This window comes from Phragmites australis, chromosome 5 (assembly GCF_958298935.1).
Source record: "Phragmites australis chromosome 5, lpPhrAust1.1, whole genome shotgun sequence".
Classification (NCBI taxonomy): domain Eukaryota; kingdom Viridiplantae; phylum Streptophyta; class Magnoliopsida; order Poales; family Poaceae; genus Phragmites; species Phragmites australis.
This window is the reverse complement of record NC_084925.1, coordinates 20,816,074-20,888,162: the sequence shown is the minus strand read 5'-3', so window position 1 is coordinate 20,888,162 and position 72,089 is coordinate 20,816,074. Positions and strand designations below refer to the sequence as shown.

The following is a 72,089-nucleotide window of genomic DNA, read 5'->3' as shown; positions in this document are numbered from 1 at the left end:
CTATTAAGAGGGGTGCAACGCTGTGGTTTGGTTTTAATCTTAGTGCTCAAAAAGATCTCCACCAAGTCTAGAAAGTGACACAAGCTCACATCTTTAGAACCAAGTCTTGTTGTTCTGTTTCACATCGGATGTTCTGAAGTCTAGATTGGATGTTCCAAGATTTCAGAGTATAAAGTTCTTTGTTTGGGCCTCCCTTTTTTTATATATGATGTTCCAATGTTTTAATCGGATGTTCCGATGTGAGTCGGAACATCCAACTTTAACAAGTTTAGACGTCTTTGTTTGGTATTAAAATCTAATATCGGATGTTTCAATCTAGTCAGAACCTCCGGTTTTAGCAAGTTCAAACATTTCTATCTTGGTTTGATTTTTCCACGTCGGATGTTCCGATCTGTGTTTTTCTACAATTATGAGTTAAGTCTTCAAGTTCAAATATATAAATTTGAACTGATCGAATGTTTCGATATGGAGTTCGGAACATCCGATGCGTGCTGAAAAAGTGTCCAACAGCTAGTCTTCGAAGGGGTCTCTATAAATACCCTACTACCCTTTCACTAACAACCTCTTGCACATGTCGACTATGAGAGCTCTACAAAGCCAAAAACCCCTCTCCTCTCCCAAGAAAGCGTTTCACCTATGAGTGGGATTTGAAAAGGAGAGTTTGAGTGCTAGATTCAAAGGTAGATCATTGAGCACTAAGTGTCTTCTCCAAGATTTGGTTCTTGCATTCTGTTCTCTTGGAGTTTGAGGACTCCTAGATGGCTAGGAGTTACTCACGAGCCACCAATTTATTTGTGGTGTGTCATGAGAAAGTTTGTGAAGACTGGATTGTGCCTTAGCAAGGGAAGAAATACCACAAGAAACTCGATGAGTGCTTTGTGCAACCTCGGGAGGAAAAGGATTGAAAGAGACCCGGCTCAAGTGTGACCGAGCCCCTCAATGGAGATGTAGGATGCCCTCAAGGATCCGAACTTCGGAAACAAAGTCAACTTGTCTCCACATTCGGTTATTTCTTACCATTAATGCAACCATGTGTTGGGGAACAGGCAGGCTACGCTAGCCTAAAACAAAAAATTTCTACCACATTAACCTAGGAAATCATGCTAATAGGAGATCATAGATCGTTACCGCTCGACACGCAGTGCAGCGGAAGAAGAGTTGGAGTAGACCGATCCAACATCGTGTGCGTTGAACTCCTCAAGTAGCTTCTCGATCAGATCCATGACCAGCCCCACGCAGGTGATCACGCTCCTCAAGCAACTCTGAGCAGCTGGTCGTGCTTCTCGACCAACTATGAGCAGGTGGTCGTGCTCCTCGACCAAGTCCGAGCAGGTGGTCATGCTCCTCGACCAACTCCGAGTAGGTGGTCGCGCTCCTCGACCAACTCTGAGTAGGTGGTCGCGCTCCTCGACCAACTCTGAGCAGGTGATCGCGCTTCTCGACCATGTCACATTCAACTCGCTGAGAAGATCAGTGCTGCAATACCAGTAGCGCCTCTACGGTATCCACACGTACTAGCCAGAAACGCCGAGTGTTGATGTGCTAACACTGCACGTGTGGCTAGGGTTTTTGGAGATCGTGTGGAAGCTGCGGCTAGGGTTTTGGAGTGGCTCTAAACCCCAGCACACCCTACCCACGCATCTCCTTATATAGAGCTCGCCAATGGGCTCCCACGTTGGAAGCCCTTTAGGAATCTAACTTCTCATGGATCATAATCCAATCAAAACCCATATACGAATCCAATTCGCATGTTTTGTTCCAACTCATTAAGTGTGTGACCCGTTAGGTTCATGTACAAACGGCTATGACTCGGAAACCTTTTCCAAACCAAAATCAATAGTGGTCCCTAGCAAAATATGTTGACTCCCAAGTATACACAAAAGATCATATCGGCTGAACCTTGATATACACATGCACCGATCCCTTCTCCTCACGATACCAGTCAAGATCAAGGCGAGATACGTGCCACCCTTGTGATAGCCCGACCATTCACTCGATCAAGTAGCGGATTCATCATGACTAACTCTTTAATCATATTGGTATGGCCATGCACTTTCTCAATCCAACTACTTCGAGGGGCCCAGAGATATCTCTCCCGTTATCAAGGAGAGACAAATTCCATCTTGATCTCTCATACCCCACCGACATGTTTCATGACACATCCAAAACTACCTTTATGACTACCCAATTATGGAATAACGTTTGGCAGCCTCAAAGTATGCCACTACACATTCTAGGAATTAATGACGATCTCAGGTCTAAGGATCTATAGGTACACCATTTGAGATAACAACTGATGGCACATCATAAATAACAATCTCAGTAGTATCTCAAGGTGAGTCTATCCAACATCATGTTCTCTAATATAAATATACACATTATTAACCTGGTATCTTTATACCTATGATCCATAAAACGTTATCATCAATCAATACATGTGATGGTCTTATGTATCATCACAATGATATGCGTCCTGGGATCGACTAAGAATAACATTATGATATAAATAAAGAGTTTCATGAACAAGTCACATACTTGCCAATCAATGTAAACGATGATCATTCTTGAAATAACACATTATTCAAAAGTACATTAACATATATGTGAATCATCTTTATGGTTGCCTATAGGGCATATCACCTTCAATTTCCCACTTGCACTAGAGTCAATCATGTAAGTATCTAATACCCACAGCTCTCATGTGCGCCTCATGCTTTGGCTGCGGGAGTGGCTTTGTCAACGGATCAGAAATATTCAAATCCGTGTGCACCTTGCATATCTTCACATCACCCTAATCTAAAATCTCTCCAATAAGGTGATAGCACCGCAGTATGTGTTTAGACTTCTGATGCGACCTAGGTTCTTTGGCTTGCGCAATGGCTCCACTATTATCACAATAGAGATCCATTAGACTAGAAGCACTAGACACCACACCTAACTCAGAAACAAACTTTCTGATCCAAACAGTCTCCTTTGCAGCTTCAGAAGTTGCAATATACTCGGCCTCCGTCATGGAATCGGCCACCGTTTCTTGCTTGGAACTCTTCCAACTCATTGCTCCTCCATTGAGGCAAAACACAAAACCAAATTGTGATCCTGAATCGTCCTTGTCAGTTTGGAAGTTAGCATCGGTGTAACCATTTACAACGAGCTCTTCCTCACCTCTATAGACTAGGAACATATCTATAGTTCTTCTCAAGTACTTGAGGATATTCTTTACTGTTATCCAGTGAGCTTCACCCGAGTTTGATTGGTATCTACTCGTAACACTTAGAGCATAGGAGATATTTGGACGTGTACAAAGCATGGCATACATGATGGACCCAATAGTGGAAGCATACGGGATCGCACTCATCCTCTCGAGCTCATCAGTGGTCGAAGGACACTGACTCTTACTGAGAGTGATGCCATGTGACATTGGCAAGAAATCTTTTTTTGGAAGCCTACATATTGAACCTTTTCAATACCTTGTCGATGTATGTACTTTAGCTTAATCCGATTAGCCTTCTTGACCTACCTCTATAGATCTTTATGCCCAATATGTATGCTTCCTCTCCTAGATCTTTCATTGAAAAACTCTTTTGCAACAAAGATTTGACAGCATCAAGCATCGGAATATCATTCCCGATCAATAATATGTCATCTATATATAAGATCAGAAACACAAGTGCGCTGCCACTATCCCTTTTGTAAACACAAGGCTCTTCTTCATTCTTGATGAAACTAAAACCTTTGATCACTTCATCAAAACGAAGATTCCAACTCCGAGAAGCTTGCTTCAGCCCATAGATGGACTTTTGTAGCTTGCATATCTTCCAAGCATTTTTCGGATCAACAAAACCTTCAGGCTGTGTCATGTACACATCCTCACTTAGGTTTTCATTAAGGAAAGCTGTTTTGACATCCATCTATCATATCTCATAGTCATAATATGTGGCAATTGATAGGATGATCCGGATAGACTTTAGCATTGCAACAGACGAAAATGTTTCATCATAATCAACACCTTGAATCTACTTAAAACCTTTTGCCACCAATCGTTCCCTATAGATGTGAACATTTCCATCAGTATCTATCTTTTTCTTAAAAACCCATTTGCACTCAACTACTTTGACACCATCAGGTGGATCAACCAAGTTCCAAACTTGATTATCGTGCATGGATTCTATCTCGAATCTCATGGCTCCAAGCCATCTCTCAGAGTCCAGTCCCATCACCGCTTCCGAGTAAGTCTTAGGTTCATCATTGTCTAATAAGAATATATCACGCTGCTCCGTGGTTAGGAACATAAACCTCTCAGGTACGCGACTGATCCTTTCTGACCATCGTGGGGCTGGTGTCTCCACAACATGTCTATAACATCAAATGGTGGTTCAGTAGGAGCTGAAACACTTTTTGATGCTTCCTGAATCTCTTCGAGTTGCACCGTGCTCCCACTGATATTCCTTAAGAGAAACTCTTTCTCGAGAAAAATACTGTTCCGGGCGACAAACACTTTGCTTTCTTCCCAGTTATAATAGTAATATCCTTTGGTTTCCCTAGGATACCCCACAAAGAAGTATTTGTCTTATTTGGGAGTGATCTTATCTAACGTCAAACATTTTACATAGGCATCACAACCCCAGATCTTAAGGAAAGACAACCCGGGACGCTTCCCGGTCCATATCACATATGGTGTCTTCTCTACAACTTTAGATGGTACTCTATTTAAAGTAAACGCAGCAGTTTCTAGAGCGTATCCCCAGAAGGATAATGAAAGATCAGATTGGCTCATCATGGACTGGACCATGTCCAACAAAGTCCAGTTCCTCCGTTCAGACACTCTAATCCATTGAGGTGTCCCCAGTGGAGTCAACTATGGAACAATTTCACATTGCTTTAGATGATCACCAAACTCATAGCTCAAATATTCACCCCTATGATCAGATCACAAAAATTTAATTGCCTTGCCAAGTTGATTTTGTGCTTCATTCTGAAACTCCTTGAACTTTTCAAAGGACTCAGACTTGTGCCTCATTAGGTAGATGTAACCACATCTACTAAAGTCATCGATAAAAGTAATGAAATACTAAAAACCACCTCTAGCGATAGAGCCCATTGGTCCACATACATCAATATGTACAAGGGCCGACAACTCACTCGACCTCTCTCCTTGACGGGTGAAAGGCACCTTAGTCATCTTGCTAAGTAAACAAAATTCGCATGTATCAAATGATTCGAAATCAAATGAATCGAGAAGACCATCTTTATGGAGCCTCTGTATGCGTTTCTCATTTATATGACCTAAGCGATAATGCCAAATAAAAGTGAGATTCAAATCATTAAGCCAAGGCTTTTTCATATTAATGTTATTGACAGGAACATCCTCAAGATCTAGAATATATAATCCATTCACCAATGGATAATTACCATAGAGCATATCATTCAAATAAATCATGCCATAGTGCTTGATGAAGCATCGATAATAACAGGTAAGGCCCAAGAAACTGTGCAATTGCTTGATGGAGGTAGGTGCAGGACAACCGGCAATAGCTTGAAGCTTGGAAGGGTCAGTGGCTACACCCTCAGCAGAAATGTGGAAGATGATTCAGCAAAAGCACACTTAGAAGGCTTGATGTGGAACTTATGAGCTAGGATAATGTCAATTAATTGGCGCAAGTGCAATAGATGGAAGAGGTAGAGTTCTGGTTACATGCATGCTTAAATAAGGGACCGTATGTACATGAACCTAACGGGTCACATACTTAATGAGTTGGAATAGGACACACAGATTGGATTTGTAAGAGGGTTTGAATGGATTGTGATATGTGAGGTACTAGAGTCCTAATGGAATTCTAATGTCGGAGCCCATAGTAGGATCTATATAAGGGAATGCATGGAAGGGGCATGTATAGTTGAGCCACTCAAAAACTCTAGCCGCACCCTCTCCACCAGACCTCTCGAAACCCTAGTTGTACATGCGGTTCTAGCACACCGGTATTCGATGTTCCAACCCAAGATATGTGGATACTGTAAAGGCACTGTTGATATTGCGGTGCTAATCGGATCAACGATCGATGAAGCTTGGAGCTTGTTAGAACTTGTTGGATAGCTTACCAAAAGGTTGTTGAAACTTGTCGACGAGCTTATCGGGGCTCCTTTCTCTACATCGACACGCACGACGTTGGATCAATCTGCTCTAACTCTTCTTCTGCTGCACTGCACGTCGAGTGGTAACGATCCATGATCCTTTACTCACATGGTTTCCTGGTTGAATGCGGTAGAATTTTTTATTTTGCACTAGCGTAGCCTACCCATTCCCCAACATTCACACATGTGGTGTATAGCAGCATCTAGCCTTATGTTTTCTTGATGGGACAGCAAAGGAAAGGATTAAAGAACTTGGACCAACTCACAAGACATCACTTTTGTAGAGGAAAAAGTTGTTGTGCCTCCCTCAAATATCACAAAATTATATTCTTCCTCCCTCAAGTGCTACCAGTTATAGAACCTCTTACCAATAGAAAAAATACAGAACTTCCTATGACTAAAAATATCAGACAACATTCCTCCCTAACCCATTTCCACCCGGTTTTTTCCTAGTTGGTGCCACATCAACATGTCCTCGCTAGCATTCGTCGGTAGGACCCACATGTCAGCATCTAGTGCTCTTTCTTCTTCCCCTTGCTTTCTTCTTTATCCATTTGTTCCTCCCTAATTGATCCTAATTAGTCCGACCGCATCTTCCACCTTCGTCGCATAGATCTTGATGCCAATCACAACCACGCCATGGCCACCTCCTCCTCCCTCACGTCTCTATCATCGAAGACCGACTCCAACGCGACAGGCCTCCCTAATCTCGTGATCCCCAAGAAGAAGCACCTGCTGCATCGCTTCATCGTCAAGCTGCTGCTAGGGATGAAAACGGACGGGAACGGTCGGGAAAACCCCCTAACCATTTTTGTTTTCACATTTTCTCAGCCAGACGAAAACGAAAACAGGATAGACAGGAACGGAAACGGTCGGGACATAATCGGATGGTCGAAAACGAACTAATCCGATAGGGAAAATGGCAGTATCGGTCGGGATTCGAAAAACACAACGAAAACAAAAACCCACAAAACCATCAAGACATGTCAACATGTATAAGTTTAACATGACTACAATAAATGCATCATCCATGCTTAGTGAGATAACATGTGATACAACATAACGACGACATGTATATATTTAACCACACAAACAATAAGTCTCAAACAGATACATAAGTAAACGTTAGTACAAATATCCATACAACCACACAAAGTCTTAACATAATAACATCGAACCACTAGTCCACCACGACGTCAACATATGACAATAATAGGATAACAAAACACGAACATAAACATTCTTCAATCACTCTCGGCCTACAGCTGCTCATAATCATTCATCACATCTGGATCACTTGCTATTTCTTCTTCTTTCTCCTGTAATTTTACAATGCATGAAAAAAGGACATGTTAGACAAGATGTACATGAAGAAAAATAACTTGCTAATTGCTAAAGACCTAAAATTATAGAGTTATAGTATTGCATATTTACAGTTAAGAAAACAACAAAAAAAGAGCATAGCTAGAGAGCGAGTGTGTGATCAGCTTCGGACATCCATGCATCAAAACGACCAAGATATTCTATGCACCTCCAGCCTTGTACCATGAGAGGATAGCATAAGTACGGTAAGTACCTCATGCATCAGTTTATTAGAAATGGTCTCTAGAACCTCGAGATCATCCACAATGGAAGGAAAATTCTTGGAATCTAAAAAATCAAACAAAGACACATACATCAGTCAAAGAAAACAACCAATTATTGCACAATTATAAATGGCAAACTATTTAAATTATCACCTTTTCTTGCTGCAGCTACCCAATCTTTAGTGCAAATTAATGCTTGTACCATCTCAGGATCAAGACGGCTGCGATAAGGATCAATGACACGGCCACCAGCACTAAAGGCAGACTCTGAAGCAACCGTTGACACTTGTATGGCCATCATATCACGGGCAATTTGTGAAAGAATAGGGTAATCTTCTGTATGGTTCTTCCAATATGCTAAAATGTCAAATTGGCTCTGCTTCAAAAGTGGCTCTGCCATGTATTTGTCCAACTCACTTAGGCCATCTCTATCAGGGCCACAATCATCATATAAGAAGCTTTCTAGTTCATCATTTCTATTTCCCATGAGCTCATGTACTGGGTTTGTAGGTTCATTCACATTACTCTTTGCCTTTGAAGATATAGGTGCAGAACTAGCGTAAAATTGATACATCTTCTTTATAACACTAACAAACTCTTCAAGGTGAACTTGATACAAACCACCATAGAATTTTCTCATGTAAAATTCTACAAGCTTTTTCTTGTACCTAGGATCAAGAAAGCATGCCACTGCAAGAGAAGTACTAGACTTGTTCCAATATTTCTCAATCTTTGTATCTATAGCAGTTGCCATTTCACTAATAATGAAATTTCCACTAACTTTCCATTTATCAAGCAATTCTTTTATCTCACTGAAACCTTTATAAAACATATTTGCAGTTGGATATAAAGTACCAGAGAGAAGTTCAGTAAGATCATAGAATTTCATCAAGCACTGAAAAATAGTTATAGCCATATTCCATTCATCAGAAGATGGAGCAAGCGACCTAAACCAAGATACTTCTCTGGTGGCCTCGAGCTAGAAGGGGCTTCTCCAGTTGGTAGCATCGCGCTGCCGCTCACTTCACAAAGCTCACTTGCTAGTTGCTCTGGACAAAGCACACTGCACATAGCAGCATAAAGCACACAGTAGTACAGCACAAAGCTCACTTGCTCATGCTCTGGACTTCTTGAGGCTAGACAAAGCTCACTTGCTCTGGACAAAGCACTCAGCAGTACAACACAATTACACAAAGCTCAGTACAGCACAATTGCACAAAGCTCAGTACAGCACAATTGCACAAAGCTCACTTGCTTAGTTGCTCTGGACTTCTAGAGCGCGGTCACCACGGAGCCGGACGCCACGGAGGTGGAGCGCTGGCGGGGCGGGCCGGCAGCTGGCGGTCGGACGCCGCCGAGCTCCTGGCGGGCGGCGGGCCGGCGGCTGGCGCGGAAGCCATGGAGCCGGATGCCACGGAGGCGCAGCGCTGGCGGGGCGGGCCGACGGCTGGCGGGCGGACGTCGCCGAGCTCCTGGCGTGCGGCGGGACGGCTACTAGCGTGGACGCCACCGAGCGTGGTCGGGCGGAGTGGCGGTGGGTGTTGGCAGGCGCGGGCGGGTGGCTAACGGTGGCAGGCGCGGCCTGGCGGGCGGCGGGCGCTGGAGCTTGGAGCGTGCGGCCTGGGCGCCTGGCTGGCAGCGGGCACTGGAGCCTGGAGTGCGCGGCCTGGCTGGCGGCGGCGCTGGAGGGCGCAGTAGCGTGGGGGAGTTGCCGAGTTGGGGACTGGCGGCTGGCGGCTGGGCGTGGGGGACTGGGATTGAGAGCCTGGGATGACCGACCGATGGAAAATGATAGCAGACCGGCAGACCGCAGATGGGCCTTCGTGGGCTAGGGTTGATGTATTCAGGCCTTATCCCGCGAAGGAAAAACGGGACGAAAACAGGAATATCCCGAATAAAAACGGGAAAATAACAAAACAGACGAAAATATCTCAAACTGTTTTCGCAAGAGCTATACCGTTTTCATCCCGTTTCCGAATAAGACCCGAAAATACGAAAACGATCAGGAAAAAACGGGATATGGCACCGGGACGGGACAGGATTTTCCGGTTCCGTTTTCATCCCTAGCTGCTACTAGATGACGAGTGCCTCACATGGCTGTAAGGACTGGTGACGCGCTAAGAAGTGGGTGAATTAGGATTTCTAAAAACTATTCAGGTTAATTTAACAAAATAATCCTAAATTAATTTCTCTCTAAGTGTGCTCTAGGTTAGAGTGACTACTCTATCACAACAAAATTTTGCACCCTAGGTTCCAATCCTATCAACTACATATGCAATTCTAGGAAAGATAAATACGGAAGATAAAACAATGCACTATAAAAGTGTGGAATGTAAATGAGATAGAGAGCGCAAACTTAACACAATGAATTTTTCTCGTGGTATAAGTGAGTTGACTCTCACCCTAGTACATGTTGGAGCCCCTCGCAAGAGCCAAGCTCCTCGGTCGAATAACTATGTGGTTCTTGTTGTTAGAGCTCCCCACACACTAGTGGATCTCCCACTAGGCCCATGAGCCACTCCCGCTTAGAATGCTTGCGGTCGCTCCACAAATCAGTTGGAGGGTCTCACAAGACTCACCGTCACCAAGCCATCTAGATGTAGGCAAATACTAAGAGTAAAAAGTGTAGATCACTCACTTGATTCAACTCTAGGCTAATTACCTAACTAGATGCACAATAGGTCTAAACTAGCACCAATCAAATCTTTAATCTTGTGCTAATTACTTTGACCTTCAATATCTTCGCAAGAGCTCTCAAATATTTATAGCAACACTCCCTTTGTCTCCAACAACCCTCAAATGGTTGGGGGTGGAGTATTTATAGGGCCAAATAAAAAACTACCCGTTATAGGAATTTGCTCAAAAACACCAATTACCGTATGATACGGTGGCCTCCTTCCAACAGTCAGAAATCCGACCATTGGGGGCCTGTTAGTACCTCATTGTATGATAAGTTGACCCTTAGTCTTCAAGCATCCACTCTCAAGAAACATAGTACGGTGACCACCATCCTATGCCACCTCATGATGAGTGTAACACCCAATGTTTTAGCATCTAGAAGATAACCAAAAATTACTCTTTTTAAAAAAGTTCCTAGTTAATTTAAACCAACTTAAAATCCAAGAAATATATAAGTTTGTATATGTATATAAGCATATGTATATGTATATATATGGATTAGTATATTTAAATATTCATATATGTACACACACAGATATATATATATATATATATATATATATATATATATATATATATATATATATATATATGCCAGTGTGTATGTATATGAATGACCAAATACACATATGCTTATACATAAGTGTATATATATGGGCTAAATAATCCAAATTCACTTGAATCTATGCATTTGCATTTTGGTCTCTTGGAGTTCTTGTTCTTTGAGTGGTGATTTGAATTTCAATGTCTCTCAAATTCAAATATCCATCCTTAGTTCAAATTTAGCTAAATTCAAATCTAGTCCATATTCAAATATCTCAGATCCAAATCTTTCTTGAAATCAAATGCTCAAATAAAATCATCTCCAAGTCTAGCTAAATCCAAAATTCAGATTTAATTTGAACTACTCTAGACCAATTCCCTTTCCCAAAAATCAATTTCCAATTTCTCGATTTATTCCCTATTTTATTTTTCTGTCTAGTCCATTTTTCTTCCCTTCTATTTTCTCTCCTGACCCAACCTGTATTCTCCTCTTTCTTTACTTGCGCTCCTAGCCTAGTGTCTCGCGCACCCTGCTCGGCCCAGCTCTCCTTCTCCCTCAACCATGTATCGTCGCTCCCTTTTTCTGTTACCGATAGGTGGGTCCCTTGGAGCTAATCCTATCTTCCACCTCTGGTCCTTTCCCCATCCGATCGTCGCCCCCATTCCAATCAAGCTAAGCTCACCACATTAGACATGTGCATGTCACGCCGAGCTCACCCCATGAACCTACTCACCTTTCCCTCATCTCTCTCTCTCCCCCTACCAGATCTGTTGCCCCTCTACCAACTTTCAGTTCATATAATCACCCAAGTGATCATCCTGACCAGCGAATTCAGGAGCCTGCTGTTCGAAAAACTACCCTTGGAGGTTTGAGAGATCTCTGGTAGCTCATTAGGCTTGGTATAGATGTCGGGTCCAAAGTTGTTGTAGGACTCAAGATCTTTGTAGCCCATTTTGGAAGACTTGATATGCTCTGTTGACGACAAATTTTCTCATATCCCCTCGGACAGCGCCATCCATCAGCTATTAGTAAACAGACTACTAAATACTTATTCAAGAAGTAGGGATACCTATTGGCTATATAAATATATTGAAGATAGAGATATATATTTTTATACAGGTTCAAGCCTTTGATAGAATAATAGCCCTACGTTCTATCCTTTGATTAATCTCAGGAATAGATATTATAGTTGGACGGTATATGTCTAGTCCTAAGGATCTAGGTAGATTTCACCATGTTCTAAGTCCTAAAATCCCTAGTCGGATGATTCTATTGTGCCGTCTTCTCTTGGTGTCTCTAATTTGTACCCGACTAGGTTTGCCACAGGGCTTCGCGACTTCAGAGTTCTTGAAGGCGTGAATAGGCATGTGTGTTGATGGATGTTGAAAGGTGTGTAAGACTTCTATTTTTATTTGTCTTGGACGTACCTCTTCCCCTTCTTTTATAGTCGAGGCAAAGTGGTCATATCCTACTTGGGCTCCTCCCAGTGTAACCTTCGCGAATTGTGATTCTCCCGAATATCTAGGAGAACCTTACATATAAGGTTACTTTCTTTATCATATGCAATTATGTTCCGAATATTTTGGCATATGTCTTAATTAGTCCATGATAGCTATGAAGTATACTGAAACAATTAATGGACACGTGCACCTAGATACCTATTCGGATATTATGTATTTATAATAATATATAATAAATAATTATATATTTTTATCAGCTAGTCTCCCACTTTGCTGAAAAAGGGTCGCTGGTATATGACAGGAATTTGACCTCGTCAAAACTTCCTAGCCAAATAATTTTCTTGTTCAACTATGTTCCTCCTAGAGGTGAACTCATCCGACTGTATAGAACATAGTGGACTACAAATATTTCTTTGACCGAATAAAGTTCCGAGGCAAATCGAGTCGGAACATTGCTTCGATCACCCGAGCCAAACATATTGTACTCTCTTTTTCTTTCTCCTCAATGTTGCATTGAATGCGCGTGTCTTCGGAACGTTGAAATGATTAGACACCCGGCAAACAATCTCGGAAGCCGAAGCATGATAGACGCCGTCAGACGTCGCGGATATTAATTACTAGTAATATTGAGCGTTGCTGCTACCACCCGTCAGCGGAACAATCCCGGGACACCTTGTCTTCATAAACGGCAAGCCCCCCGGGTGCTATTCCCATGAACTCGCACTCCCATTTGCTTTTACCCGGGCCAAAAACCCTCTTCTTCTACCTCTAATCCTTAACTACTCTGCCATGATTCCCCTTCGTCCTCATATCTGGCAAATATTTTTAGACATTTTTTTTATTCCCATGAACACATATATCCTCTCAATTTTATATTTGATTACAATATCCGAGATTCAACTTTGGACATCACTTCTTATAGCTTTCCTATGCAAGAATCTATACAATTAGTAACATTATAGAAGTGTTTAGGGACAAATCAAGCGACTCAGTTTTCATATCTTATCCAACTTTTAGAATTCTAAATTATGTTCAACATTTGGACGTGACAGCACATATTCTAAATCATCAATAAAAGAGAACATGGAGTAACGGGAAACTCTCTAACGCCTTTTCTAAACAGGGTAGGGATGGGTGTGGAGCTCCAATGGATATATGTGGATCTACCTATTAACAATTTAATTAGCTAACTAATCATTTTAATCTAAAAAAATATTTAGTTGATTGAGATGACCTAAAATGGATCCACGTATTGCTCCATACGTATCCCTAAAACATGGTTACATGTCTATTTATTGTTTTTAGATTTTACTATACTAAAGTGTTAAAGTATATATATTAGCTAAGTGTCTGTACATTGTAACAAAAATATAAATATTAGACGTGATAATATCAAGCACAAACTCAAAGTATGAAAATGTAGAACGAATATGCTGAAAACGATGTCGTAATTTGATTTCAGATGGGACTAAAAAAAGAGAAGGAAGTTTTTCACTAATTTTTCTCTTAATTTTTTATTTATTTTTATTAGTAAAATGAGTCAGGTATCTATAGGTTGTAACGAGGCAGTAATGATGTATGACGAGGATGAATGATAAATATAGATAAATTATTCAAATTTTATGAGTTTTATTAGATGAAAGGAGAATATGGAGGAGTGCTGCAAGAGCAACTCGTGTTTTATATATTAGAGATTTTTAAAAATAAGATTATTGTACTATTACACTATTTAATAGCTAGAACTCACCTATAAACAGGGACCCTTGGCACCTTATTAAATTAGTGAACAATCATTCCTTAAAAACAAAAGTAAGCAGCACTTCGGGCCAAGAAAAAAAGAACATAGTAGTGAGCAAACCTCAGGCCACACCGCCATAGCATCCACTAGACCACTACAGTGTCATGCCACTGCTAATCCACCCAAACACCGGGGGCAAAAGCGTAACCTTGGTACCCCACGCCCTCCCCAACAGTAGATCGACTCTTGCGCGCAAAGTGGATCGTCCCTTTACATATCCCCCCCCCCCCTTTCACGTATACCCGGTCTCCTCACTACGTTTCGGACCCACCCATACTCTCTCTCTGCCTCCCGGCCCCAGCTAACGCTCTCCAAGCAGGTGTTGCTAGACGCGGTGCAGGCAGGCGCAGGGCCAACGCCAAAAGGCACGTTATTTGAGAGCAAAAAGGAGAACGGGGAAAACACAAACGAGGAGCCATGTTCACCTGGACCCGCTCTTCCAACACCACGGCGGGCCCACGATATTCCTCCACGAGGCCTTGGAAGACGCGGTGCACGCACCACCCGAGGCCAACGCCAAAAGTCGCGTTATTTAATTTGGGGGAAAGAATAAAAAAAAAGTGGGGAAATTTAACAAGCGAACAAAAGCTCCACTGCCTTGTCTGCAATGGCGTCTGGGGCTTTTCCCACTAGCGGCCACTGCCCCCTCGCTTGCTCTCCTCCTTAGGCTACTACTAGTACCAGTAGACGCCGCCGCTCCCAGCCCTAGCACTCCGGCTCCCGCCGCGATGGGGTCCTCCTCGCCGTCGCCGCCGCCGCCGCCGCCGATGATCGGGCGGGCCGGCAACCTCACCGTCTTCATCACGCCGCCGTCTCCGGCCAGCACGACGCGGGGCTCCTCGCGCCCGCCGCCCGAGTCCCCGGGGTCGGATTTCTCGACCCCGACCCCCCACAGGGCGCCTCCGCCGGCGGCTGCGCCCTCGCCGAAGAAGCCCGCGAGCTCACCCACGGCGTCGGTGGTGTTCACCCCGCCCCCGCCGCCCGTGAAGGTCGCACCGCCGCCGGTGCAGGTGCCTCCGCCGCAGTACGAGAAGGCGTCCGCGGGGGGCAAGCATGACGGATCGGCGTTCGGGTTCTTCTGGGACGCCGTCGCGCGCGTGCAGGAAGGTGGATCAGCCACATTTCGTGGTTTCGGAGGCTTTTTTTTTCTCTTCAGGATTTGGGGGGTTCTGATGCTTGGGGATTTCGCTGTTTGGTCGCAGCTCACGCAAGCCTTGATGAGTACGTGGCGAACTGGTTCGGCTTGGATCAGTCCAAGTACCAGTGGGCGCTCAACGACTACTACGAGGCCACCGGCAAGGTGAATGCTCTTCGATCTCTCCTCTGCAACAGCATCGTGCATTTCCCGTGTAATTTCGGTTGAAATCTCGTTCGATCTGTGTCGTTTCGTTTGCTTTGCCCAAATTGGTACACTGATCTGGATCTGTAACTATGATGAGATAATGTTTTGAGATGATTTCTAGGGGTGAATCGAGCTTTTAGTTTTTGTGTGGATGTGGATGTTGGTTCGTAAGATGCGTATGTTGTGGCTGTTCCTGTAGATAATCTCGTGAGCTCTACATGTTGGTGCTAGGCTTGGAGCTGTCCCTACAACCTTTGTTATCATAAAAGTGCTGATCAGTGTCTTCTCGGTGTGTGATAGATGCTCGGAATGTCGTGTGTGTTAGGTGTTGTTTGGGCCCAAAAAAGGCATTTGTTTTGTGGAGAATATATGCAAAGGGTTTAGATCGTGGTGGTGGTGTCGCCTGTTCAGCAAAGCTCAAGTCAACCTCCATCATGCAATGTCTGTAAAGGTTGAACCAAAGATAAGCCTAAAACTCAAGGAAAGAATATATGCCTAATCAACCTTTTTTTAGCAACTACAAGAATGATGGGTAATTATGTTGGGTGAGAAAACATGCACTAAGATCGTCATATTGTCTAGACTGGCACACTTTTAAGCTTTTGCAAAGTTGTTCCCTGGTTTTAACTTTTAGTGTACCAGCTGTTTTTTTAATTATTGCCTCTTGACGCAGACAAGTGCTCAGTACATGATGAACTCTTAACAATTTTGATTGCCTTGAGAGTGGGTGCCACAGTTTGTCTTTGACACAATGCTATTTGCAATCTTAAGCACCCCTGACACTAACATTATATCTACCCTTTTAGCATTTCTGCTGCTAAACACTGGCCATAACTAAAAATTCGCAATGGATTGATTAGTGAATAAGCAGCGTATTTTTTTTTTTTTTGGGGGGGGGGGGGGATATGCAAACTACAAACGTGTGGAATACAATTTGAAAAAATCGATGACTTTGCAAATTGGAGTTGTATGCAAGAGAATTTGCTCTTTTATTCCCCCGTACGTACCTGATAGATCTATTACATGGGGATGGTAGCTGTGGTTATGTTATTGACTAAACTTCTAACAGACTAGTTGGAAATCATTACAAACTAGGCTCCAACTCGACTCTATTTAATGTGTGTTGGCGGAAGAAGATATCTTGCACGAACAAGTGCGGCGAGGGCTCACTCACAGGAGTGGGTTAAGTTTGGAGAAGAAGTGGAGAGAGAGGAACGCCAAATATATCGATGGTGAAAAGGATCGATCCTTGGCCTGATGGCCAAGGGTATGTATTTATAGTATCAACAGAGAGTGAAATGTACAAGTCTGCCCCTGCAGAGATGGTGATACAAATATCGCTATATCGCATGGGTCTAGAACCGGTCGAATCACACATCATGGGTCTAAGTCGGATGCACTTACTCCTAATCGGAAGATATTCTTGTATTACGACAATACCGTGCTGCAAGTGGCCGGGACGTGGTGCGCAGCCGGTTGCCTATTGTAGCGCCACATTATCAAAATGTCAAGACGGCCTCCACTTGCGCGGGGATGTCAAGATGGTCTCCACTTGCGTTACATTAAATGTAGGTCACTTCCTTGTAGGTGGAGGATAGCTAGTGAGCCTCCTCTGGTTGATCATTCTCCAAGGTCTGATGACTCACCCCTGGAGCTTCAGAAAGTCCGTTCAGGCTCCGGAGGGTAGGGGCTCCGGAAGATCAGGGCCTCGGAGGGTTTCGGAGCCTGGTGATCCGCCAGGCCTTCGGGGACCTATTTGTCCGCAAGCGCAGGCTGGTGGGGCTAGGAGCATCGGGGGTCCTTAATGACGACCCCAATAGTAGCCCTTCGTGAGGACGACCAGCGAAATGGCCGGCCTCGGGGTTTTTTGGGAGTAGGGCCCCTAGCGTTCACTGGCTCTGTCGTCGATGGCTTGTGGCTCTTTGTCTTCGCGCAAATCGTTTGGAAGATCCTGCCAGCTGGTTTGGAATTTGACCGTCCGACGACACCTGTGAAAGGGGTATTAAATACGACCTGCGGTTAGCAGGTGGTGGCGCTTTGTCAGTTGATGGGGGTGCACGTGGCGCCTCGTCGTAGGTGGATCATGGGGAGCGGTTCCCCTCCCCTATGATTGCGACCTCGTGGATGAATGGACGGGACGTGCGTGGGTCTCCCCAAGAGTAAATAACTCCCCCATTATCGTTATAAGGAGGGTCTCGGCCGAGCGACGGTTTTGCTCTGCACCTTGTTCTTATCTTCGTTTGCCTCCGCATCCTCCCGCCTGTTCTACTGCAGCGCTTACAGCATCCAACGTTTCTCACCACCTCTCTGGGGCCCTCATGGCCATTTTCGGCACTGGAAGCGGGGCCGACATGTCGTCAATGGGTGGGGCTGACGAGGCGCATAGGGCGGTTGGTACTCAGGTGGCGTCTATTCCTCCGCCACTGCCCGGGCCGTCGCCAGGAGTGGAGCTCCGTCGTGCCAGCAAGAAGTATCCTCAACAGACCAGCGTGCTGGGGGAATCTGTTATTGACGATGCCGCGCTTGATCGGATGGTCGAGGAGGGGAAGATCCCTTCCAAATCCGTCGTCCGGGCTCTGGGGGGAGAGGAGATCCGGAGCCCCGGGGTCATGAGACCGTGGTGTTCGAGGCCTTCCTCGACGCGGGTCTTGGTTTTTCGGTCGTGCCACTCCTTGACGGGGTGCTTCACTACTTCGTGGAGCTCCTACGGCTCCATGCCAACGCCATCACTCGTTTGTCCATCTTCGAGTGGCTCATGCGAGCGGAGGGGTGCGAAGGAAGAGTAGACCTTTTTGCCGCCATCCATTATGCGAGCTGTCAACTGAAGATGAGGACGGAGGACGGGGTGATGAAGGCCCTTAGCTTTGGCAGTGTCAACTTCCAGATACGGCCGGAGTATCACGACCTGTCTTTGGCGAAAGCCATCAACGGTCTCTGACATTGAGTATGTCCCGACTCGGTGACCGACATCTCGGACGCCTAGCTTGCTGTGCGGTTGATACTCCTCCAACGGGTGGCTCGGAGGATGAGCATGCGTGATCTCGTGGAGGAGTTCACCATGCTGTTCGTCTGACCCCTTCGGGCATACTGGAATTGCGCCTTCGAACAAGGTGGGGAGGAGCCGAATGTGTACTATGGGTCCTCCATTTCTGGTGAGTCCTCATTGTTGTTTTTAGTTTCGAATATGTGGATTAGCAGTTGTGAAATGTACAAGTTTGCCTTTGCAGAGATGGCAATACAAATATTGCTATATCGCATGGGTCTAGAATGGTCGAATCACACAACATGGGTCTAGGTGAAATGCGCTTACTCCTAATCAGAAGATATTATTCTATTACGGCAACACAGTGGTGCAAGTGGTCGGGACGTTGTGTGTAGCCGGTCGCCTATTGCGGCGCCGCATTGTCAAGATGTCAGGACGATCTCCATTTGAACGGGGATGTCAGGATGGTCTCAACTTGCGTTGCATTAAATGTAAGTCACTTGCTTGCAGGTGGAGGACGGCTGGTGGCCCCTCTAGTTGATCTTTCTTCAAGGTTTGATAACTCACCCTCGGGGCTTCATGAAGCCCGTTTAGACTTCGGAGGGCAGGGGCTCCGGAGACTCGGGCTCTGGAAGGCAAGGGCCTTGAAGGGTTCTGGAGCATGGTGATCCGCTAGGCCTTCAAGGACCTGTTTATCCGCAAGCGTGGGTGGGTGGGGCCAGGAGCGTCGGGGGTCCTTAGTGACGACCCCCAACAATGTGTATGTTAACTTTACCTTGTGGATTGTCTTGTTGACCATATTCTACTCACACCATCTTTTGGTTCTATGATTAGCATCTCATTTCATAACCGTTGCATATCATATTTGGACTTGTATGAGAAAGTGATAAGCCTTTATCTGGACAGCCAAGCTTTGTACTGTATGCACTGGTCACTTGCTTTATTAATAGTTTATATATTAGTGTTACATAGCTGCTGATCAGCTGGGCTTGCAATTGCCACCTCAAACCACAACATAGTGGCTGGTGACTGTTGTCACTTGTCAGTAGGTGAATGATAGATTAACAACACTAAGTGGTAGTTAGTCTAGGTCAAAGCCTCATAGGATACACTAGCTTTAATGCCATATTTCACTCCTGATATGTTCAATTGAGTCGTTTTTGTATATTTATAAATTGCACTTTCATGATTTTGAATTGTAGCATACTATTTAGTATTTACATGATTCGACATCTGTTAGGACGATGCGAGTATTAGGGTAATCCAGAGCATAATATATTCTCTGTTTTGACTTATGATGGTGTTTACTAATTGTAAGGGACAATAAACAAAATAATGTTACAATATCAATATAACATTCTTGTATTATGTCAGTAAAGGCTATTATAGAACATTGTAGGATCCTTGAGATGCAACAAATGTAGCATACATCTAAAATCTGTGTTACTATAGAGTATACCATCTGAATTTTGTTGTCAACTTGTTATGCCATGCCATTTGTTTTGTGCTTTACCCTAATTCGTTGATTTAATCTATCATTAGCATCCAGATTAGATATATTTGTATTGTCAAGAAGAGTTTGCTAAGATATGGAGAAAGAGATTTCAAGTATGTGCCATTTCTGTATCACATATCACTTTAGCATTAGCATGGTAGTGAGCTAACAAATTCATATGCCTTCTTGAATTGGTTTAAGTTTTCACCTGGCGTTGAGCTCACAAAGTCAGTTACCCTTCTAACTTTCATGGTACCTAGCTTTATTTCCCCCAGCCTGCTCCATCCAATTTGAATTTGTAACACTGATAAGAAGTAAGCCGGTTTTGGTTCCCTACAGTACAAAATTTGTTTGAGCCCACTATCAGTTTAATGTAACTTGGCTTTGATACTAAAAGCGTTCTTTACCATTACCTGCTATCGTATTCCTCAATCTGCATTAGTGTTCATTATAGATATAGATGCAGCAACGTTTTAGATCCCTGGGCTATCAACCCCTATGGAGTTGAATCTTGGAAGCATTTCTGATCTATTCGATCATTATACTTAATCCTCCGTTCAGACAAATCAGTGAGCATCACCATTTAAACTTTTGTAAATAAAGGTTACATCACCTGATGTCGCTCAAACTTCGTTGCAGGAAGTTGATTGTGTAAAAACTGGCAAGCCGAAGGAGCTTACTGCTAAAGTGCAGAAAGTTTGAAAGGTTAGTTTCTTCACGTGACAGAACCAGCAATAATTTTTTTCCTCTAATTTTGCTGGTCACTTACGTTTTTCTGTCTACGTTTGCAGCAACTTCCTTTTGGGTTGATGTGTAGCTAAGCGTATGGATGCAATTGTTATAATTTGGGGACCTGAAAGGTGGTCGTTCTCTACTCTCTTGAACTGCATGAAGCAGGGGGATATGCATTGCATGCTGGGCGTGTCGAGACCGCAGTCGGATCGTGGAGACAGGAGAGTCTGAAGTCGTTTTCTTTGTGCCTTTCAGGATCTGCTGTAATCCTGAGGTTATGTCAAACACATTCGAGTATTTGCAATGGCTAATAGTATTCTCAGCTGCCTGCCGTTCTTACCAGTGAGTGTGTTGCACTGTGTTTGCTATGGTTAAATAGAAGGGGCAATTGCCACCATACTATTAGTGAAATTCCATTTTGTCAAAATACTATTGAATGTGTCAATGACATGTGGAACTAGGTTATTAGGTCTCAGTTGTCATTGACATAGCTTAATGCTATTTTGGCAAACTAGGGCTTCAGTAGTGATATTTTGGTAATTGCCATCACACTATTAGTAAAATTGCATTTTGTCAAAATACTATTGGTGAAATTGTATTTTGTCAAAATACTATTGAGTGTGTCAATGACATGTGAGACTAGATCTCACTTGTTGACATAGCTTAATGCTATTTTGGCAAACTAGGGTTTCAGGTGTGTTATTTTGGCAATTGTCCCAAAATAAATGTCCTTGACCCAGAACGACATGCTGTGCCGACCCGCTGTATGCATTTCACGCCATAAATTCCTTCCATCACTTATGCCACCTCCAACAGCTTTGGTTTTCAGCTGCGGCTTCACTATGCCGAGCACTGTGCCATCCTTTTGCCTCCTCTCAGTATCCGTATCTCTCCAACAGCGATGCGGATGGAGTTGAATATTAGCAAAATTGCGGATAGAAAAAGAAGACTGTTTTATTGTAGCTATTAAATGACTGAGTTTGAGAAAAGATATAAAGTAATGAAAGGTAGGATAAAGGATAACTACTGAAGATGAAAAAAAATAAAAGATATTATAATAATATTAAAAAAATACTGTAATAATATTATATAGAATAAAATTTTAAAATATCTATTAGAGATGACATAGATCGGAACCTAAGTGAAACCTGAGCATCGGTGCTTCTCACCTGGTCATGATGCATCACAACGCATGGCTTGTCGCCTGCCTGAACTAGCTGTATGCGGGCGAGCGCAGCAGACGAGATTAAGGGTGTTGTCACGGGAGAATGCTAGGAGTTTTGCATGGACCAAAGCGAGAAACCTAGCTGGCCCTCCTCCCATGTGGCTTCTACAATGAACAGTCCTGTTAGCGGCGTACTACATTGTTGATGTTGCTTTCGATTTCTATTCTATATTTATTTATATATAAAATACATGAATTATGACAAAATCGATCAATTTTTATTGTTCACCCGAGTTGATTAAACAATCATCCTGCAAAGTTATATCATATTTTTTTCTTTCAAAGATACATTTAATATCCTATTATTTACTTTTCATACTTAAATGTCTAATATTTTTTATAATTAGATATTTAATATTTAACTTCTATATATTTTAAATATATATTCAATATATGTTGCGGCACGCGCATGGAGCAAAGGTTTGATGGCCATGTGGGGCGTGATGGGAACATCGGGATAGGTCAGTGCCTCGGATGTTGAGGCATCAATTATTTTTTTGTCACCTGCTGAGTGAGTGATTAATAACACTCTGGCACACTGTTAATGACGTAGATAGACTCACATGTGAGTAAGAGGGGAATTATCGGTCGTAAGGGTGGTAAAAAATTTTTAATTGCCCCGGATGTTGAGGGACGTGACTCGTGGACGTCACTATGTCGAGTACTCAAGTGTGGCTGTTCTGAAATTTGGATATAGCCGGGAAAAAAATATGGATCAGTTTTACGCTAGCTTGAACTCGATCGTCGACATATATATAATCCTACCTATGTACGATCATCTAACAAGAAGTGCTCTTGATCCACTGCAACCATGTACATATACTGAAGTGGGTCGCATGTGACATGTCGTGGTGTGCCGCGCCGGGCTGCGTGATTGAGAATCGGTTCCGATCGTGTATACTCTGCTGGTGCAGCTCTATGTGATCCCCACATTTTAGGAGCTGAATTCCTTGTCCATTTTAGGAGCCAAATTCAGCGTTTTAATATAATTTGCTCTTCTCAACCGGGAATCAAAATGAATGAATCTGTACATGAATGACTCTGATCTAGCCACCGCGATCGAACCCATCTTTCTGCATTTTTATTTTACATACTACACCATCCATCAGTAGCACAACCTTATTCCTCTCTGGTACTGCATGAGCATATTAGCAACACCGTGCGCTCAGATTCTTAGGAGTCAGGAACCTGAGCAACAAGCGCCGCGGTGAACCTGGTCGAACGAGTGAACTGAGACTTTATTACGTGGTGCCGACCACAACCGGCCCGCCCGGGGCACTTCCGCATGGGCTGTTGGAGATCTGACGTGTGGATCACACAGAGTTGATCAAATACACTTAGTTTTGGTAAATCCGATCGATCTCAACGTTTACTCGTATTGATTAAACGATCACTATATAAAATTAAATCTATTTCTTTTTTAAAAATCTATTTAATCTCCTATTTACCTTCTATACTATATATCTAATATTTATCTTTCATATATTTTAAAAATGTATTCAATCTTTTATTATTTACTTTCAATACTAGACGTCCAATATTTGTCTTCTATATATTCAACGTCACGTTTCTCCAAATGATGCATCACCTCCCACACTTCACCTACAACGTCGGCTTTTTAGAGAGGATGTGCCACCGCCCGCATATCGTTTCCACCACCACAGAGGTCACTTCCGTCACACTATCTTTACACCAAGATACTATACTTTTATCCCCTCACAAATCGGTAGCCATCTTGATTCTCCTCATAATGTTATTACATATAGCCAACTCCGGACGATACGGTTCTCTCTATCCTCCTGTCCAGGTACTTGTCATTCTCATCTTTTCTGAAATTACATGATCATCTTGTAAATTTCATGTATGCAAATCTTTTTTTTTATGTTTTTTATTTCTTCGGATTGTTATATCTGAATTGATTTTACGTTAATGAAATATATGTGCAGCTGCTAATTTAATGTAAAAGAGAGAGTTGGTATATGTGATCACCCATCGTTCCTCACCCTTCCTCTTAGGAAAATATGTGTCATCCCGTCATGTTAGATGTAACAGTAATAGCACCCGATTAGTGGCGTGCATTGTTCAAACTCACAAAGGGAAGGTATTTATTTCAAACTCGCCTAAGATTGCCCATAGCATGGTCACAGGAAGCAGCTAGGACTGGAGAAGTGGAGAGGCAACGAGGATACTAGTAGTCAACAGTGGCACGAATCGAGGAACTCCGAGTGGCGAGAAGATCCTTCCTAATGGGGAGATTGTCACCAATTGGAGGTCCACCTAGGTTGGCAATAACGGCAAGAAGGACTAGAATCGACAGCCACCGGAGAACGTGACCAAAGCTTTTAATAGATCTACAATGGGAAGGCTCCCGCTCCTTCTTGCCACAGGAGAGGGAGAGGGGCTGGGGGCAAGTTGTGATGGATGAGAACTCTAGTAGGGAGGTCACATCATGAGAGTGGTAATAAACATGAAGACATGGTGCGGTTTTGGGTTGATCAAGCACCACAGTGACCTTTGCCTCTTACCATCCTAGCTTTAAATATCTATCGCTACAAGTGTAGGGATAAACCCTAATAAACGGTAATACCCTGGACCTCCTCTCAATCTCTCGTTACTCTCTTCCTAGTACAAGCCCTAAAACTAGTGAAAGAACAAATGAATGTGTGAGGGATGGATGAATGAATAAGAAGAATGATCCGCTATTTATTGCTTCCACCCGGAGGTGACTATTATTGGCTGGGCATCAAGTCTCCACTACCATGCAGTCATGGGTGCAAAACAGGGGCGAAGCCAACCGAGAACCCCGTCGGGGTCAGCTCCATTGAACACCGGGGTCAAGCTTAGCAAAGAACACATAACAGTTATTTCTCACTGATTTTGCAAAAAAAAACTATCGGGGTTAGCTGACCCCGACAAGGACCTAGCTCTGCCCTTGGTGCGAAAAGCCCGATCGTGGTGCAAAGGTAGGGAATGTCCCTCCCGCAAACTTGACCGAGTGGTGGACATGTAACTAGTGGCGATGATCGATGAGATGCTATTGGCAGTATTAACAAAATAGACAACATACGGAACCTATATTGCAAAAATTGACATTATATTACTATATTTGCAAATATAACATGTGTATTCGGCACATCATTCACTGAAATGGGTTTTCGGTACATCGTGCACCGAAAAAGGGGGGCCCGGGTGTTTTCGGCACCTCATGTGCTAAATATGGCACTGTGCACCGTATTCAGCACATGAGGTGCCGAACATGGTGCACAATGCCGTGTTCGGCACATGAGATGCCAAAAACACCAAGGCCCTGTGCGTGCTGCTGCTTTTGGTGCCATGTCTTGTCACGTGCAGCTTTTGGTGCCTCATGTGCCGCGTGATGCTACTTTCCCCACACTCAACTTTGTAGTCAGTGCTATAAAATGAGAGCTGGCTTCAGTTGAGGAGCAGCAGCGCGAGGAGTGGAGCAGCAGCGCGAGGAGAGGAGCAGCAGTACGAGGCGAGAAGTAGTAGCTCAAGGAGAGGAGGAGCAGCAACGTGAGGAAAGGAGGGGGAGCAGGAGAGGAGCAACGCGAGGAGCAGAAGCACGAGTTGAACACTTCGAGAGCGCTCCCTTCAGTTACAATAAGTACTTAGATTACATATTTAATTAATATTTAGATTAGTAATAGTAGTTAGAGTAAGTGGATTGTTTAACCCTATAGGAATCGGTGACATCTTAAGAGTAGAGGTGAATTAGGACACTTAGAAACTAATGGATTCAAAAACTTCATAAGATAAACCTATCTTAATTTCTATCTAAATGTGCTCTAGATTTATCTAGTATGTCTACTCTACCGCTCAAGAGGATTGCAATCTACTCTAGCAAGGTAAATTGCAAGTATGTAAATGCGGAAACGTAAATAAGGTAGAGAGATAAACTCAGTACAAGAGATTTTTATCTCGTGGTATCGTTGGCACACAAATCACCCCTAGTCCATGTTAAATCTCCACAAAGGATATGCTCCCGGATATCAAGTCTCTTCCGGTCACAGCTCTTGAGCTACTAAGTCACCAAGACAAGGCCTCAAGTATGATGAGCCACCAAGCCACCAAGGCGAGGTCTCACCACTAACCTCTTTTCTGGTCACTTGTATGTTCTCTTCACTTCAAAACTTTAGTCACAAAGACAAGGACCTCCGCATCTCTGTACAATCTTCTTATCACCGCTCCACACCAAGTCGGAGGGTTAATAAGTTACTAGCAAGTCACCAAGACTCTAAGGTACAGTGCACCTCTCGGTACTACTGTTGAATCACTCCTTGATCCACTATCTAAGTTGCAGCACCTAGCAACATTTCTCTCTAGGCCTATAAGCACTAATTACATTCTAATGGCGTGCTTAATCACCTTGGACGAGCACTTTAAGCACTTTGGTGGCTTGGATGTCTTCTCAAGTGTGTATGAGCTTCCTCTGGACACCAACTTCTTCAAATGATTGTGTGGAGGGGTATTTATAGCCTCAACCCCAAGGACTAACTGTTGGCCCATTGGCTCAACTTTACTGTGAACACCGAATGATCCGGTGATAACAGTAGTATAAGCATCGGACCATTCGGTAAGTACAGCATCAGCAACTAGCTGTTGAAACCCCACTCAAATACATTCTAAACACCATATTGTTTGGTGTATCCTTCACTTCTACCACCGGATTATCTAGTGTGTTGTCTTGTGTCAAGCCAAGCCACTTCTTCTCTGTGCAATTAGTTCGGTGTGTAGACCCTCTGATCACCGGACCTTCCGTTGTGTTGATCTTCATCTTCTATTGAGGCTTTGACATCTTGCTGAAAAACACTCTGGTGTGTTAACTTCTTCATCACCAGACCATCCTATGAGTTGAAATCTTTCCTTCCCTAATTTGCACAACTTCTGTTAAATGCTTCGACGTACGCATCCAGTGTGTAGTACTCTGATCACCGGACCATCCGGTGAGATCTTCATTTTCCTCTTCTAAGTGAAAACACTCTTGTATGTATAGCCTTCTGAGCATCGAACCATCTAGTGAATATAACACACAGAAAGTATATCTAGGCCCCCTATGTGAGTTTTGGATAATTGATGACAAATAATTAAGGGACTAATGTGTTTATTGAAGCTATGAACAGGTTTTAGTCTCATTGGAGAAGTTAAATGATGTTGGCGTCCCTCAAAAAGAAAAGAGAAGCAGCATAAAGTTACTCATTAGGTTTAAATTGTTTTTATTTTCGAACTTGAGTGTAGGAATGTCGTACTATCAAGAGAGATGCGTTTAGGTCGACTTGAAGAGGTCTTAGTGCTCAAATGACTTTTTAGACCAAATATGAGAGACACAATTACCCCACGGACACCAGGAAGGTCTTAGTGTTTGTTTGCACCTGGAGTGTCTGGGCTGACTCGGAGTCTCCGGGTTACCGGAACCTTCGGATAAGGCTCCAGCTAGGGATGCTGGGATAGAATCTAAGCCTGACTTTTGAGTCTTCGAGTTGACTTGGATACTCCAGATTCTGGTCAGTGGCCCGAGTCTCCGGGTTAGGCTCTGAGTCAAACTCTCTGTTTGGGCTTGAATGCCCAACTTGGAGTCTCCGGGTTAACCTGGATACTCAGGGTTATGGGATGGTCCGGACCCTCCGGATAGGGCTCTGGACATAGGTCTGTGTGGCACTTTCGAAGGCCAACCCGGATACTTCGGGTGAACTCGGATACTCCGAGTCAGTACAAAAAGAACTGTAATGGTTAGTTTTGGGGGGCTGGGTTTAAATACCCCCTTCCCCCTTTCATACAGTGTTGTTGAACCAACTCGAGACAAAAGACTTCATAGCCTCTTTAGAGCCCACCCACTCCTCTAGTGCATTAACTCTAGCAAGGATTTGAGAATTTGGGTTGGAAAGTGAGATTGAGTGTTAGTGAGCTTAAATCCATCTTTTGAGCATGTGAGTTCATTGTCAAGCCGTCGACTCGCATTCGTTACTCTTGGAGCTCCGAGCTCCTAGACAGTTAGGCATCATCCGAAGAGCACCCAAGCTTGTGGAGTGCCATAGGAAGTTTGTGAAGGTCATCCTTGCCTCTGCAAGGGAAGAGGAAGGTTGATTAAGCCCCGAGCTCAATCTTTGTGATTGCTCGGTGAGGATAAGGGGTGAGCGAGACCCGGCTCTTTCTGAGTACCTCAACCGAGACATAGAATCATTGGATCCGAACTTCAGGAAACAAATATTTGTCATCTTCACTTTCTTGCATACTTTCTTGTTCTAATTGATCTTTTGGGCGGTTTTCCCCAATCTACTTGTTTGTGAGTTTGTGACCGCAGGTGGTTGTTGGAAATAAACTCATACATCAATTGAAACATGTGGTAACTCATAGACTCAACTAGATTTGCCTTAAAATATATAGTCTTCAATTTTCTGTTACTTCTGGACTATCCGAGTTCAACCGAAGTATCCGGATCCTGTACAACCCGGAGTCTCCAGATTGACCCAGAGTATCCAGACTTTGTAATCCGATGTGAAGTTTTAAATTTCAGGAAACACCTATTCACCCCCTCTAGACGATATCACGTACATTCAATTGGTATCAGAGCCTAACCTCCTACAAGACTTCACCGCTTGGAGGATTTGAAGATGTTGGCGTCCGAGGAGAAGAGTTTGAAGAGCCCGATGAGTCCAAAGGGTGTTCTTTCGGCATCAGGTAATGGTAAAGGCAAGGGAGTCGCAATCGAGCTCAATTATGATAAATTGAATACTTCCAATTCTTATATTTCCGTGTCATTTGGGCGTGCACAATATTTCAATGGCACGCACTATGCTTCTTGGAGGCATAAAATGAAGTTGCATTTAATATCCCTTCATCTAAGTATTCGGAAGATTATTTGCACAGGTTTTACATTGCCGGATGAAGACAAAAAGCTCACTCCCGATCAAGAGCAAAATCTACACCGCAATACATAAGCTGCAAGTGTGTTGCTTGGTGCTTTGAGCCCCGAGGAGTTTAATAAGGTGGATGGGCTTGAAGAAGCCAAAATAATATGGGACACACTTCAAGTCACACTTGAAGGCACCACAAGTGTGAGGGAATCCAAGATACAATTACTTGAAGGCAAATTAGGAAGATTTGTTATGGAGGATGATGAAACCCCTCAAGCCATGTATGACCATATGATGGTGCTAGTAAACAAGATAAGAGGTCTTGAAAGTGAAGAGCTAGGCGACGACAAGGTGACGTGAGGATTGCTAAAAGCTTTTGCACCAACAAACCCCACCTTGATCACTCTCACCCGAGAAAAAAGAGATTACAAGAGGCTCAAACCAAGTGATGTGATTGGTAGAATGCTTGCTCATGATCTCATGAAGGAGGAAGCAAATGAAGTCAAGAATCTTGTCAAGCAAAGCTCAAACTCAAAGAAAAAACGTGGTAGCATTTAAGGCAAGTAAAAGCAAGCAAGTTGAAGAATCGAGCTCAAGTGAAGATGAGAGCTCGGATGATGAAGAAATAGCCTTCTTTGTAAGAAAGTTCAAGAAATTCATGAAGAAGGGTGGCTCTAGCATGGGTTGGCTATGGCACCGTTGACTAACCTATGTTGGTATGAGGAATTTGTCTAAAGTTCTAAAGGGGAAAACATCATAGGACTAACAAACATTTCTTTTGAGAAATATAGAATTTGTAGTGCATGTCATGCGAGCAAGCAAGTTGGAGCTCCTCACCCCACCAATGTGATGATGACCACAAGGCCTTTGGAGCTCTTTCATATGGATTTATTTGGACCGATCGCCTACATAAGTATTGGCGGTAGCAAATATGATTTGATTATTATTGATGACTATTCTCATTTCACTTGGGTATTCTTTTTGCATGATAATAGTGAAACACAAGCCATATTCAAGAAATTTGTTAGAAAATCTCAAAATGAATATGATGTGAAGATAAAAAAGGTGAGAAGCAATAATGGAAGTGAATTCAAGAATACTCAAGTTGAAGAGGTTCTTGATGAAGAAGGGATCAAGCACGAGTTCTCGGCACCCTACTCCCCTCAACAAAATGGGGTTGTCAAGAGGAAGAATAGGACTCTCATAAAGTTAGCAAGGATCATGTTTGATGAGTACAAGATTTTGGATCAATTTTAGGCGGAGGCCGTCAATACCGCATGCCATGCCATCAACCGGTTATATCTTCACAAGATCTTAAAGAAGACCACTTATGAGCTTCTAACCGGTAATAAGCCTAATGTTTCGTACTTTAGAGTTTTTGGTAGCAAATGCTTTATTCTAAATAAGAAGGTAAAAAGTTCTAAGTTTGCTCTTAAAGTAGATAAAGGTTTCTTGCTTGGTTAAGGATCAAATGCCTACGCCTACTGTGTTTTTAACAAAATCACCGGTTATGTTAAAATCGCTCGTGATGTGACATTTGATAAATCTAACGGCTCGCAAGTGGAGCAAGTTGATCTTAATGTTTTAGGTGATAAAGAAATTTTAAGAGAGGACAATAGGTGAAATCAAGCCTCAAGAGTCCCAAGAGAAACAAGTGGTCAATAATGATCAAGTTCATCCATCTTTATCAACTCAAGTGAAGCCACCTATATCAAGTTAAGATCAAGATCAAGCTTATGATGACTCCAACAAATTTCTTGATGATGATGAAGCAGATGAGATTAAACCCCAATCCTAAGTGCCACATCTAAGATTCCATCAAAGTATCTAAAGAGATCACCCAGTTGACAACATCCTCAGTGATATACAAAAGAGGGTAACCACTTGCTCTAGAATTACAAATTTTTGTAAATATTACTCTTTTATTTTCTCCTTGGAACCGTTGAAGGTGGAAGATGCACTTGGTGATCTGGATTGGGTGATGACCATGCAAGAAGAACTCAATAACTTCAAGAGAAATAAAGTTTGGTCATTGGTGGAAAGGCCAAATCAAAATGTGATTGGCACCAAATGGGTCTTCCGGAACAAACAAGACGAGGATGGGATCGTTACGAGAAACAAGACATGGTTGGTTGTTCAAGGCTTCACACAAATAGAAGGTTTGAATTTTGGTGAGACTTATGCTACCGTAGTTAGGCTTGAATCAATTAGTATATTACTAGCCTATGCTACTCACCATGATTTAAAGTTGTATCAAATGGATGTGAAGAACGCTTTTCTCAATGGAATAATCTTTGAATTAGTATTTGTGGAGAAACCAACCAAATTTGAAGATCTCAAGTTTCCCAACCATGTATACAAACTCCATAAGGCGTTCTATAGGCTTAAGGAAGCACCTAGAGTATGGTATGAATGCATTAGGGATTTTCTTATCAGGAAAGGTTTCGAAATAGGCAAAATCGATTATACTATTTTCACTAAAAATATTGATAATAATTTATTTGTTTGCCAAATATATGTCGATGACATTATATTTAGTTCTACTAATAAAATATTTTGTGAAGAGTTTAGTAGGATAATGATAAAGAGATTTGAAATGTCAATGATGGACGAATTAAAGTTCTTTCTAGGATTTAAAATCAAGCAACTCAAAGAAGGAACGTTCATATGTCAAATTAAGTATATCAAAGACATGCTCAAGAAGTTTGACATGGAGAATACCAAGCCAATCAAGACCCCAATGCAAGCTAATAGACATCTCGACCTAAATAAGATGACAATGCCGTGGATCAAAAGGTATATCGCTCTATGATTGGTTCTTTGCTTTACCTTTGTGCATCTAGGCCCAATATTATGCTTAGTGTGTGCATGTGTGCAAGATTTTAAGCTGCTCCAAAAGAGTGTCATTTAGTGGCCGTTAAGAGGATTGTTAGATATTTGGTTCATACTCTATACCTTGGCTTATGGTATCCTAAAGGTTTATCCTTTGAACTTATCAGTTATTTGGATTCCGATTATGCCGGTTGCAAAGTGGATAGGAAGAGTATGTCTGGGACTTGCCAATTCTTAGGTAGGTCTTTGGTGTCTTGATTCTCAAAAAAACAAAATTCTATAGCCCTATCCACCACCGAAGTTGAGTATGTTACTGCAGACGTTTTTTGTGCACAACTACTTTGGATGAGGCAAACCTTGAGAGACTATAGCAACAATATGACCAAAGTCCTACTTTTGTGTGACAATAAGAGTACTATCAAAATAGCCAACAATCTCGTACAACACTCAAGAACCAAACATATAGACATCTATCACCATTTCTTGAGAGACCACTCAACTAGAGGGGATATCGATATTCACCATGTGAGAACCGAAAAACAACTAGCCAATATCCTAACCAAGCCACTAAATGAGCGAAGGTATTGCGAGTTGAGAAGTGAGCTAAACCTCCTAGATTCTCGTAACGTGACTTGATATACTGCATGCAATTGATTGTTTTAGCTTTGTACCTTTAATAGCTAGAGGTTAGAAAAAATTTCTTTTGAGTGCTATTTTTGAAAATATTTGATTCTTTGATCTTATGATCATAATTTGCTGCTTGTGATCATAGCTATGTATTGTTATTTGTTGACTGATCACAAGTGGTAAAAATGTCTTATGTCTAACGATCCATCTTCCAAAGATCCTCGTGAATCTCATCTCCAAAATCTGTTTCAACTTTTCTCCAGAACCCGAAGAGTCCGGCCTATCCCGAAATATCTGGATTCTGGAGGCCCTTAGCCTCTGCTGGTTCTGTCGGGTTGACAGAACCTAGAGTCTTTGGGTCCACCTGGATACTCTAGATTCGGTCACTTAACCCGAAGCGTCCGGGTTCCCCTCTGGGAGATCTTCTCATTTCAGCCAACTCGGAGTCTCCGGGTGCACCCGGAGTCTCCGGATTATCCAGTCTATAACCTCCACCTGAGAGGATACCTCTTCATTCCATCTTCTGACTCCTCTCTCTTTGTTCCACCATGGTGATCCTCCCCTCCGACGATCTCAAGCTTCAACCGTGGGATTCCCAAGGTCTTCACCTAGAGACTTCCTCTGGTGGTAGGATTCTCCAGCTTATCCTCTAGATTGTCTTCAAGCGTCTCGTTTAACCTAAAGGTACTTCTCAAGTTTGATTCACCCGATCTCTCAATGCCATGCCTTGAGTCAAATCCCTTTGGTAAAGATGATGTATTTCCTTCCTATATCCATATATCTTAAGGGCTTGCAAATGCATTAGACATATCCTTCATACCCTAAGTTTTTGTCGGGTTGTCCAGAAGCTACCTATCTTGTTTCTGTTCCTCAATTTAAATTCTTGAGCAAATCTTCTCGTATCTCAAGCATATCTTTGATGTCTATCTCAGGACTTCTTAAGATGGGGGGGGGGGGGGGAGATCGCTTTGTTGGTCATGCATTTCATTGAAGAACAAAAGCCTTGCATGATCCGCTTGCACAAAGTGATACTTCTCCATAGCAAACTGAGGGCAGTGGTAGTAGCAACGATAGTGGCAGTGGTGGTGAACATGTTTGCATTTGCAAGGCTGTTAGGAAGGTGTTGGTCTCATCAGGAGGTATTCACATTGATGTTCTAGCACCAACTGCAGATGTGCCTCGTTGCAGAACAAAGATGCAAGCAATGAGAGAGAGAGGAAAAGGAAAGGCTGTGGCCTCCGGTTCAAGGGCTCAAAGGCAAGATGACATTGAAGAGGAATAATAGGAAAATTCTGTTTTGGCCCCCTTTGAAGCTTCATAGGCCCTACAGGACACATACAACAAACCAGATGCTTAGAGCGGTAGTTGATTACATGAAGAAATTAGGCAACTGCAAGAGAGATAGGTATGGAGACCCTTTCATACATGAGAAGAATGTGTCAGATCATCATTTTTGGAATGATTTTCAAGCTGATTTTTATGAGACGGTGATCCTTAGAAAGAAGAAGCCGGTCACCCCAATGCAGTGGATAGATTGGGATTACATGGTAAATAAGGATAATCCTACTTTCAATGAAGTAATTTCAAATTGTGAGGACAAGAGGGTCAAAAGCATCATGAGTCTAAAGTGTGATTAGAGTGTTGAAGTCATAGCGCAGTTCTATGCCACTCTTTACTATGACCATGAGAGGTTCTACGACAACTTTTCCTCTCTTCCCGACGAAGGCTTCACAGGGACCAGGAGGGGCGCTAGTCTCTTGCTCTCCAATGCTTAGCTGGACAATTGGAATGTCGCTCGACGAACTCACAGGGACTACTGCCTTCCCACGCTCTTGGATCAAAAGTTAAAACATACTCGATAAATTAAAGAATAGGCATGGATGCAAAAGATCTGGGTAAATGCTCAACTTATCAAGATCGAGGCTACTATCGTAGGTTAGCGGAAGCAGAAGGAGCAAGAGCAGTTGGCATTGGTGGCCTAATGCCACCCGCTGATGAATCTACTCCTCGCGAAGTCGTCATCTTCGAACACCATGTCGCTGTCGAAGTATGTGATATGCAACACCGTTTCCACCATTGCTTGAGCCCCTGCTCCTGTGATAAGAACATCATTCGGGTCTGCAGTCGGGGCCCCTCACGTTCTCGCCTCCAGGTCAGGCCCTCTACATCTGGGAAGCTGTCCAAGCCTGCAATAGCCGTCACCATAGATACGACCGCTCAAAAAGAAATTGAGAAGGTTTGCGGCACTAATCGACATGATTCTCATCCGAGCTTCGGAGTTCATCTCCATGATGTGAACCAGAACATTCTTCCGACTAGTAGAGGGGATGGCCTCAAAAAGAGCCCTGCCTTGACCTTCTTGTTAGCAGCCTTAGGTGAAAACACTACAAGAAGAAACAACAAACAATAAGAATCAACCTTGCGGATCCTTTAAATATAGCTACTCGAGATCGGGAATTACCTATCTCACCTTCTCGGCTTAGATCCAATCTAGCTGGAAATTGCCAGGCATAGGAAATCCTCGACTTTAGAGGACTAAGGTGGTGCCTGATGAAGTCTTTGGCAATGTCACACACCATCAGATTCCTCTCCTTAAGGTGCTGGATTTATGCGGTAAGGTTCCAGCGAAGGGCGGTCATCATCGGTTCCTCCATCCAAGTAGACCTCAACAACGGTGGCAAGCTCTGGTAAGAAAGCCCCTTCGATCTAGGTTGGTAGTAGAACCATTTCTTTTGCCAACTGGAGGACTTGGCGGTGAAGTTGATGTACTTCGCCGACTTGCCTTCTCAGAGCCAAAATCTGGCGCCTCCAGCCACCTTGTTCCAAAGCGTCTTCAGGGCATAGAAGTACCAGAAGAGGTCGCGAGATGGACGGAAACCAAGAAATGTCTCACACAAATGTGCAAAGATGTTTAGCAAAATAATGGAGTTGGGATTGAGATGGATGAGTTCCAAGCCATAGAAAGCAAGCACCTCAAGGAAGAAACTGGAAGGAGGGAAGTCGAAGTTGCAGTGGAAGAAGTCAAGGAAGAATACTGAGCTGTGGGTGGGCTCAGGATCATCTGCCCCGTCGCTAATGTGAAAGGGGATCAGAATCCAGGAAGGAATCACCTCCTCACTCTCGGTCTTCTCCAAGGCCTCCTCTGTGATCTTGGATTCCTACCACTCCAGGATCGCGCTTGCCATCTCATCGGTGGAGGAGCTCTCTTTTTTATCTTTTTCTAGCCCAAGGCGGTGGAGAGATTGAGGGAAGGGTTTTTTTTGGGGTTTCTAGAGCTGCGGCGCAAGGAAAACGATGAGTAAGATGGATAGCAATCAATGACGAAAGAATGGACGTTGAAGATGGTCTCCCTTTGCCTTTATACAGAGCAGGGGCAATTGAAAATGGTGGTTCGCCTAATGATGTGACATGACTCGATACCACGATCTCCTTCTTTATGACGCTAATGGGGCAGTTGGCGCCGTATCCCGAGGAGTTCGGCTCCTCACGCTGCTTCTGTAATCATGATATTCTGGCAGGAAAAGATTATCACCACTACCCAAAATTTCCGATGCGATGTTTCAACTTTAAAAATTAACCAGTGACAAACTTTTTTCCTTCCAAAAGGGCGAAGCTAACCCCAAATCTACTAGGATGGAACACCTCCTCGAGAACTCTCTTAAGGACTTAGAGGCGTTCAAAATCCCGAGTAGATGATTTGAGAACCTAGGAAATCCAGTTAGATGCCTCATCCTAATTGGAAACCAGAGTCCACTCAATGATAAGGTTAGACAAAAAGCTTATCTTTGATGGCTATGTACTTGAACCATCGAAGCTGCATTTTATGTACTGATGGAGGGTTTGACGATAAATAGTGAATAGTTACCACATTCGTATACCATACAATTTTTCGTAATTCTCGAGATATATCTTTATCTCTAGGAAGGAGATCACTGGAAGAAAGAAAACTACCGATAGATACCCAAGGCGTCCTGTAACCAGGAAGATTTATCTCCTAGAATAGGTAGGAGAAGTCCAGGACGAATGACACCCACATATATATACAAAGCTATTGGGCACTGCGAAGGACAAGTCATTACAGAACACCATGAGCGATACAAGCAAGACAAGCCAATAGAAGCCAAGGAGGAAGTCGCCAACTAGGTTTAGATCCATCTAGGCTAGCCACACCCCCTTATGACAAGTTTAGATCAATACAAGACAAACATAACATAGGGTTATTATCCTTAGAGAGGTCCGAACTTGTCTAAAAACCCTTGTGAGTTTATCTTGTAATTCGTCTTCTCAAAGCATCCCTAATTCTTCAATAAGTTTGTTAGATCGACGATTCACCGATTGTCAACGATATGAGTTTCTGAACAGAACTTTCACGTGGGTTTCCATCTAAGGGAATGGACAGGGCTATCAAAAAAGCTTGAGGTTCGTGAGCTGCTCGAACTCGACTCACTATATGCTCGATTCAAGCTCGGCTCGAGACCCTAACAAGTCAAGCTCAAGCCTAGCTACAAGCTCGCGAGCCTGTCGAGTTCGAGCTTGAATAGCTCGTTAAAAGCTCAGCTAACTCCAAATGCTGTCCGTCGAGACAGCTGGTGTCCATTCACTTTAGCCAAGTTCATTTTTTTAAGAGTGAATTGTACAAAACTACAAGTATTATGTCATTTGTAACACAAAACTATAAGTATTGTGACTAGTAACACAAAACTACAAGTATTGTGCAACAATTTCACACAAACTCAATTTTAATTGAATTCATTCAAAAATGGTCTTCTGTTTCTCCAAAAATCTTAGAACTTTTTGTACTTGTTCCAAAATCTATGTGCAACTCAATTTAATTAGATTCACCCAAAACATATGTGTATAATTTAAACTAAAATAATGTAAATAGGCTATTTTTATAACTCCTAACAATAGTTAGGGTATTAAATAAACTCCCAAAAATATGAAATTTTTTACTAATATTCTTCTTATATGATGAACACCCTATGTTATATGGTGAAAAAGTAAATTTCTTTGTAAGTATATAAATAGAGCATTATTAAAAATCACTTTTTATCAAATGACATATGGATGAAATAATTTTAGAAATTATTAAATTATATAATAAAATTATTAGTGATTTTTTTCCAGATTTCTAGGATTTTATTTGAGGCCCTAACAATTGTTAGGGTTTATACAAATAGTCTTTTTTTGAGAATTTTAGTTTAAATTCTACACATGCTTTTTTGCTAAATCTAATTAAAATGGGTTGCACATGTATTATGGAACATGTAAAAATGTTCTAGAATTTTTGAAGAAATATAAGATCACTTTTTGGATGAATTCAATTAAAATAAGATTTTATGTGAAATTGATGTACAACACTTATAGTTTAGGTCACTAGTGATAATACTTATAGTTTTATGTTACAAATAGCAAAATACCAATAATTTTATGCAATTCATTCTTTTTTAACCTCACAATCCAACCCAAAGTACAAACGGTAAATCTCAAATCTACGTGACTACATACACATGTAGCTTATAGACATGGCTATCAAAAAAAGCTCGAGACTCACGAGCTACTTGAACTCAACTCACTCTAGACTCATTTCGAGTTCGGCTCGAGACACTAATAAACTAAGCTCAAGTCTGATATAGACTGTTGGGACCAAAATCCCAGACAATATGGACCTTCGGTTACGGGAATGTTGAAGGGTCCTCGGGGTGACATGTGTTTGGGGTGGAACAATTTTTCGATCCTTCTTCCGGGATATGATCCAACTGAGCCGAGGTTGCAGGTGCATATTGCGGTGCCAGCATCAGCCGCCACTGGTTTGCAAACACCGTGTTTTGATTGTGGTTTTCCCACGCTTCGCTTCTCCCGAAACTCGCTGCGTGGTGTATGGTTGTTGCGTGGTTAAGAGATTGCTTCGCCAAGCTCTCTTTCATGGCCACAACCTGCGGGCATTGCTTGGTCCTGTGGCTGGCTCCTTCGCCATGCAGCTCGCAGTAAAACATTGTTGGGTCCTGCGAGACTTGTCCTCCGTGACCCCTTCCTCTATTGGTTCGGCCTCCTCGAGTAGCTGCACTGTGAGCTTCGCTTGCCACTTGAGTGACTTCAAATGGGCTGGAGTTTATTTGATTGACTTCTTTTTGCCTGGTGTAGTCAGATGCTTCGGATTTCCTCGCATGGTGCAATATGTCTCTAGGATTGCTATTGCCTGCCTCTCTGGCCGATGTATGTGGTTTTACTTTGAAGGCTACCATTTCATTTTTCCTTCGAAGATGATCGAGCTCAGATCTCGCGTATTCTTTCATCTTGTTAAGCAGCTCTTGTACACTTCTGGTGCCCTGTATTGCCGCATCGATGATTGTATCTTCGCTCAGCCCCTTCGCTTGGCAACGTATGTGCATGAAGCGGCGCATATAGCTCTGCAATGTTTTCTGTTGGCTGTTGCTTCAGTGCGAAGAGGTCACTCGCGGTTACCTTGTCTGCCCGATTTCCCTGGAAATTGCTGTACAGGGCATTACGCAATTGCTCCCATGAGTATATGGATCCCAGGGGCAACGCGGAGTACCAAGATCTTGCTATCTCTTTACTGCCAATACGAAGGCTTTCGCCAACGTTGTACCATCCCCTTCGGTGGACTCCACAGCCGCTTCGAAGCTCATTACAAATTCCCTTTGGTCTGACTCCCTATCAAACATTATCACTCTTGGCATCTTGGACGACCGCTGCCGAAGGTCCTGCGAAGTTCGTGCCGTGTCCCCTGGCGGCGTCACCTGGCGAGACATTCCCTCCGCCTGGTGCAGCATATCGATTTCTTCTTGGATTTTTTCCAATGTCTTCCTAGCTTCATCTGCCCGTCTGCGATATTCTGCGGCTTTTCGACTCGCTGCCAGGCTATCTAACATGCGCTTCTTCTGCGCAATCTGCCTTTCCAGCTCTTCGGCCTCTATCCTGACTATTCTTTCCTCCTGTGTTTCATCTTCGTTTTCATATTCTGCAAAGTCATCGAGGTCTTCCCACTCTTTGTCTCGCACCTTCCCTCCTTCTTTTACTGAAGGCTCGAAGTGTGCGTGATCAATTAGTTCCATGACCCGCACAGGCTCCGCATTTATCTGGACGGCTTCGCTGTGCCTGTCATCATTGGCTCCTAGCAGTGCTACTTCAATTCCGTAGCATTGACTGCGTCCGCCCGAAGCTCCATCGGCCGAAGCATTACTTAACCCTGGCAGCGCCGAAGGAGGTCTTTCGGCCGAAGGCCCAGCTGCGGCCAAAGGTTCCGGCAACGCTTCCACTGTTCTGGTTGGCTTCGTCTTCTTCTTGGGTGGCATGGCGTCGAAGTGTTCGATCCCCGCGGACGGCGCCAACTATTGGGACCGAAATCCCATACAATATGGACCTTCGGTTACGGGAATGTCGAAGGGTCCTCGGTGTGACACGTGTTTGGGGTGGAACAGTTTTTTCGATCTTTCTTTCGGGTACAATATGACCCTATTTATAGCCCGTACTCGACCACTCCAGACGTGGTTTACAGGTCCTACCACTTTACCTGCTACATTCTCAAAATATCCGAGAGCATTATGGTACAAGTGAGCATATTTACATAATTACAGCTCTGCCCGAACGATCAAAGCTGGCTCTACTATCCAGCCATGATCTTCGTCTCCGAAGATCCGTCGAAGTCTTCTCCATTCCGTCATCCGTCCGATGGCCTTCGGCCGCTGGCACGGACTTCGGCCTTCGGTCGAAGGCTTGCCTCCGTCTTCGCCGGCACGGGAAATCGAGACTGCGGGCGCGCTTACACCCTTCGACCGATGAAGCTTCACAATCTTTGCAACTTTCAGATGAGGTTCCTGAAACAAAATTGCAATAACAGGCATACGGTCTTTCCAGTAGACTTCGAGCTACCCTCCAAAGAGGAGGAGCGGGAGATCATCCCCAACATAGATCCAGCTTAAATCTTTAATTCAGATCAAACTCAACTAAGTTTCTATCAAACTTTAAGCTTGAGACGATAAGCTGATTCGACTTCGATAGTTGACACCCGACCAGGTTCCGATCGTGTTTAGTGTTTCCAAAAGCCTCGGTTGAATGTTGGTGTCTCCGTGCTTTTGTATAAAATCTTTTTCAAAAGTACAAATATACAATAGTAAATTCTACAATTTTAAGATAATTTTGGATATATTTTGAAAACAACTCATGCCAGAGTCTATTTGTAATTACCTAATAAAAATTGTGGTGTTATGCCATTCAAAACTCGGCTACCTAATAAATAAGCAAACCCTACCTCCCCTCCTCTTCCCCTCCTAGCCGGAGCTATGTCCGACCGCCGCCGCTACAAGGAGAAGCCCCGCGACCGTGACAGGGACCGCGATGTCGACCGCCATCGCGACCGGGATCGCGACCGGGAGAAGGATCGCGACCGGGACCGCCACCGCGAGCGCGAGCGCGAGCGCGAGCGGAAGCGCTCCCGGTCCCGCTCCCCGTCGGCGGACCGGGACCGCTCCCACCGCCGCCACTCCCACTCCCATCGCGGCCGCTCGTCCCCCTCCCCCGACGCCGGTCGCCACAAGCGCCGCCGCGAGGCGTCCCCCGCCGCCGCCGAACACCACAAGGAAGACAAGAACACCGATCCTCCCGCTGGTCCCAAGGGTGGGAGCGGCGGAGGGGAGGCGGCGGCGGCAGCGGGCGATGGGGACGTGGACGCGGAGGAGCTCGAAATGATGAAGATGATGGGCATCCCCTTCGGGTTCGACTCCACCAAGGGGAAGCACGTGCCCGACGCTGACGTCAGCGGCGTGCGCGTCATCACCAAGCGGCAGCCGCGGCAGTACATGAACCGCCGCGGCGGGTTCAACCGGCCCCTGCCGCCAGAGCGCAACCGCTGAGGAGGGGAAAGGTCCGAATTTCCCTGCCCTTTGTTGCTAGTTAAATTATGTGAAACTTTTAATTGCTTACCTACTGCAACTGGATTTTGGATCCCACTGAAAAACATGAATTATGATTTTATTGACTGCAGAAATTTGTGTTGAATTATTCTATGGTTTTCTGAACACTGAAGTGTCTGTTTGATGCGGCAAGCTTCTTTTGTTTGGAATAATGCTTATAAGTATTTTAGACGATTAACAGGACAATATGTTTACCTAGGTGTCTGGGCCCTGGGTAATATCTGAGATGTAATTGTTTGGTGCCCTAACGGTCGTGTATGGATTAGGAATAATTTTTTTTTGCCACTGCAAATGTCTCCAATCCAGGAAATGCCATCACAAAAGGCCCAATCCGAAATATGCCATCCATGTTGCAAACTTTACCCTTTTTTGCCGTCGCCGACAATGCCATTAACCTTTTCTGTTAATTTTCTTAAAAAATGCCATTTATGTGTGTTATCTGAGATGTAATTGTTTTGTGCCCTAATGGTCGTGTATGGATTATGTGTGTTGGAGATATATAGTTGTAAAACTATGTATCCATGCTGTACGGTAAACTGAGTTACACTGGGTGCACAACACTCAATTGAGGTGTTGGGCAGACAATCTTGCTTGCATGGCCAAAGCTATTATGCTAAGGCCTCTTTGCTGTTTTTCATCTAGTTAGCTCCTCAAATTAAATATGCAGCTCACTGAACCAGCATAATAGAAGGATTCACTGTACAACTGATGGAAAGTACATAGGAATTGAGATTCTCTAGGACACTTGGTTAGAATTTAGAACCTTTTGTATGGATTAGGTTATTACCCAAGATTGCTATATCAGTTCCATATGAATGTGAGTACTTTGGTGAATGTAGATCTGAATCCAAAATGTAAGAGTAAATTTCAGAAACCTACAACTATTTTGACATATATTGCAGAAAACTATAACTTCCGGTGTCCATTTCAAAACTACGACTATTTTGACACATGTTGCAAAAAACTATAGAGGATGATAGGTGGGCCCACGGTGAGAAAGTTGTAGTTTTTTGCAACATATGTCAAAATAGTTGTAGGTTTTTTAAATGTGTACTAAGAGTTGTAGTTTTTTGCAACGTGTGTCAAAATAGTTGTAGGATTTTGAAATTTACTCAAAGTGTAATGTTGATGCAACTTTTTGTGTGGATCTACATATTTATTTTTCCTGCAGTTTTGGTAGATTATTGGCATTCTACTAAGTGCAATATGCCAATATGAGCTGAAGGACATCATATACATGTTTCTTGTTCTAATTTTTTCTGCCTTTGTTTTACATAATGTTCACCCCCTTTAGTTGAGATCACTTTGTCTATATACTTGCTCATATTTTCTTCATTGCTGTTCTTGGAATGTGATATTTGAGAATGCACTTATAAGTTTGTTCCAGTTTGCTGATTTAGGGTAGAGTATGTGCATCGTAAGTTTATTTTTAAAAGATATTGATAGCCAGAGTTTCAAAAAGTTTGACCAGAAGCATGTCCAAAACATCATGTTTTGGTGACCAGAGGGAGTACATTGAAATTTCACTTATAGCAAAGATTGTCATCAGACTATGGGCAAATCCTATGTCTATGTGTTACATGGACAATGGTAGGAGGTTTTTGAACACGTTTGTTATGTATTGTTTATAAGACATTTCTTTTTTACTTTGTTTTTCTGATGCAATTTATTCATGGTAGCGAACTTCGGTTTTGTGACATATAGTAGTTACCCTTGTGACCTTAATAATGCTACCCACAAGAGTTAACTGCTATTATCTTTGTTTGATGTTTTACTTTAAAAAGGTTATTGGGTTAAGTTGTCTTGACAGTTAACGTGTTAGCTATTTCCTGTACAAGACTGTTGAGCTAATTGATTTTTTCTTTTATGTTTAACAGGATCATGCGCCAATGCAAATATGTCCTGATGTCGGGTTGCAGTTGACTCTGTTACTGGACAGCGTAGGAGATGAGTTGCTGCTGAGCATGTATAACCTTGATGGCTAGTTACTCTGCAAAATTCTGTAGACTATCGTATCATGTTCTCTCCATTATGCTTTCTTTTGTCATCATTGTTCTGTCGGCATTCCAGGAAAACAGAATTTGGTGGCTCATTTTGAAACTATGGGTTTGCAACTTTGCGTGATGTTTGGCTTTCTGCTTGCAATTTGGTGAGCCCCGAAGCAATTGTTTGTGCAGTTTTTTGTTTCTCAATTTCCTATTCTTACATTTGTGTTTCTTAGTAATTTGTTTCAGGTATGCACCACATGGATTGCCAAGTGAAACAGCTTTGGCTTTTAGTTGTATATATTGCAATGAAATTTTGTTAATGTTCATGAATGCCGCAGCATAACATTATAAATTTTGAAGATCTCGCTGAAATTTTTGTTATATAGCTGTTCTTTAGAATGTAAGTGTACATTGTTGCATTAGATCCATTCATAAGTATCTTGTATAGGATGGATTGACTGCTGGATTTATCAGTCTACTGTGCGACGTTATGATTGCACAGTACTTTATGGTGCTTGATTTGCTAGTGTACCAGATTTTTTCTGGTATGTATTGAAATGAGGAGAAACTGTAGAATTTCATACTAGCTTATACAGATGGAGAAACTTGTACTTGAATGAGAAGCAGAGATAGCTTATCCTATGAACTGGCTTCTGCACAAACAAAAGCTGTTGCAGATGTGGCTTAACTAGTTCTTTTTGTTTGAAAGTTTGCCTCGTCACTTTTCAATCTTTGTTAATCCTGTTGGCCGATCTTAGTGAGCAACTGGGTTTTGGGCATCGCTCTAGAAAGATTATGCGCACTAGGTCTGAAAACTTCGGCTTGTGTTACAGCTATATATTGCCATATTACAGTTGAATTCGCCGCCCAATATATGCAAAAGGGTGAATTTTGTAATACAAGGAAAAGTAACTTGCATCTATATTTGTACTATTAGTATACTATTACACATTTACACATCTTGTTCGTCAGAAATATGCACCTTGAGTTCTTCACATCTACCTCTTCATCGCCCAGCCGAAGTTTAACCTCAACGGTATGCACCCTTCAAAGCCAGCCGTCTCCGAGCTCCTCCCTGCCCCCGCCTTCCGCCACCTCTTGCCGTGTCGATCAGCGACCCGCGCATTCTGCATCGCTGGCGACGGGCACAGCGGTGGGACCGCGTGCAGCCTCGATGACGAGCTCTTGGGCTTACCCGGCTCGTCCTCCCACTCGAAGGGCACCCTCCCTGTCGCCGGGCAGTACACCCTGCAGGACTGCCCCAGCTCGTCGCTGCTGTAGCCCTGCAGGCGCGCAGACCACGAGATGGCGGTGGTGTCCATCTCCATGGATCTCGTCCCTGCCTTCTTCTGATGCTCCATATGGATTGTGACTTCTGACACCAGAGGTGTGAGTTTATATAGAGCCAGTGATGTGTCAGCAAAGGCTGCTTTTTGTTGGTCAACGCTTGGGTTTAGGGCATGTGGTGATCTGATGTCAAAGGGAGCCGGCTTTTCTTGGTGCTTTGGTTTGAAGATCACGGCGAGGAAATTGAGTAGACATGGCTGGCGGACTCATCGCAGTTACTGTTGTGTGAAGCATGGGAGGAGTGGCGGCCACAGGGCTGGCTTTGGGTACTTAATTATTTTTTCTTTTTTTAGAAAAGAACACTTGCATTGAGGGAGATTACTACTAGATTACTTGGAGGAAATTGTCAACTGCTTAAAGGGTTTGAAAATGCAGCAGGCCGGTAATCCGTAATCGGGTAGGTCTCGACGGAAGCAACGGAGACAAGAGGTGCACACCTGTCCATAATGGATTGAAGATAACCAGTGCATCAGTCGTATAGTTGCGTAACATGAGACAGCAAGGAGAACCGCATGCAGTCAAGAGGTTTCCAGAAAGGGGACGCGGATTCTCTGCCTTTACAATAATTTTATGTAAATTTATGCGAAACGTTTTATTTTATGTAGGAATTGGAGGAATCCCGATGTTCTAAACATGACCTAAATGGTGTAATATGTTAGCGAATATGCTTCAATGGTTTCGGATCATGAAAAATCAGCAGAATAGTGACTCAATCTAAATGCATACAAGATACGATTTCATGAAAATTCCTTAGCACTCTTGGACGCAGACTACTCCAACAGCGCCGCTAGTCCAATGAAAGCTGGCACCTACAAAACAGCACAATATACTCATTTTAGCCAAAGAAAAGGTAATATTTGGACATCAACGCGGTCTTCAAAACACAATTCTGATACTAATTTAGTTGTAATACACTTATGAAATATAGCTAAAGTATAATATAATGAAACTAACTTTTGAGGCAAATCTATTTGTACCATTTTTAAATGTTTAAATTCAATACAAAAAACTAATTTTTTATGAAAATTTTCATTGGTTGACTCCGCACAACCCAAATTCGTAGAGGGACTATATCATTCAGAAACATGATTAGATGAAAAAGGACCAGACCATGTCAAATAGACAAATAGGCTTTGAGTTACACCAGGGTCTAGACAAGAAATAGTTTCACAAGTCTTATAGGTGTTTTTTTAAAAACAAACCCACAAACCATGGCAATTCAAGATAAGGAGACTTACTCAATTCCTAAGAGGTTGGCCTAAAGATGTTAGCAGGACTTAAAGAAAAGAGGACCAATATCTCCTAAAGAAGACAATGATGAACTTGATAAAATAAGTCTGAAATAAAGTTTGAATGAGAAATTGACCAAATTGTTGTGGTAAGAGGAGATAAAATGATAAAAAAACTGAAAGAGAAATAAATCAATCCAGGGAGACTGTAACACTAAATATTCACAATTGGTTGCAAATGATAAACATAGAAAAATATGTATCATTCAACTTGATCAAGAAGCCTTCGTCAAAAGAAAAAAACTTGAGCGAGAAGCGGGAGAAATTGTTGGTGATGTACAACTTATGAAGCACATAACCAAATATTCATTTTTCTATGGAACATGACTGAGGGGCTTGATTTTGCAATATGTAGATGATGCCATTCTTTTTATGGAACATCACATTTAACATACTAATAATATAAAGCTCTTGCTATGCGCATTTGAGACTTTCTAGCCTTAACATTTATTTCGTAAAAGTGAGCTACTTTGCTATGGGATAGCTAATGAATCCAAAGAGGGATATACAAAATTATTTGGATGTGAGACGGAAAATTACCCATTTTGTTATATGTCACATGTCACAATTATTTGGATGTGAGAATATACATAATTCACATATCTAGATTTTTTTTCTAGCAATATGATAATGACAAGAATATAGACTTGCTAAGTGATATATATTGTGGAGTTGCCACACCAATGATCAAGGTGGATTGGGCATACAAGATCTTTTTTTTAGCGGAAAGGCATACAAGATCTTGGTGTGATAAATAAAATCTTGCTCAACAAATGACTTATCAAAATAAATAAATGAGAATGAGGTGTGGTAGAACACTCGTAGAATCAAGGAAGTAGGACTCTATGCCTACAAAACAAATAAGAGGCTAAATAACTTATAAAGTAAATAAATGGCATGACAAATACAACAATTTGCATGGTGGGTGCAAATAGGTCACACTTTTTACAAAATGCTCAAATGGGCCACTAATGATGTTTAGGTGGTGCACCTTATGCTAACCGACTAGACATGGCGCCCTCATCGGACTCCAGCATGGCCCTGTGATTGATTTTCTTTTGCAAAAACACCCCCAACTCAATTAAAACAATCTCTCATATTCATGTGCGCATCATCTGTTCTTCCTCCCAAGCACCGTCACAGGCGGATCCATAACCAAAAAATAGGGGGAACTCTCCTTCTTCCTCATCCTCCTCCTCCTTTTCCTCTTCTCTTCTCTTCTTCTCCCTCTTCCATGCCCAGCCCCCGCCCTAGATCTGCCGCTGAGCACCGTTCATGTGAGACGATCTCCAATGGTTGAAGCTCCAACCACACGAGTCAGCTCGAGTTAGATAGGCGGAGGCATGGTCGTTCAAGCTTACAAACTAATATTCAGGCAGTTGTAGACTTGTAGTAGATCTGCAGGCGGTGATGGTGCAGATCGATGGGTAATTCGGTGAAGCAATATGTCTTTCTTTCCAGAGCCACAATGAACAAACTATTTTCCTCTAGGGAACTTTGGAGATGATGTTACCAGTCTGGTATCTACTGAATTAAAATTAAGCTACATCATTTAGGTGATACTGAGAGTGCTATTTAAGAATCGAAACAAATTTGCTGACAATGGTCGAGAAATCATAGGTGTATATCCTATAGAGCTACACATAGAGCAGGAGTCTATACTAGATATCTACATAATAGAGCTACACATATATCTCTCTAATATACTAAATGATAGAAATAGCTGAAAACTAAGCATGTCAGACATGAGACAACAAGAGACCTAAACAAAGTGAACGTACTCATCGAAAGTAAGAGATGATGAAAATGATGTACAAGAAGTATATCATGAGTAGTTGTGCTGAATGTTTCCTAAAAACCTTATTCATCTTCTCCCGATAAAGGATTTCAAACGCAATGCGTTCCAGAGACCTGCTCTCCTGATTGTCGGTGCACGTTGGTGTAGCAAGATAGAGTAGTCTATCTGTGGCGGGCAATAGAGAGGAAGAGGAAAAAACCATAGATTGTGTATATTCTTGTGTGGTGGCAATCAGTAGGTATATATAAAGAAACCTACATGGTTGAGACATTTCATGATCGGACTCTTAATTGATGTCATTTCCGTATAATTGTTTTGATCACCCAGTAGCAAAAGAAGGCCGCACCTGTGTAAGCTAACGGACCATTCATACATGTGTTATGTGCTTGGGCCCCTTCGCCTTGGCCTCGGCCACAGCCTGGCAAGGCAAAGGCGTATGAGCGTGCATGTGTTCTTCTTGTTCTCACTAGCTAAGGGGAAGATGATACAACTCCTTTTAAGGATGTCTCCCTCCATCTCCACTAGCAAGGTAGGACTAAAAAACTATATCCTCATTCACATGTTAGGCCTTTAAGATCTATCATTTAGAGAGTGATTATGGATTACACTTGTTGTGAAGATTATGATTTGATCAAGAATTTGACATAATCCCTGAAAAATCCTCCTCCTCCTCCTCTTCTTTATTTCCTTCTTCCTCTTCTTCTTCTCTCTCTTCCCTATTCCCTGCCTTCTTTGTTCTCTCGTACTGGCTCATGGTCACAATTGTCTGGAACAGCAGAGCAACAACAAGAGGCACGGCACGGCTACTCGATGCCAGCAGTCCACACCTAGCCGCAGGGATGGCAATAGGACAGCAGTCGAATAGAAAATGTGGCCCCGCACAGGGCCACCAATAGCAGAAGTCCGTCGGGGTGGACCGGTGGCCAGCGATGGTCTATGGCGGCGGCCTCCGGTGGTCTTCTGCGGTGGCCTCTGACGGTTTTGGCATGGTCTGGTGGCTGCTAGGGCATGGCCCCTTGGCGCCACAATATATGGGTGGTGGAAGCTTGCATTATAACTAGCCGAATTGGTAGTGTATTTTACAATCCAACGGTCTAAATTTATTAGGCTCACGATAAAGTCTTCCTATATCCAAACAGGACATTTAAATAGTCAAACATATTTATTTTGATGAGCTCTATGCATCCATGATCTCCGATCATTCATCTGAGCTACAAATCAAAAAGTCAAATTTTCACCCACACTGCACTTTGGCCGGTCAACATTTTATTTTCATAATATCCGAATTTTATTTCCATAATATTCGGGTACATGCCAAGTTGATTTAAGTCAGTATTTCACTAGAAAGATGGTGCGGTGTTGCCATATCTGATAGCCCTCATCGCTAGAGTTAAATAGAAGAAGATTGTTCAATATTTTTTCAGATTCAAATATAGATAATGCATGGTTATTGAACGGTACACTTTTAAACGCACCGGTCTATTAGGCCTAGTGACCCATGGTAATTCGTGTCTCAGTGGGCTGAATTGATGGAAGTACATTGGTACTACTTCGAGCTTATTTTTTGGTCCGGATTGTGTACATAACCTTCTTAGGCATAGTGAAGGGTGACTTCAATAGCAAATAGCGAATTAGCACACCACTACTTCAGATAAAAATTTAATATTTTAAGGGCACAAAACATCATGTCAAACTAACAAATTAATGAACTGACCACATTTTTTTTGGGGGGGGCGGGGGGGCGCATTACGAAGAGAACTGTTGCTGCTATGTTGCAACAAGTGTGATTAATAACTCTGGTTCTTGTTATACTCTAGGTAAGACAGTTGGAAGATATTATAAAACAAATAGATCAATAAATAAATTATACCAAAGTGAAGACACGATAGTTTAAGAGGAATGATAATTCAATAGGTAGCAGTCCAAATTGGGAATGCAAAATTGTGAACTGAAATTATTGAACACGGACCCAATTAAAAAATTGCAAATAAAACTGCCTTAATATTACCCTAGACAATTTTATTAAAAAATGGACTGCATATAGGATGCTATGAGTACAAAAGAAATGGTACTTGCTGTGGACATAAATGGTAGTAAGCTTCATATGTGAAATCTATGTTCAGATAAGAGGGGCGTACGACATATGTTCAGATAGGTACTTGTTTTACTTGACTGATAATTATGTGCAAGAGAATGGCTTGTAGAATGAACAAATGTCAAGCCTGGCTGAGCTGCAGGTATTTTGACTTATTATTATACATTTCCATCTTCAGAGATCAACTATGCCACACTAAAATCCACCTGACATATAATTACAAGTGTGATGCCTTTTTGTGTGTAATGATTGTTTGAGCTTGAGTATCTTGTCCATGTTCCCTGCAGAGCAACCTATAGGAGACTTGGCTAACCCATTTGCTAATGTAGAAATCACAACCAATAACCAACAGTACATTTGATTATACCAAACTTGTTGTGCGTACTGCATTGCTCAAACCATTTCATTTTGTAGAGCATATTTTGAGTTTATCATCTTGCTTGTTTACACAAATATAACATTAGGAGACATATCATTGAAATTCAGAAAAGAATAACTTGAAAGTTATTTCAGAGCTCTCTGATTTCTAAATGACGAGTATCAGCCCATTTGTATTTATACGAAAGTGGGCTCTGTACCATAGTTAAGATGAATGTAGTAATTTTGAACTGTTGCAATATATATAGTACTAGGAAGTGTATATATTGATTGCAAATAAACAGTTAAGAATTAACAATTGATCCATCGCTGGATAAGCTCATTACAAATACATTTTTGTCCTCCAAATTACAGAATAACTTGTTAGCCCTTGATAGAGAAGAAAAGGAAAAATAGTAAAGAATCAGTAAACTCTGGAAGCATAACTCTTTTTTTTACCTTATTTTGACAGTAGTAACCTTGTAGATGAAGTTCTTTCCTAGACAACGAACTACAAAAGCAAAAGCTTAAAAAAGCCTTTTAGCTAATAATCCATAATCATATGATAATCATTTGAAGTTCTTTACCCAGCAGAGGATAAAGTCCAATCATGTTCCACATGAATATACACACCTACCAGAAAAACAATGTCACTGTAAATCATGCATTATTACCATGCCATGTACTGTGTTTAGGGTATAAGATACATGCGATGTATTACCATTGTTGAAGGCAAATCATGTCAAGATATTGATCAAGACAAAAAACCAAGTGTCGTTGCACGGTCAACTTCCTTTGAATATGAGAGCAGAACACTACACGGCCTACTGCGAATGAACATTGCAGCACAATAGCACTTATCTTGTGCTGGTTTTCTAGAGTACTCAGCACTCGACACACCACAGCCCATAGCGCGTCCGGGAAAACCAAGCAGGTATCCCCATGATGGTGAAGCCTGCGTGCTCGCTGGTCAGATGTCGACTGTAACTACATAACCATAATCCTATACTGAAGAGAAGGGTTAGCTGATTGACAGGAACAGCCCCTCCCCTCCAAGCTAACGTATGCCTGATCATGGATCATGATCTTACCCATGTTCAAGCTGCGCAATAGGTACAGCAACGCAACAACCCATACCCCAAATTCGCAGGTACCATATAATTTTACTGAAATTCCTATCAAAATTGCTCCATATCATTCATTAGGTAAGCAATCAAGTGTACAGGTACATCACAGTCCAATTCAAAGAGCCACAGATGCACGCATTAAGAACTACACCTTGCAAATTTACCAAATTGTTGACGTGAAAAGATGTTACGCTAAACACTAAGCACCTCGTATGCATAATCTGGCAAGAAGCACCCAAGATACTCCGGTCGTGGCCCTACGTTGTCGGACCTTCATCGTTATCTACGCTCGGGAGGCACCCCGCTGAAGCACGGATGACTGGTGGCTTGTCCTTAGTCATCGAGATTAAGAACAGATAGCAATGTAGATTGAAAGAGAGAACATGACTACAAAAGCTAGGCAAAAGAGATGAAAACGAAAGATAGATTGTGTTTTGATCGATTGGTTGATTTTTCTCAATCGGCCATGACCTTCTCATATTTAAAGGCTGGCATGTCTTAGCCGTACAAGATTAGAACTCCTAATTCAAACCGACATGACTTACAGATATGATTCGGCTTGCCTTCCGATCTCCAAACTTTACATAACTAACATCCACGTGAACTCCTATATATCTACCCGAGTATTTTTTATTACAGTTCGGCCTTCATGGTTCACCAGTCGTAGGTACTATTTAAAAAGGTCAGAGGTACTATTCTTCACTGCTCGGAGGGCACTGTTCAATAGTCGTATGTACTGTTCATCTGGTCAGATGTATTATTCTTCACTGCTCGGAGTAGTGTTCTTCACTGGTTGGAGGGACTATTCATTTGGTTGGAGGTACTGTTCAGTGGTCAGAGTACTGTTCACCAATCAACCAGGAAACTTCTAAAACCAAAATTCTTCACAATATGCCAATTTCGGTCGTCAACATATGCCCCCCTGCTTTTTGGTAAAGCTTGTGTGCCAAAAAACATATCTTCTCTACTTCTACGTTTTTTAGGGAGAGGATCAATACATAGGCTATGATACCTTAGGACGATGGTAACTAATACATCGGCCTTACGCCTTTGCTTATTGATTCACTACACCATTTAACTGAAACTCCAAAGGTAACATAAAGATCATATTAATGTCCATACCTTCGGTTGGTGAAGCATCATTGCCATACACCAGTGACTCTCTATAATCAAGTAATTCTTCATTTTCCTCGTCATCTTTCATAGGCGCCAGCATTGTTGTTGGTGAAGGGGCTGTTGTAGGAGCTGTTATAACATCTAGATTTGGTCTTCATATTTGCTTCATGGGTTGCATTGGTTTAATCTCATTGAAAGTAACATCCTGTAACTTTTCAGCTTGTTGCTCCACCAATTCTTACTTGCCTAGCCACTGATCTTTGTTTCTTTATCTGAGATAAGCCTAGGCTGTAGGTATTTAGAAAGCATCTTGGTGCTATTTGCTTCATAATCATTAGCCCTTGAAACAACTTGGATAACAGTAGATATGTGTTTAGACTTGACCGATTTATCACAAAAAACAATCGGTCCTTTGCCAAGTTCTTCGGCCAATATTTTCATTGAACTAATCTTAATAATATCAGCAGTAGTAGCACATGCTTTATCAATATTAGAATCTGAAATTTAAGTAGAAGCACTACCCTCCTCGGCCCGGTATACTTTCTTCACATCTCTAGTGTATTGAACATCACTAGACCGATTTGTACGCTTCAATCGGTCATGGACTGAACGTAATATTCTATCAAATACCGGCCTCTGTGGTACTATCCACATCGAATAAAAAGGAATAAATTGCATAGGAGGGGGTGGCATCCACATACCGTTATAGCCCCAAGTTGGGCAAGGAGAAAAAGGCATGGAGGAGGCATCCAGGACCATGGTGCCATACCGAATGGCGGGTAGATGTTTGTAGGATTATCCTCCCTTGATTGATGATGATTGTGCACTCCTTGCCTTGAAGGTGATCTTGATCTCTTAGCTCCACTTGTCCGATTTGTATTTGCCTGGACGGTCTTATATTTCTCATATTTAGACAACAGTTGCTTGAAAGTGGGCTTGAATTTCTCAACCTTGTCATGTTTCTTTGTCTCATTGATTTTTCACTTGCTAAGCTCTAGATTCTTTGGCTTGATCATCTTTGGTTTAGCATTGACATGTCCCTCGATAGTTGAAGTGTTCTACGCATTCTTGACAATCCTTTGCCTTCGAGAGTTTTTTAAAGTAACGCCTCTTTTCAACAAGTTTTTTGTTCTCCCCTAAAGGCTTTGGCCTTTCTTCACCAATGATTACATTTTTTCCTTTTAGCTGATTCGGCTTGAGTTGACCGAATTAATATGCTCTTATCCTGTAGATCAACCATATTAATCGGGAACCGTTGAAGGTCTACTTGCATCTCTGCAAACTTCAATCGTCCTTCATTAATGGCTGATTGAATCTGTCGATAGAAAATATTGTAATCGTTAGTAGCATGAGAATAAGAATTATGCCACCTACAATAAGCTCTCATCATTAATCTAATGGTGGAATCACATGACCATGAGATAGCTTAATCTGTTTTTCATGTAGCAAGTAATCAAATATTCTATCACACTTTGCTACATCAAAAGTAAACTTAATTTCTTCTTGTCGATTCTTAGGAGGCATCGGCTTAAGAGCAGAGCAAACGAATGGTTTAGACTTAGAAGACCAAGTTCATTCAGCCACACATACATCAACATCACCATCATCCGAATTTTCAAATTCATACTCAAGCATGTGCACATTAGGACGATCCTCTCTTACTCTATCATTTGATCTATGAAAATTTCTAGACTGCCTGACTTTCTCGAGCCAGAGCTTCTTGTAATACTTGGCTAACGTCTAAGAAATCGTGATTCTCTAGCTTCTCCTTTAAATGAGAAAGTAAACCAAAATAAGTTAAGTCGACCAAATCTCTATCAGAAAATTGTCAAATTAAAATATCGATTTCTTGTATCTCTAAACCTTCGAATATATTCAGTGACAGACTCATTGTGTTTTTGTTTAACCGATTTTAAATGTGACAATCTAAGCTCAATGTCCTTGGTATAAAAATACTCATGAAATTTCTACTCTAATTGGTGCCTCGTATAAATAGAATTAGGTGCCAAAGAAGTAAACCAGGTAAATGTAGGGCCACACAATAATAAAGAAAACAATCTTAATTTTAATATATCACTAGCACTAGCTTCACCACACTATAAGATAAATTGAGCGATATGTTCTAGAATAGCTCTACCATCATCCCCAGTAAACTTAATAAACTCAAGCACTCTATACCCTCCAGGATACTGAATATTATTATAGAAATCAAAGTATGGTTTTTGATAGACACGTGCTCTACCCTTAGGTTCTACCCCAAAATGTTCCTTCTAAATACTAGCCATTTGCTCTCTAATATTTTCATGCCCCATAGGTTGCTCGACCGGGGCCCGAGTAGGAATCACATTAGTTTGTTGCTGCTACCCAAAAGAATGTGGTGGTGTATCATGAGAATACAGCACAACGAGCTACGTATATGGAGTACTTTGTGGAGGCACTTTGAAACAAGCTTCCGACAATGGACCATAAGGGATACTAGAGCCTTATGGAGGTATAGGTGGTGTACTATATGGAATGATATTATATGGAGCTACCAGCATGTTTGCTGAAATTTCATTAACTCGACTGTTACTATTAGCTACATGTGGAACCGAGTTAATTATACTAGATGTAGTGTTTGATAATGGAAAAACAAATGGTGTGACCTCCTATTTAGTGGCATCTAGTGAAGTAGGCGGTGGTGTCACAGCATTGGCCGAACCAACAACATTAGTTCGGCTATAAATTTGTTCCATCAACATATTTTCTTGTGTAGGCATAGGTGGTATAAATTTTACAGATAAATCAAATAGACCTTGCTGAATTCTACAATCATTACTAGAAGTTGAAGCAATAACATCATGTGATAGAGGCGGTTTTAGTGTATCCTTAATATTTTGCATCTCAAGAACCATAGACTCTAAGCAGCTACTGAGTGATTGATTAAAACCCTTAACTAATGCATCAAACTTGTTACTCATAACATCACCTACTTGCTAATCAATCATCAAAGCAACTTTCTCTTCATAAGGAGGTGCATTACTTACAGTGGGAGTTACCTTGGGCTTGGTATAGATAGGCGTGAAATCTCCTCCCTTCCAGATGATGCCCTGCCTCATCTTTTGGTAGCGCGAAGCGAACGCCTTGTCAAACTCCATCTTGCGCCTTTCATATTCTTATTATGCCTCCTCATCTAGCTCCTCGATGGCGGGCACAATGACATTGTCAGGGTCAACTTCGGATCTTTTCATCATGGCTAAGGTTTTAAAATTTGGCTAAAAGATAGTCAACAGTTTCTTCCCCAGTGGAGTCGTCAAAAAGTGTGTTGGCGTGAAAAGATACCACGCCAATACACTGAGCACCTCATGTGCAATATCCGACGAGCAACACCCAGGATACCCCAGTTGTGGTATTGCGTTGTTAGAGCTTCATCATTACCCACGCTAGGGATGGACTTCGTTAGAGCGTAGATGGCTGACGGCTTGTCCTTGGTCGTTGGGATCAAGAACATGTAGCAGTATAGATTAAAAAAGAGAATGGGACTACAGGAACCAGGAAAATGACGAAAGGTAAAGTAGATTGATTTGATTGGTTGATTTTTATTAATCGTCCACGACCCTCTCATATTTAAAGGGTGGTGGCTCTTAGCCATACAAGATCAGAACTCCTAATTTAAACCGAACATGACTTACAGATATGATTCGGTTTGCCTTCCGATCTCCAAACTTTCCATAACTAGTAAATCTTTCCTAATTAACCACGTGAACTCCTATATATCTACCCGATTATTCTTTATTACAGTTCAACCTTCACGGTTCACCGGTTGCAGGTACAATTCACTGGCAGTAGGTACTGTTCATCTGGTCAGAGCTATTGTTCTTCACTGCTTGGAGGGCACTATTCACTGGTCGCATGTACTATTCATCTAGTGAGAGGTACTATTCTTCACTGCTATGAGTACTGTTCTTCACTAGTCGGAGTTCCTATTCATCTAGTCAGAGGTACTATTCACTGGTCGGAGTACTGTTCACCAGTCAACTAGGAAACTTCTAGAACCAAAATTCTTCACAATATGCCAATTTGGATACAGAAATGAATCATCACAATTCGAAAGGGACTCTCACATGACCAGTGCGCATGTGGCTGACCAAGTCGTTGCCGTCGTGGGCGAGATCAAAGGTGGTGGCCTGGATGGGGAACAACACCTTGATGCCCTTGGACCTGAGACTCTACCTCAGCAGCTCCCATATCTGGAAGTTCTTCAGTGTCGACCCCTAGGATCCTCATTACTGCTAGATGTGACCTTGCCATCATCATAATCAGAGCTCAAGCTTCTCTTATCCTCAGCCATCTTCTCATCATTCTTCTTTGCGACGGGTTCTGACTTCTTGGAGCTCGTGCTGCTCCTCTCCTCATGAGAGGAAGCCGTTGCCGCCTGTCAGCACTGATCGGTACTGCCGACCGTAGGTGTGCACATGGCCAGTATGTGCGCGATCGGTGGGGTCGCATGGGAGGTGTTGTCAGACCCACGTGGCACAGGTGGTGCAGCAGTGAGTGGAAAGCTGTAGGAGACGTGCTGGACACCGCGCTCCAGACAGATGTGGTGCGAGCAGCCTCGACCCACTGTTACAAAATTGCACCTGGCCGCCGCTGCACTCTACCCATCTAACATGGAGTGCCTTCGAGTGGAGCTTGCCTATGCCTGTCACATCCTAGCAGCGGGCCATAGGCCGTCATCACCACTTGTAAGAAGGGGAGGGGGGGAGGGGCGGCGTCGAGTCACAACCACACTAGGATGTAGGGAGGGAGCAGCGGCGATTTGGTGGCCTCTGGTGTTGTGCTCGGGAGAGGATGGAGGACGAGGTGGAGCTAGTTGCAGCGACAGTGTCGGAGGGGGCAGGGCAGCTTGGGGTTGCGGTGTTGGACCGCTAGGCATGCGGCGGATGGAGAAGGAAGGCACATGCAAGGGTGAGGTTAAATTTTTTGAGAAGGACATGGATGCAAATCTCGCGTGTAGGGGATCTGACGGTCATTTTTCGTTGGAGTACAAATTGTGCATCCTCTATTTATTTGATGATGTGGATATGCTCTTTTGCAGGGGACCCCACGGGTTTTAGATATTAAAGATTATCGCTCGATAAGTACTGAATAATTGTGCACATTATTAAGGCTCAATAGTAGCTCGCTATTTTTGTAGACTTCCAAGAAATGGCCCCACCTGCCACTATGGAAACATATCCATAAGTGGTTTCCATTTTATCGGAGCCATTGATCCAACTAGAACAATTGAATCCTTTCAATACAGTTAGATGCCCAATGTAATGTATACATGAATTATGGTTCCCTTTGTATACCATATTAGTCTCTTATGTGCCACACGATGACCAGCTCCTAAATTGGCCATATAATAGCTCAATTTGTATCGTCGACATGCCCGAATGGGGTTAGGGCCTCATTCTTGCCCTTTAAAGCTTGATATTTATGGAAATATCAGCTTCACCAAGACCTTCATACCAAAGTTCTCAAAGAGGAATTGATTTAACTTGTTAGTAAATCCAAGTTGATCATCATATGTCATCTATGCATAAATACAGAATGACACCTTTGGGATCCCAATAAACTAATAGTACACACACATATCAGCCTTGTTTACACATAAGCCAATAGGGATCCAAGTGCTATCAATTTTCCATGTTATTGCTTGGTAGCTTGTTTGGGACCATACAGAAGTTCAATCAAACAACACTATTTTCTTGAACCTTAGCCACATATCCGTTCGGATGTCGCATGTAAAGCTCTTTGCCCAGCTCTCTATAAAAGAAAACCGTCTTTCATCTATGTCAATGATAGTAAACCATCGATCTTACAAATACGTTATCATCAATATAGGGGATACTTTCTCATGCCAAATAAAGTGCCAAAAGACAAGAATTTATTCAGGTTCAGCCCCCCCTAAAGATAATAACCATACGACCTTTGTTCTTATATTGACCTCAAGAAAGATTAGCGGGGGGGGGGGGGGGGGGTCATGGCTAGTCTAGATGGAATCTAGAGCTAGTCGAAGTCTCCTTGTGCGTTGTCCAGGGAGTTGCAGATTGCGATTGTGCTTCTGATTGCCTTCCTTCTCCTATGTAGGGTCCCTCGACTCTATATATAGGTGGAGGGAGGGGGGATGTGCCGCATGGTGCCCAGACTCCTTTCCATGTAGGATTCTGTCATCCTTAAAATTAGAGATAAACTTCTTTATTTAAGGGATATCCTTCCTGCTGTGAGTTTTCATACGTCTAGGAATTCCTTTCTAGATACAACCATATGCTTTGAGTATCTAGGAGACCCCTAGGGATTTGTATATGTATAAGATCATTGTATACGGTATATCTATACTACTCATTGTTAATCTATTTGAAGGACATGGAGGTTGCATGCTGTCACGAGTGCAAGAAGCACTTGGATCATAGGAAATCGAGCCATGGGAGAATACTTATAAAAGTAATTATCCCCTTCCTTATGAGTAAAACTCTTATCCACCAAGTAGGCCTTGTACCTTTTAGCAATACCATCATGCTGCTCTTACTCTTAAAGATCTATTTTAATCTATTGTGGCTTCCACCCATGTGGGAGATGAGTGACCTCCCATGTTCCATTTCTACGATGAAATCCAGCTTGCTAAGGTGTGAGAGCCATCCAAATTATATTCAAATTAATTAAATCACCTAATTCTTTCAATAAGATGAGAGCTAGCATATACCCGTCTCTTAGCGTACCATATGCTAACCCACATCTCAAAGCAACAATTGCAGCTACTAAATGATTAAAATAAATGCAATCCTGATAGTCCCAGTATGTGTTTTATGTCCCAAATCAGAACACACACCTTTGCAACAAGCTTCATCATATCAAGATATAATAAAAAGTAAGTAATTTAAATATATTACAAGTCTTTAGAATTATTAAAAGTTCAATAATTTAAAGTACTACTTGCTAAAATTAAATAATGAGAGTCATTTAAACAAGTTTGGGTTCTCAGCATGTTAATGTCACTACGAAGTGGAATAACATCTAGAAAAAGGAAAAGAGGTGGTGCTATTTTCCCTAAGGCATCACTGAGTCACACGAGTAGCACCCCGCTACTCTTGCCCATCACCGACATCGGCGGGCATGAAGTAGCCATATACTAACTCATCCTCACTAGCAATAACTCAATGATAGTAACATGAGTACGAAGGTATTCACAAGACTTACTCATATGGATATATATAATAATCTGACTCCAAGTATAATGCATTTGGAATGAATCAAGGAGTAGGCCACAAGGTTAAGTTGAATTAAGCGGAAAGCAATTGACAACATAAATATGCGAGCATCTAACATAACTCATTTACCATTGCTATTCTATCATAACAAAGTAACCATCAACACAGCTAGCATACGATCATGATCATCCCAACATAGACACACACAAGCCAACTCCCAATGAACCACATATAACCACAATCACCAATTTATCAAAAAACTACATGATTGATGTCCAATGGACATTAAGCATGCTCATGACCGAGAAAGTGGCAATTTGAATTGATCTTACACCATATAGGGGGTACTTCTTTACCCACACGACACGAGACCATGCAATTCATGCAATTGATCAAATTGCAAGAAGGGTACCCATGGCAACCTTTCCCAATTAAGCCCCGACCATCTGAACATGTGTCTCTCGGTGCAGAGGGCACTTAGGTCTACCTCCGGAGCCATCTCAAGTGTCTCTACAAGCCCTCCCGCTCACACTGTAGACCTACAAGCCAAAGGATCGCACCAAAAAAGGTATTTGGCTCATCTTTGCCATATTTGGATATGCGGAAAGTACGGACAAGTGCTTAAGCAAACGACACCTGATCGGTGCTTAAATGACCTAGGCGGGACTATGACATTCGAGACTCCATTCCCGAACCATCCCTATTGCCTTCCCAAATCTTGTCTCATCCTCACATCTCATCATCCCAACATATTTAGATTAGTGAAAAATTGTTAAGTCCTAAAGCTTGCGAACGATGGACAAACCACCGCTCAACTTCTACCGGTGACCTAAGATTGCTTAGCTCATCGCGTTCATTTTAAGTTTGACAATTACAAAATGACACCCTGGGTTACAATGGATCAAGGTATACACAATGTCAAGATAGAGGCAATGCGACAATATATGTTCTACCCCAACATTGACTCGCTAAGCGTGCATGGCATACATAAAGCGATAACTTATCAAAATTAGACATCACATTCATCCAAAGTAATGGTGAAGTATGCGTAGATGCTTGCCTAGGTTCTCAGTAGCTTCACACTCAACAACACAATCAGGCTCCACATAGATCGCTAAAAAGAAAGACGATTGCATCGTAAATTAATGTGGTAAATGCTATGAGGTATGCTCTAAGATGTATGGATATGTGAAGATGTAGTACACTAAGATGTGAACACATTGACATGAGAAGAAAGGAAGTCCCTTTGATGAGAGCAGCCTAGTAACATTGGACATTCTGACCGGTCGGACCTTCCAAAAATTTGAAACACTAGGTTCTTGGGTTGCTAAGTTTTATTTAATCGGAAGTCCCGGTATTTGGTTCGAACTTCTGGTCAAGTGGGAACCTCTTTCGATTTTTTGCAACCATGGGATCCTCGGGTTGGTTGATTTTATCTAATTGGAAGTTCCGATTTTAGGGTCGGAACTTCGGATGGTGGTTGGAATCTATGGTTTTTGTAAACATGTGGTTCTTGAGTTGGCCGTTTCTTGAATAGCCGGAAGTTATGATTCAAAAGTCGGAACATCCGATTAAATTGACATGCTTGAATTCACATTGATTCCCCAGCTGATTCAACTTGCATATCAACACCCATTCCATAGGAATATGTGCTTGCACTAATGCATGGATTCTAAGCTTCATTGACCATCCCAACATGCTAAACATAAGTGCTTACTCTAAACAAACTCCCTTCTAAAAGCTTCTTTGCAACAAGAACTCGGCGGCACTTTGCGAACACGAGCATGCAGCTCAATGCTCAAGCCACATCCAAAATAAAATGTGCATTACCACCATGGGCTTCTAGGAAACTTACCCCACGTCCTTGTTGAGGGTGGTGATCATCGGTTGAGAAAAAGAGAGAAGGGAGCTCAAGAAAGAGGAAGTGTTGCTGCTCCTTGTCGCTTCAACCAGGAGAGAAAGAGTGATCAAGAACAGCAAGAAATCCTCCATGCATGCGCGAAATACTTGGATGGATGAAGAGCTTGAAAACCAAGGACCACAATGGTATAACATGCATACCTCGATTTCAGCTTCTTGAGGGAGATTTGGAGTGGAGAAGAGAGGAGAGGGTGCTCTCCCCTTTCAGTGTGTGTTTCATTGTGCTGCTGAAGAAGGAGGGGACCAGCTTAGGTGGGCCTCACTGAAAAGTGACCCCTTTGCAGTTTTCAGCAATTTTCTTTTCCTTTTCTTTTTAAATTCATATATGGTGTTCTAGTGTTCCAAAAATTCTAGAAATTTTTGGATAGCAACAATAATTCAATGCGAACCCCTTTGAATGGATTCACTTTCAAAACCTATATGGAAAATAAACTAAAATTCTCCAAATTTGGTTACTCACATAATTTCTAGCAATTTTTATGGCATTGATTAAATTCCGGAAAATTCTATAAATTCACCTTAACCAAAGTGCAACAATGCTCATAATCAAACATAATGTTTATGATGCTCAATGACATGTATATGCATTTTTGGGATGTGACATAAGGACTACCTCCCTTCAATGCTGTGTATGCCTTTGGAAGGGTTGTGGGTTATCATCCACTAGTTAAATGACATAACCAATTGCCCAGAGACTTCTACATCCTTGATCTTTCATTCCTTCTTGACTCCAATTTATGAGGGTGATTAGCCACGATAGAAGGAAGAGAGTTATGCTCGTAAGAGCCATCAAGGGCAATATCCTTATATTCTCTCAGAGTTATTCTTTAGGAATATCACATCACAAGATTCTATAATGATATTGTAGGGCAATTTTTCATCTCGGATGTGACCACTAGGAACCTATAGGCTTTGCTTTTATGAGCATGTTGTAGAAAGTCACTGCAAACAGTCTTTGGACTTGACGTTCTCTTCTTTGGCAAAGGCTGGTTTAAATAGTGGGGAAGAGGATGGCTTCAATTCCCACATGAAGCTCCCCGGCGACCTTGTCTCAAGCATAGCCGCCATCGCCCTCTGGCTGCTGGTAGGAGAAACCCTCACGGGCACCCCTTTGAACTGGTGCAGCTGCACCTTGGGCTGCTCGGCCCAAGAGGTCTTCAGTGGCCCAAAGCAGCCCATTGCTCCTTTATTTCCTTTTTCCATAATTGTTTGAATATTATCTAATTCCCACTTTGATACAAAATCATATTAGAAATTTAGGGGAAAACCCATAATATCCAACAGTAGATATATGACAGTAAATGACAAAGTATTGGAGGAGGTATTAGACATGTCTCACAACTACATAAAAAAGAAAGTATTAAACTTTACAATTTGTTTTCCATATGGTGTTTAGTTCCATTCATACTATTAAATTAAATTTAGGATGTCAATTAAATAGAAACGGCTTCATCTCCTCTATTTTGTGCTCTCTCTCTCTTCTCTTCTCTCTCTTTCTCTCACTTCTCCCCTTTTTTCCCCAATGCATCGCATTTGTAGATGCTTTCTAACCTACATCTAGGTATAGTCGATTTTTCTTTTGTTCGCCTATCTGTGCTCTCCCATCTTGATTAAAAGCCTCTTTGCCTTAGGATTTTTTTACGTTGATTGCACTCCTGGAGTGGGGGGGGGGGGAGTGAGTTCTCCTCTTGGTGATAGTTATCACTTCCCTGCTCTCTGAACTTCAAGTATCCAATTTGGTTCCCCTCGACTTCATTTTGTTGATGCGATGATACAAATAGGGGCACTTCATCCTGCACGATAGAGCTCAAGATCTCGGAATTTATTTATGAAACTATATTGTTGTCACCAGCCCTAGTCATATACCATTTTTAATTTATAGTGCTTACATACTTGAAATATTAAGTTATTATACTATTTCAGTTAAAACTATGTCAAATTTAAGTCAAGATTGAAGTAATTATTGTGTAACTAAGAATATAATCAAGTTTTCACATTAATTCCACACAGAGAATTCCTTTCAACCTAATCAATTACAGCTTGCTCTTATCATATTAATATTCTCAATTGAGGTACCCAGATAAGTCTTAATTTGACCATCACTTGTTTACATTAGGCTCAATCCCATCAGATGTAAATCCAACAATATTGTATAAAAAAGGTCTCAAAACTCACCACCATCTGGGTTATTGACATGTGTATGTGTATGCATGCACTTACCTCTACTACAGAAACCACTATCAGTGCCGCTTCAGAACCGTCAACAGTGCCAATTGCGAAACCATCAGCGATAGCCTAGTATTATTGCCGATTTAAGCCATGAACCGGCATTGACATCAACATTATCACTATTGGTTTGAGCCATGAACCGACAGTGATGTACGCCACTCACTACTAGTTTGAGGCACGAATCGACAATGATATCATCACTGTCACTGTCTATTTGAGTCACAAACTGGTAATAATATCGCCACAGTCACTACCTATTCTAGCCACAAACCGATAGTGATATCTCTACTATCACCTTCTGTTTGAGACACGAACCGACAATAACACTTCCACAAAAAACAACATATATGGTTCACATACAATGCATCTTCCTTCACATACAAAGGTAATCATCACATGTCACATATATTTGACATACAATTCATCATTCACATATGGTTTCATCATCTATATATGCACAAATTCAAAATTAGGCATTAATATGTAAAATTACACACTTTAGCATCATTTAGGAGGACTAAGTCTCCGTCATCACAGAATGCGTGCGTGTAGGTTGAGCCCTCTCTAAAATGTTGTGGTGGCTAATCCTATGTTTGACTGATGAAATTTCATCAAGGAAGAAGGGGAGGAGGATGGCTCCAACAATTCTAGGATAAGCACTCTAGAAAACCTAATGCACTTTCCATCCCCCGCCCTGGTGAAATCTGCCATGCTATGATCTTTCCAAGTTTGGTGGCTAATCCAAGCAGAGGAAATCTCACCAAGGCAAAGGGGGAAGTAAGGTGACACCAAACCTAGTGCACCTTCCTCTTCCTCTACCCGGGTGTAATATGTCATGATATGATTTCTTAATGGTGACCATCAAATTAACAACAAAACATCATTAGTGAAACCTTGCATTAAATGAAAGCAACATAAGATACGAAAGCTCATTGGCTCATGTAAAAGGGACATCAGAGGCACAAGCTATTGCAACCAAGCTATTGTGCCAAGGAATGACAAACCATACTTATTCATTTGTGCTTCAGTTGTGTGTCTAAAATTTGAATATAATGTTATGGGTAGCAGAATTTAGGTAATTTTGCCAACCTAAACCCTGATACCACAAAACATCATGCTCAAATTTAATTCGACATGAAATCATCATTGGCAAACTGCATCTAACCATCCAATATCATCACTTTCCAAGAAAACTAGTCCACTAAAATATAGCGCTATATTAGGAATCAAATTTTTCTATGACTATATTGCACCAATGAATGACAACAGAAATTATTCATTTTGTTTCAATTTTATGTCTAAAATTTTAATATTTTTTTAGATAATGGAAGTAGAACATTTAGCCTCAGTTAGGTGAAGGTGTGGATGTACGCCTAGACCACTCAAGTTTGAGTCCTCTTGGATGTTTAGGTCTTGTTAGTGCAGATGCTAGAAGTTGTACTTACATTATCTAAAAAATTTGATTGTCATGTTATGGGTAGCAGGGTTTAGATAATTTTACTAAACTAAACCCTAATACCATAAAATATCATGTTCACACTTAATTCAACATGAAATCATCATTGACAAACTGCATCTGGTCATCTAATATCATCACTTCCAAAAAAGAAAAGTAGTCCACTAAAATATAGTGCTATATTAGGAATCGGTTTTTCTCTACCACTACTCAACCATTTAATATTAAGTCCACTAAAATATAGTGCTATATTAGGAATCGGTTTTTCTCTACCACTACTCAACCATTCCCATTGAGAAAAAAATGCATAGATACGTGCATAATTTTTCTATGGTTTAATCATCCATTTTTTTCTCAATAATCTTTTATCTAGTGACCATTTGCAGCAACACATATCCAAGTTCTTAGACTAGTGGGGTGGGCTAGGTAACAGTTGGGTATTACCTTAGGGCAATGGTGACAGGGAAGGCATGGTGCGCGAAGGGAGCTGAGGTGTTGGTGTGGAGGAGGCCAGCATCGGGATGGATGAGGACATGACATCGGCTCTGAGATGTGGAGGAGGTCGCGCGGTGGAGGAGGCCAGGTAGAGCATGACACGGGAGGGAGCCGAGGTATCGGTGTGGTGGCTCTGGAGCGGCAAGTGTTGAAGAGGGCAGATAAGGATAGTTATATAGGTTAACGATATTAGCATTGCCGAATCAAGTAACCAACGAGCAATAATAGTCTTGATCTGGCAATGTATCAGTGTATATAGTATGAATACACGGGGCACATAAATCGATGCATCAACAATAGTCTATCACTTTCGATTCACAACTAGAATTGGCAGTGATAGTGTGAACACGCTGGGTGTAGGAGCTAATGCATTAATTATAGGCTATCACTGTTGGTTGGTAACTAGAACCGGCAACGATAGTATCAAAATAATTTGAGAAAAGGGTGCTTGATCTACAGGGCCAGGAAAGCCACTCGTATGTTCCAAATCACTACAAGCCCAACACAACCCTTTTGTTATACAAAGTCATAACTGAGGTTTATAAGTGTGCAAGATGTTCCTCGATAGGTAGTGTAGTACTAAAGGATAGCAGAGGTAGTAGGTAGCAACAGACAATGATGCAGAGGGGGAGGTAAAATAGAGTGAATAATTGAGAAGATAAGTAACTTAATATTAATAAATACACTAAACACCATAATACATAAATTTTTATTAAATAAACTGGTTCATATATAATACATATATAAAAGTTAATTACACCAGTTTAATAATCCTTCAAAAAAGTTTAATCTGGTTGCCGAATCATCTCCCCCCTCCAGAAGGTAGACATAGCTTACTCTGGTGAAGATAACACTATCCTCATCAATATTATACATGTGACCATGCAGAAACAAAGCATTGCTGGGTAACGGACAGAGAACATAGCAATAGTGGTTCAGTCCTAGGGTGTACTAGAGAACAACAACAATGGTCTTCCATCGGCTTCGAGTTGGATGAACTTGGCATCGCGAAGCTAGAAGCAAACATTCCTGGTCACTTGGAACGAGACCCAGGTGATGAGTAACAAGCTGGCTGACCTTAACCCTCCGAGGGTGAGGATTAAAATGAGCTATCACAATCACAGAAGAAGTAGATCTGCAAAAAGTATGACAAGAAAAACATAGATCTAAGTAAGGAAGAATGAAGCACTACAGGATAATAATAAAAAACCCGCATTCTTTCATAAACCTATGGCGATCTAAGTCAGAAGAGGAAGGAAGCACAAAGAACTATGCTCTCACTAGTGTTAGCTTGAATTCTCACTTGTGGTGTAGAGAAATAACACAGGCAACATTATTAAATAGAGGTTGTAGTTGTGCTGGTTTAGATTACCAACCGATAGTGATAGACCAATGCGTAGATTCTCGCACCCCTATCACTATCCGCTTCATACCACTAGCACGCTCCATTGTTTTTTCTTTTGTGCCATCAAAACTGCATGTGCATCACCCCTTCATTCTTTGACACTTTGTCTTTCTCAAACGACAATTATAACCTCACCTTCCCTAGCCTCCTCATTCCATCCACGATGTTGCTCCTTCTCCTTCGATCCACTACACAAATTAATTCGTTCGTCCAATCCAGTCATGGTCAAAACTCCTCTACCACCACCACCTTTAGCCTCTCCTCCGTTCCCATCTCTGTACTCATCAGAGGAGGATGAGCTAATACTGAGCTCTTTCCATGACTACTCCTTCTCCTCCTTCGGTGATGACCAGCCCTCCCCCCATATGATTGTGATTGGGAAAACTTCTTGGGCCTCGACTCTCCAATGAACTCGGAGGACACCGACACTGAGGATGAGGTGTCCTCCTCCGAGGATGCCAGTCTTCGAAGGAGGAGGATGCCAGCAGTAAGGGCTCCTACGATGACGAGGAGGAGGAGGACGCCATCACTAGTGATGACACTGATCAAATAAAAAGCATTGATTGGGAGAATCTCAAGAAGACAAGCTCTAAGGAGGAGGAGGAGGCCACAGCTCACCTCTACAGGTCGCGATGACCCCATCAGCGTCAATAAAAATGATGATGATGAGAAGGAATCATCATTGTCTAACAATGATGGCACACCATCGAAGAAGTGGAATATAGCATTGGTGTAGCTAGCATAGGCTTGTCTCTTTTGCAATCCGGATATTTGTTTTTTGTATAATCCTAAACTTCCAAGCTTAATTAGTCTAAAATTTGAATTTTTAAGCTTAATTATTGTAAATTTTGAACTTTCAAGTTTGGCCAACATGGTCTCTCTGGAATTGATATATTATTGTCGATTGGTTACACGAATCAGTATTGATATATCATTGTCAGTTGGTGGTAGCAACCGGGAGTGATACATTCCTTATCTCTGCCGGTCAATGACATAAGACGAAAGTGATGTACCACTGTCGATTAGTGATATGAGCTAATAGTGATAACTGATATCACTACTAGTTCCAATAGAGTCATCAATTTTTTTTATCATGCGGTCATTATGAATCAACAGTGATACATCACTGTTTGTGCTAGCCAAATCGGCACTGATAGACGGTCCCCGATTATGGTTTTTATAGTAGTGTACCTCTTTCTTGTTTGGATTAATTAACCGAATATCACAAGACCGAAACTAATACAGTCAAAGACATACATTCAGATGAATACATAATTACGGGCTCGATCGTATCAACCGAAGTTATTGTTTGCCATAATATTTTTTTAGACAATGACTTGTTACCTAGAATTAGTCTCTCCGCTATCCAAGCCCATTACTGTGGTTCATTCGGATCATAACAACGCAGAACTACGCTCGTCATCCATATATTTTTTGTGCTACATATTCTAGCCCAGGCTACGTAAGTAACTTGTACTACTATTTGAAATCATAGATGGAATTATTTGTAAGCACATCATTGTTTGACAGCTTTGTATGTACCTTTTCTCATCTATATATATCTTCGATTTAAATTGGAATCTATAGATAAAGTCTCTCATCAGGAGTTTTTTATAAAAGGGAGCTAGCTTTATTAACTAAATCATTATATCAAGTTAATACAACCATACAAAAATTTACCCCGAACCTCTGCATTACTGAGATGCATATAGTCACTCACTAAGAGTCAAAACATTATATGAGACCTATAATAGGGAAAGACTAATAAGAAGAAACACATCTTCTCTACCGAAGTTATTATGTTTATGCTTGGATGCAGAGTCTAGACTGTCATCCAAATTGGGTAAGTAGCTCCCTGGTCGCCCGCTCCAGCCTCTTACACTCCATAATAACCATCATGCGATACTCCTGCCGATGTAATACAGACCAGGATTAGAGCTAGTGTGTACAAGTAATAATAACTTGCAAAGGACAAACATATTTTTTCCTTGTTAAATACAATATCGTTCATGTATAGCCATAGCACCGAACAAAATATAGTTGCCACTGCCATTATATAGCCTTTTATATTTTTGCTAACACCCTAAAACTAGTTCCCAAGCATGTTTTGAACACTTTGCAGTTGTAAAGATTTGATACTACTTGAACTATTAGCCATGCATAATGTGGAAAATGTCAATCAAAGAAGAGGTGCTTAATTATCTCAAGTTTGTGAGAAAAAACAACACTTCTGAATCCCTTTGTGTAAATACCAAATGAATATTTTAATTTTTACTGGTCGTTTTAATTTCCATATTTTACTCTTCTGGACTAGTCCATCACATTGCACCAGGGCCCTGCACAAAGAGATAATTGTAAATTTTCTAGTTTGGTTTAAGCTCTATTTGAACTCATCTCGGTCCCATGACACAATGATGTTGGTTAGACGACCCATCAATTCATTCCATGCTATGAATTTTTGGCCAATTAGATCACGCCTGAATAAAATATTTATGGGGAATGACTCCATCGCCTTAGCTACCAAGTCTTGATTGTTTCACACTATGTTATACAAGGAGGGAAATTGGAATCTTAGTGGCAAGTTGCCTAACCAAGTGTCCTCCTAAAATCTAATTTTGGGTCCGTCCTTTATATTAAAAGAACCATATCTCAATATATAGTTTTCACTTTCATTTGTCTGGACCAGAAGTGCTTGTCTCCTAGTTTTCCTTCGACTTGTGAAAGAAGTTTTAGCCCCATATATTTAAAGTGGTTCTTGCCATGTCCCATCTTTGGTTAGTAGCTTGTACAACCACTTATGTAGGAGAGATGTATTTTGGATTTCAAAGTTCTTGATCCCTACTCCACTTTGATCTTTGGTTTTACACATGACTTTCCATTTCACTAGGCGGTATTATTTTACCATCGCTTTGTAAATATAATCTTGATAAAAAATAATCGATCTTTTTTAAAACTCTCCATGAGATTTGGAAGAAAGACATCATATATGTGGGTACGGTACTAAAAATTGAATTTAGAAGTACCAATCTGCCCCTTGTGGATAGGTACTTGGCCTTCCAACTGCTTAGTCTTTTTCCAATTCATTCCTCTACTCCTTTCCAGTTTGAGTTTCTTAGTTTTCGATAGTGAATTAAGATTCCTAGGTACCACAAAGGTAAATCACCCATTGCACATCTGAATATGTCAGCATATTGGTCGGTTTTGTCTCAAGCCGCCCCAAAGGAAAATAATTCACTTTTATAGAAATTTATTTTTAACCCTGAAAGCTGCTCAAAAGCACAAAACAAAACCTTCATATTCTTAGCCTTTTCCAGGTCACCTTCCATGAATAAGATCGTATCATCGGCATACTGAAGGATTGATAACCCACTGTCCACCAAATATGGTACAACTCCTCCAACTTGTCTTGAATTTTTTGCTCTCTCGATGAGTACTGCTAACATATCAACAACAATGTTAAACAGAATAGAAGAGAGCGTGTCACCATGACATAGATCTTTCTTCGTTTGGAAGTAATGGCCAATTTCTTCATTGACTTTTACTGCTACTCTTAGGCAAGAAGTACCATATTTGGTGGACAGAAATGAGGCTTTCTACCCATGTGCACCATTTAGGCAAGAAGCCTTTTATACGAAGGGACTACAACAAGAATTGCAATTTAACTTTATCGTATGCCTTCTCAAAGTCAATCTTGAGGATTACACTGCTCATCTTTTTTCGATGGAGCGTGTAATGTCTCATGTAAAATGACCAACCCTTCAAGGATATTTCTTCCACTCATGAATGCCGTAGGTCAGTACTACTGGATACAACAAGCTTCTTTGGTCTTTGGTAGGAGCATAATTACTCCAAAATTCGGGCTATAAATTGGTAGAATCCTAAAATGCATCTCATGGAACATTTTCATCAGATCAATCTTGATGATATCCCATAATTTCTGGTAAAACTCTATCAGGAAGCCATCTGGTCCTGGAGCTTTATTTCTTTTCATTTGGATTATTGCATCCCTTACTTCCTTTCCAGTGAAAGGGGGTGTAAGGATATCATTTTTGGCATCAGTCACCTGAGTGATGTCATCTATCTGTGACTCTATGATGAAAAATAACTATTCACAGGTGGTCCAAATAACTTCTTGTAATATTTAGTTATGTATGATTTTAGGTTTACTTGTCCCTCATTTTTTTTCCATTTCTTGATCTAGGTAGAAGATGCGTTATTTTCTATGTTTGCCATTTTCAATCACATGGAAATAACGTGTATTGTTGTCTCCTTGGAGGATATCATTGATCTTGGCACGCTAGTACCATTTAGTCTCCTCTTCTTGAAGCAAGTTAACCAATTTTTCATTCGATTGATTCTTTAAGTTAATCTCGCTCTCCGTTAGATATCAGAACTTAGATTCTTTTGTCTAGTTTGTCTACTATCGCCATGAGATCTTTCTTTTGTTGTTTATATGAGCCACTAGTGTGTGCGGCCCATCCTTTAAGGTTTCGTCATAGTGAGCTAAGTTTGTTTGTCCACCTTTGTGTGAAGTTTTATTCCCTCGACTTCCGATTCCATAACTCCTTAATCCGGTCTGTAAACCCCTCATGGGCAAGCCAAGCTAGCTCAAACTTGAAAGGTCATTGACCCCTAGTTGGAATCGAGTCTCCAGTATCTACCATGATAGGAGTGTGGTCAGAAAGTGAAGTCCACTTGAGGCCTTGGATGGCTACCAACGTGTATTTTAATTTCCACTCTGTAGTTGTTAGGATCTGATCAAGCTTCTCAAATGTGGGGATATCAATATTGTTTGACCAGGTATATTTTCTCCCCAAAAGTTTGATCACTCTTAGGTTCAAGCCGTCAATAATTGCGTTGAACAAAAAGGCCACCGGTTTGTGAACCTATCATTATTTCCTCCTGACTGAACCTTAATATGTTGAAGTTCCCACAAATCAAAACCGGGTATGGATTACCACAGAATAAATTAACCTATTCTTCTAGGGAACTGAATTT

The 72,089-nt window shown here is 41.9% G+C and overlaps 2 protein-coding genes across 3 annotated transcripts; both read left to right on the top strand.

The window, feature by feature from the left end:
* The first annotated feature begins 14,741 nt into the window (after positions 1–14,741).
* On the top strand, positions 14,742–21,327 carry LOC133918900 (leucine-rich repeat extensin-like protein 3). The gene is made up of 4 exons (XM_062363019.1): positions 14,742–15,303; positions 15,399–15,496; positions 20,656–20,719; positions 20,807–21,327. The coding sequence occupies exons 1-3, from the start codon at positions 14,925–14,927 to the stop codon at positions 20,716–20,718; spliced, it is 540 nt and encodes a 179-aa protein (XP_062219003.1). The 5' UTR covers positions 14,742–14,924; the 3' UTR covers position 20,719; positions 20,807–21,327.
* Positions 21,328–40,548: 19,221 nt separating this feature from the next.
* LOC133918899 (uncharacterized) lies at positions 40,549–43,361 on the top strand. 2 transcript variants are annotated; one of them, XR_009909860.1, is made up of 3 exons: positions 40,549–41,188; positions 43,115–43,203; positions 43,308–43,361. XR_009909860.1 is itself a non-coding variant. In XM_062363017.1 (2 exons), exon 1 carries the CDS (start codon positions 40,608–40,610, stop codon positions 41,175–41,177), a length of 570 nt encoding a protein of 189 aa, XP_062219001.1. In that variant the 5' UTR covers positions 40,549–40,607; the 3' UTR covers positions 41,178–41,188; positions 43,115–43,361. The 2 variants fall into 2 exon arrangements, 1 of the variants encoding a protein (XP_062219001.1); XM_062363017.1 differs by having other exon boundaries at positions 43,115–43,361.
* The last annotated feature ends 28,728 nt before the right edge of the window (positions 43,362–72,089 follow it).

Excerpts from the sequence above, each read along its gene's own strand:
- LOC133918900 (XM_062363019.1), top strand. The coding sequence starts at position 14,925 with ATGGGGTCCTCCTCGCCGTCGCCGCCGCCGCCGCCGCCGATGATCGGG. Across the intron at positions 15,304-15,398 it reads CGTCGCGCGCGTGCAGGAAG|CTCACGCAAGCCTTGATGAG; the intron begins GTGGATCAGCCA and ends GTTTGGTCGCAG. Across the intron at positions 15,497-20,655 it reads ACTACGAGGCCACCGGCAAG|GAAGTTGATTGTGTAAAAAC; the intron begins GTGAATGCTCTT and ends ACTTCGTTGCAG.
- LOC133918899 (XM_062363017.1), top strand. The coding sequence starts at position 40,608 with ATGTCCGACCGCCGCCGCTACAAGGAGAAGCCCCGCGACCGTGACAGG.